General features: G+C 38.6%; 2 protein-coding genes and 1 long non-coding RNA gene across 3 annotated transcripts in view; 2 read left to right on the top strand and 1 right to left on the bottom strand.

Moving 5' to 3' along the window:
- The window catches only part of LOC109107097 (transmembrane protein 229b-like), a 13,773-nt gene extending 11,919 nt beyond the window's left edge, over positions 1 to 1,854 (top strand). The window contains exons 3-6 of the transcript XR_002020694.2: positions 294 to 351; positions 610 to 810; positions 1,002 to 1,282; positions 1,370 to 1,854. The gene's annotated coding sequence lies outside the window, so the exon portion shown is untranslated. The remainder of the gene's footprint in view (positions 1 to 293; positions 352 to 609; positions 811 to 1,001; positions 1,283 to 1,369) is intronic.
- Positions 1,855 to 38,028: 36,174 nt separating this feature from the next.
- On the top strand, positions 38,029 to 47,367 carry LOC122140176. Its single transcript, XR_006156869.1, has 3 exons — positions 38,029 to 38,495; positions 38,605 to 38,655; positions 44,713 to 47,367. It is a non-coding gene; the product is annotated as an uncharacterized LOC122140176 (long non-coding RNA).
- A 1,015-nt stretch (positions 47,368 to 48,382) lies between these two features.
- On the bottom strand, positions 48,383 to 53,588 carry zfp36l1a (zinc finger protein 36, C3H type-like 1a). The gene is made up of 2 exons (XM_042742672.1): positions 53,415 to 53,588; positions 48,383 to 51,888 (listed from the first exon to the last, which is right to left on the bottom strand). Exons 1-2 carry the CDS (start codon positions 53,469 to 53,471, stop codon positions 50,824 to 50,826), a joined length of 1,122 nt encoding a protein of 373 aa, XP_042598606.1. The 5' UTR covers positions 53,472 to 53,588; the 3' UTR covers positions 48,383 to 50,823.
- Between the last annotated feature and the right edge of the window lie 18,501 nt (positions 53,589 to 72,089).

A 72,089-nucleotide genomic window follows, 5' to 3' on the forward strand; every position in this document is an offset into this window, starting at 1 on the left:
TCAGGCAATATTAATGTGATATGCGGAAGGAATGCAATAAGTGTTGTCATTTGAATTTTAAATGTGTGATTTAAGCAAATAACACCCTTACACACATTCATTTAACAGGTTTTTTTTTTTTTTTTTTTTTTTTGTGAACATGTGAACCATTTCTCATACAAACATTTCTCGAATCTAATAAAAAACCCAAGCACTTAATTCATTGCGGCTGAACCATTATCTACCCTGTTATTTTACACTGAAGGGCTTAAATGCAGGTTAATATAAATGCGATGTTGCCCTTTGACCACTAGATGGCGTCCTATCACCACTGCAGAACCCGGATTTGGAGTCTTTACCAACAAGCGTAAGGTAACTTGCTTAATGCTAACAAACCACAGTTGCTACAGTCATTGTTACGAATGTAAAATCATTATAAATTATTATGGGATTTTCTTTAAGCTTTTCAGTTTCCAGCATTTGCTAATGCCAAGTTATCACAGTTGTATAGTAGCAAGCATAAATGTAGTTTACCACAGTACATTTCTATTCTGCTAGACTTCACCTCATATTTCTTGAAGTGTGTATGATAATGTATCAGTGTACATGGTATGTTTTGTTACCTTTCAGATAATATGATGTCTTTGGGCTATGTGAGCTGTGTTTCTGTGTCAGACTGGTCCACACCTCATATCCTCATCAGCTTATGTCCTTCAATGGTTGGAATCTATAGAGTTCATTATATGAACATGATATTTTTTGTCCATTTAGCTGTTTTTGCTTTCTATCAATAGGCCAGAGCCTTAGGCCTGATTATATAACTTATGACAGGTATGTTTTTTTTTTTTTTTTTTACAATATTTATTTCACAACTTCAGAAAGTTAACATGCTTTTTTTTATTTGTAGACATGTACATTTGATTGCATTTTGTCACTTAATCTTTACTATGCGTTTTAATCCTTGTGTCACCTTATATAATTGAAAGGCTTTTCAACCTATGTGCTGTCTTTCTTGTCTCCAGTTTCCTGCCCTTTTTGTAGACTCTTTAAAAAAAAAACCCTGTGGCTATCTAGGGCAATTATGCATCACCTCAAATCCTTTGATTGCAATTTGGCAACTCTTCTCTCATCGCAATTGACTGCAGAACACAGCTATCACCTATGAGCTCACCTGACTGTAGTGGGTGTGGCCTGCTATGACACTGTACCTATAAAAACACCTAAACGCCGCCTCCAACAGCAACACACCCAATCATCTGTCAGCATTCCAAATATGGAAAGGTCCTAACCCTTTAAAGAGCAGGTGAAGCATAAATAGCCTTTATTTCCTCCCGATGTGTGTAGAGTCTCTCTGTCTGATTTCTGTAATGTTCCTCTGATTTTATTCCAGCTTAATGAAGCAGCAAAGCGGCTCACAATCAGAGACTCCGGCACAAACAGCTCCAGGACTAACAGCCCAGGAGGGGTTTGGTTAAATGAAGTGTCTTGCATGGGAACTAAGTCAGTGGGGAGGGGTATCACTACAGTATTCTTAAAGCCTGTCAGTCATCAAAGCTGTCAGAGTGCAGTGGAGCAGACGATGGCTTCATGCTGCATTTGAGGGGTGTGTCGAGAGTAGCCCATGTTGAATAGATCTGAGTGTCAGGGCTCAGATCCATTCATAAAGCAGATTAGAAATGGAGAAAGAGTACTTATAAACCATGCAATGGGAGGAAACCTGCTTTACAACTGCGCTTATGTTATATAGGGTGCTGCAGACAGATGCAGAATGGTTGGGACTAGAAAAACTGGCTTTATTTAAACTATTTATTCCCTGTATTTAAAGCATTTTAACTGCAGGCTTGTAAAGCAACTAGATGTTCTTATCATATAAATACAGAAGAAAAGAACTAATTATTAAAATATAAAAATATAAATATATATATATATATATAATGGGGAAGTCGTGGCCTAATGGTTAGAGAGTCGGACTCCCAATCGAAGGGTTGTGAGTTGAGTCTCGGGCCGGCAGGAATTGTTGGTGGGGGGAGTGCATGTACAGTTCTCTCTCCACCTTCAATACCATGACTTAGGTGCCCTTGAGCAAGGCATCGAACCCCCAACTGCTCCCCGGGCGCCGCAGCATAAAAATGGCTGCCCACTGCTCCGGGTGTGTGTTCACAGTGTGTGTGTGTTCACTGCTCTGTGTGTGTGCACTTCGGATGGGTTAAATGCAGAGCACGAATTCTGAGTATGGGTCACCATACTTGGCTGAATGTCACGTCACTTTCTCTTTCACTTCACTTCATATATATTCATTGAGAATAGTATAAATAGTGATCTCTGCAAACATGTCCCATGAATATCAACCAAGGTATATTAGTTAATATTCAGCGTTAGTTAAAAGGGTAGTGTACCCAAAAATCACAGTCTAGTCATGATTCGCTATGATGTTATTTTGAACTTGTATGACTTACTTTCTTCTCTGAAATATCACAGAGGTAGGACTTTTAAAATATTTCAGAGTTTTATTTTTTGTATGCATCCTCTCTATGCAACGGGTTGGAGGGCATAGTGGAAATGCGATGCTATGGTTTGCAAGATGGAAAACGTACAATACTAGGCTTTTCATCTTTAAAAAGTTGAACAGTGTTCATACCAGCCTGATCTCATGAGAAAATGTTTTTATGCTGTTTTACATTTTAGTGACTTGGTGGTCAATTTGTATGAATTCATACAATTTGATCTGTATGAAAATGAATTTCTTTTCTAAATAAAGTAAGCATGACGGTCCACCTAACCATAAGGGGGGTGTATACAGATACAAAAAAATGACTATCTAAGGTTTGATTGTAGTATAAAATAATGTTATATTTATTTTCTTAATGGCTCCTTCAGTTTTTTTTCTCCATATGAAGCCTGGTAGCTATATCGTTCGCCAGTAATCTAATTTTCAAAATCCAAAACAAACAGCCACCTGTAAGACTGTACTTTGAGAGTGATAATGACAGTTTCTTTTAAAACGGTGGACAGCTGTATCTCTCATTCTGGCTGCTTGTTGCCGTTATGTAAACGGCCATTGCTTATCTCCCACTCAGCTTTGCATAACGTTACACAGAGGTTTCCCACACTGCTTTGCATTTTTACCAGGGTATTTGAGCAGCAGGCTATTCTGTTTTCTTTCTCTATTTTGAGATAAGAGCAATAACTCTCCCCTCGTTTTTTCTTTCTGGTTTATGTATCTTCTGTTAAATATAGTGCTTTGCTGCTTGAGGGTGAGGCTTCAGTGTAAACATTAAAGCAGATGCCAAGTGGTCTTCAACCGCTGTCACATCTCAGAGTGACTGTTACAGAGATGTAACTCCACTGCTTCTGTCTGTGACAGAATAGATGAGGATGGGGAAGAGGAATTTGCAAGAGCATGGATGGAAACCTTGTTTTATCTCTTCACGGTGTGATTTAAAGGAGGTGGACTCTATCTTGCAGATAGTATTGTCAAAGCTACTGCCTTGTGAAAATGTCCCCAGTGTTCATGGCACATTTAAAGAAATAGTTCCTTAGAATGAACCGTCATTTTTACATGTCATTCCGAAGTCATTCTTTCATCTGTGGAACACAGCAGGTGAAATTTTGAATAGTCAAGTCAGTGAGTTTATCTTGAACACCGAATCAGTCTGATTTGTGAACAAATCCACTCAAAACTGACCTAAAAGAATAATAAATGTACAAATTCAACAAAGGCTAGTGAACTTGCGTAAACATGCCAATGAGAGCTAGAAGAAAAGTCAAGATATTCAGCAAAAAATAATTAATCTTTAGAAACAAAGCTATCATAATCTTTAATATAAAACATAAACTTGATATAAAACTTGATATAAAACATAAAAATTGTGTGCACTACTGCATCCTTTCTGTAGTCTGAAAGTACATGTTCATTGTAATTGATTGGAAATCAGTGTCATTTACACATCTTCTAAATCCATCCAAAAAAGAAAGAAAATTATATGGATTTGGACCAACCCGGGAATACATTTTTGTTGTTGGTTGAACTTAAAGCCTGCCTCTGTCTATTTGGTGTGTGGCTACTCTAAATAGGCGTAACACTTTGGATTCATTTCTCTCTTCTCTCTCTTCATTTCTCTCTTTTCCAGACCTTTTTGAATCCAAAACTTGTAAACCACACTAAAGCTCTCCAGGTACTGTGCAGAAAGTGTGAATTATGGTAATGGCTCCTGGCAGGGAAGAAAATAAGTGCAGTTATTAAAATGAATAGCTGCCGCTCATCCTGCGGTCCAGACCCCAGGCAGGGGTGGAGAGCCAGACCTCTCAACTTTCTTCCGTCTCATACCTACACCTCCATCACTGTTGAGTGCGTCTTCCCATTATACAGTACGTCAAACCCTCTCTCTCCGGACTTTTCCATAGTTGGTTTGGCTCAGCACGATGGCATGGTTAGGCGGTTTGCCAGGCACTTGATGACCACATAGTCCTTGGCCCCATTCTGCCTAACAAGCTCCTTAACGCTGCCAAAGGACCCAGTTTGTTCCTGAAGAACAAATCCACCCCCAACTTTGGCCTTTGAAGTGGGAATATGAGTATTTGGTACAACTTGACGTCATAGAACCCAAAAGTAAATCTTGCCTCAATAGGCTTAATCTTTGTTTTTGTCTCCATTTTCCGAAACATTTCTCCAAGTCTCTCAAAGTTCCCATCACACACCATTTTTTTTGTCCTAATGACAGATTCAAGCCTCAAGACATTAATCCTAACCCTTTAAGCTGAGCAACTGTGCATGTAAGAGCAGGTAACAGATTTGCTTGTTCCGCTCTAGGCTATCCAAACGGTTGGTACCAAACAGCTGTACCAGTATGTTTTCTTTGATAGTCAAAAGTCATGTAGAAAAGATCAGTTTACAATTTATTTTTCCCATATACCCACAGATCATTTATCGAAGGAACTTCAGGAAGTCGTTAGTTTTTGTTCGGTTCAGTGGAACTAGATTAGCGTAAATATATTACTATAATAAAGATAAAGGTATCGGTTATGTTCTTAATGAACTACGGATGGGCGTCTCCTTCAAAGCAGCTGCTGGCTGTACGAAATTTATGATTAGTAACCACGTTTTAAGTGTAACGGGTGTGTGTGGTTTTAATAAGGTATTAAGGCGAACAGCTGGCAGTTGTGAGATATATGTTGTTTCCATCCAAACCAGCCCTTGACGAGAAATGATTTTCAAGAACCCTACACTAGCAACCATTGCGCTTCTTTTCTGTATGATTTCATTACAGCTGTCTGATCCTGATTTAATCCAGATTTTAGCTGTGTCCAGGAATGCAGAGCGAGGTGGCGAGCGACGATGAGGCCTGGGGACAGAGTTACGGTATAGCGGTCTTGGCTGGGGTGTTTGGTGTAAGAGCACACCGCTGGGGTGTACGATACAGTGGGAACCGTGTTATTGCAGGTGTGTGTGCATATTACATCTGATCATGAAATATGTGAGACGTTTCACTGCCTCTGTTTTTTCAACTACCCGGTCGGTGTTAAAGTGGCCATTTGAGGCTTTAAAAAAAGCAGTGAAATTTCCGCTCCTCACACGAGAGCCGCAGAGAGAGAAAATGTGTCAGAGTGCATCTAGCTAAGAAAAAGAAGAGGTTTATTTTAAGAAATGTTTGCTGGATGACGACTGACTGCAGAGGTGTATTATGGACTCTAAAGGTGGGGTCACCTATGAGCTAATCTCCAAGTCATGTGTGTTTGTATATAAACACTGTCTTTGTCCTTAATGGGTGTTAATAAAAGTTCATATACCTCTTGAACCAAACAGGCACAATATACTAGGGATGGGTCGCAGTGGTTGACTAACTGTTCAGCTAGTTCTTATTTTAATTCTTTTGTAGCAATGCTTCAATGACCTAACTTTAAAGCACTGTTGGTACAGCCACACATATACAGATAGACGTCTGTGACTGTTACGTTGTGATTGTAATTCGAGCGATTTGTGTCATGTCCTCATGCCACGTCGGAATGCTGAGAAAATATTGAAGGACACAGAAAGCATACCAAGTATTCATTTTACTGCTCAAGTTGCCACCATTTTGGCTGTTTAAACGTGACATCACAGCGGTCAGGTACTCGAAGTCGAAGCTCTCCGAAAATTGAGTTTGCAACCTTTAATTACAAAGTTGACGCAGGCGCAAATGGGTTTTTACAAGTCAGAAACTTTTAATTACAGTAATTCCAACATGATGTAAACGCATCATTACTACTGATTACTCCGCTAGTCATTCAGGCAAACCACCAACTAGTTGATTTCAAAAATCTGTAGTTTTGTATGTCCCTACAAAATAATAAAACATAAAGCTATTATTTACAAATCGCCCCTACTCAGAGAGGGTTGGTCTTCATTCGCTGTTGTACAACTTGCTGAATCTCTTGCGGTCTAGGTGGTTTTCCTCTCTAAACATAGTAGTCCCAATGGGCTCATTGACTCTCCATGGACCTGTAAAACTTACTGGAGCCACAGGAGCTCAAGCGAAAGGCTCATTTGGGTTTCTATAAAAAGTTTCAGATTGTAAAAAGCATGATTTAGTTCGGTAAAAAAGTCCATGCTTGCATTTGGCATGTTGTTTTTGGACCAGAAGCAAGTTTGAGTTTGGTTCAATCTTGGCTGTTTTCCCTCAAGACTGGGTCTTTCTTGCTGTCACTCTGTTTTCTCTGAGCAACTTGTTGTGCATCATCTCATATCATATCAGTTGCATTTAAACTGCTGACTACAGTTTTTCGCACACGCTTTGGTATCAGTAAAGCCTTCTACACACTGCACGATTTTAACAATCCTATAAGATCACTGCAGATCACACTGTGAGACATGGATCTAATAAACTTGGGTACGACATGTGTGTAGACTGTATGATGATGACACCTATTTACTCATACTCTACAACGCAATAAAACGTAATCAGCATCCGCTAGTGGTAAACAACAAAAGCATGATGAATCACACTTTGGCAGTTGTAGTTATATGATAACTGAGAAAAAGTGGAAGGGATAAGAGCTTGGGGTAAGCAGTTTTATGTTAAGCGCCATGTCGCGTTGATTTCACTTTGCATTTTTATTGGTTGGTCAGTAAACGTGGGTCGTGGCAGCAAACACACTGTGCGATGATCATGCTGAATTTCCGACACTGTCAGAAAACTATCATAGGCTATCTTTGGTCGCAAGACCGTGACAACAGCTGTCTTTGAAAATCTCTCTCACTGTACGACACAGGACCACCGATTAGGAGCCACAATCACAGAAATCGCCACAATTGTTTCACAATGCCAATCTTTAATCTGGTACAGACAGAAATCGTGTGTCTCTGGCTTAATACTCAAGGAGACTACAAAACTGAAATGTTTTAAAACATGCACACCAATATTTAGGTGCAAAATCATAAAGGCCTTTTTTATAGTCCTTTGTGTGTGCACGCATTGGACTGGTGAGGTTGTGATTAATAGTATAATCGCTTCATCTGTTTGATGGATTGACATAGCATAAGCTGTGCGTAAGCCACCTGATCTACTCAATGTAGATAATTAAGACTATGACAGAAATTTTGTTTTGTTTCTGTAACTAAGGCTCTGAAACAGGCCTTTACATTTGCCTGCCAATAGTTGTGAGGCTTACCAGCCAATGAGGTGCTTTCCAGCAGTATTTGATTGGCTGACAGCTTGTCACCAGACAGAGAGAGCAAAGCCCAAATATATTATGATATAACAGTGGGAAGACTATTTTCAGATGGCTCACGGTCATTCTTTTTTGGGCTTTTATTTTGTCAACTGACATCTTATTAGTAAGCTTGCTACACCTTCTCATTCATGTTTGTTCTTGCTTTTCTGAGATGTCAGTCATCTTATTTTCACCCTGATGAGAAAGAAAGGAAACTAGGCAGGGCAGGGCAGAGAGCTATGAAAAACCATTTTCTTACTCAGAATTGTGTCATGTTTTCCAAACTAAACAACAATTAAAACAAGATAAATAAAATGTGTAAGATCATTTTCAAAAACTGTTATTTTTTTTTATTATTATTTTCCTCCAACATAACAGTTTTCTCATTCTAAACATATCTAACAATTAAGTGAAGTTTATACTCAAAACAAAAAGAAAAAAGGGTAAAAAAAAGAGAGAGAAAAGTTTTCCAGAAAACTCTATCTTGATTTAAAGTTGTTTTTACTGAAAACAAGACAAAATATTTTACCAGTTTAATGCTGCCTGACCTTGTTCTTGGTGTGATCACAGATGATGTGGAAAATAATACATCTGAAAATAGTTAAAAAATAAAGGTCAATCAATGAGCTATAGTCACAACAAAACAACGGGTGGTTAATTAAACATGTCACCTGTAGGAAAAAAAATAACAATCCGTGGTGACGGTTTTGCAATTCATCCCCTCAGTTAATACACCGTACTCACAGAGTCTTAAACGGTCCCCTCGGTTTAAAATATCGTGCCCACGGATTAATAAACCTTACCCACAAATTTCCAATCTGTGCGCTCAGATTTATTAACCGTACCTTCGTTTTTTAAATCCGTACCCACAAATTCATAATTCGTACGCACACTTTCGCAATCCATTCACACGGGTTTGTAAACTGTACTCACGGATTTGTGGCCCCGCCCCCAGTCAGGGGGCCGGCAGATTCAACCAGGCCACCTGTTTAGGTGCTGTTTACGTTGTATTGTGTTTAAACTTTATTTTTCAAAATGGAGAACTTCTTGAATTTTCAAAAAAAAGTGATAGAGAGTTGGATGTAGTCATGATGCAGTCAATAGTAGGCCTACGTCCGATGAGCAACTACCGACATATGTCCTCGGATTAGGCACAGGATTGCAATAAAACAGTACTGCAGAAGAGAATTAGCTGCATTAGAAGGAAATACCATAGTATTGGATAGGAGCAGTTTAATAATAAAATCACCAAAGCAAGTCTTCATGTTAAGAATATTGAATAGTGCACAAACACATTTCCAAAACTGTAAAAAGGTTATTTAAAAATAAAGCGTTCATTAATTATTTTATGATAAACATATTACTCTTATGTGCCCTCATTTATAGTTATAAATTATTATTGTTGTTGTTACTACTACTATTACTACTACTACTACAATTATTATTAGGCTACCATTGTTATTATTAAATTTACATATGCATTTACAAAAAGCTTTTATCCAAAACAACTTTAAAAAGATGAACAAAGCAGTAAAAATCAGTTATTATACACAATGCCAGGTTAATTAGACAATAATAATAAAGTGCTAAGATTATCGCAAATAAACACAAGATTTTTGACGCATATCATTCTTATTAAATCGTTGTATTCCACCTCGTACACGCTTCAGAGAAGCGTAAGCGTGCAGTTAAGACAATTTGATGTATTCAACTTAATAATACACAATAAAACAATATACAATAAGATTTGTTCTTCTAAAATTAGTTTGTGTTTACAGTTGTCTTTCAAAATGTGTCAGAACATTGGTGTAACCACGAGGGGCACTAGTTGACATTAGCATATATTGTCTTTTATAGCACCTTTCTTTTATGTCAACTTAAAGGGATAGTTCATCATTTACTCATCCTAATGTCATTCCAAAGCTATATGAATTTCTTTCTTATGCTGAACATAGAAGATATTTTGAAGAATGCTGGTAATCAAACAGTTGATGGTCGCCATTGACTTCCATTGTATTACTTTCCCTCTTATGGAAGTCACTGGGGACCAACAACTGTTTGATTCTTCAAAATTCTTCAAAATATCTTCTGTTCAACATAAGAAATAAACCGGTTTGGAAAGATTTTAGGGTGAGAAAATTATAACAATGACAATTTTCATTTTTGGGTGAACTATTTCTTTAACTTAATCATGGCAGAGCAACACTTTTGAATGCTCATTTATTTGGTTCATTGATAGTTCTTTAACTCCAAGCATGTGGGTCATATTAGGGTCAGATATTGGTGGTCATATGTTAGTTCTTAAGAAGATAGCGGGCTGATGCTCTTGACAGTGGCACCGTGGGTGGGTGGCTCTTTCTTCCCGTGGGACCCTGTAACAGATCTGAGAATGGCTGCTGTGTTTCAACCAACAGCAGCTTGAGCAGCGTGCGACCGACATATTCTCAGTGATACACACAGACGCACACATGCTGTATCGGGTCACCTCTACATTCGGCCCTCCTGGTCATTACGTTTGATGTGGGCTCCTCAGTTTTCCTGAGCATCTGTTCTTTTTGCGATCCTCACATTCCTTAGCCACATAACAGACCACCCGGTTTTCAGATCGCTCAGGTCTGCGTAGATCTCTACCGTGTCTTTCCCTCGACCCCTCGCCCCCAACCCTCAGGCCCATCTGGATTCACGGTAACCTGCCCGTTTGCACCGTCTGCGTTGTGCTCAAAGTATATGTGACCGGTCTAACACTAGACACTGAATCTGTCCTATCTAGTATCTACGGTCTGGACAACAAGGGTCTGTTGCCTCCATTAAAAGGGATCAAGACCTTTTCAGTCCTGTTTGGGGTTTTTAGGGTCGGATTTGAGATCCGTGGATAATGTAGCAAAAGTTGCTGCAATGATGAATCATGATTTCTTTAAAAGGTTTGCAGGAATGTTACCACGAAAGATAAAGATGCACACATCAATTTGTAACGCGCTAATCCAAACAATGTCATTCTCAAGCCAAAACTTTTCGATAACATCTTCAAATGTCAGCAGTTTTGGTGCTTGAGATGTTTTCGTAGTCTCACCTTTGACTCAAGCCAGAGTTTATTTCCTCATATTGTGGACCAACGATCACATCCAGATGAATAAAAAGCATCTGGTACACTCTCAAAAGTTACATGCACGCACAACGTGACTCCCAAACTCCTAAACAGAATTTTCTATATTTAGAGCAACAGTGTCCAAGAGAATCCAGGAGGCCTGTGTTTTGTTACTTAGCATCCATAAGAACGCTGTTTCCTTTTACACAATGCAAAATAGCTGAGCTGTATATGGGAGAATTTATGGATGCCTGGAGCAGGTGTGAGAACAGAGGAGTTGTAATGAGGGCGGTATAACCTGGTCGGATAAGACTGCGGCCATTATCTCATCGGTGCACCCTTTCAGCATGACCGAAGTGTAGCCCACTTGTGCGTAGGTTTTGTGATTACATAGTATAGTAAAATGTGAGGTTAGATGTTCAGAGGTTAAGTAGGATTTGTGGTAAGTGACTCGAAAGTTTCAGACCGTACGTCAGCCCGGTGTACACGCTGTTTCTTTGAAGATGCACAATGTTTGTCCCTGTCGCTTTCTTTCGCCAGGTCTTTGTGTTTTGTTGTGGCTGTTTGCCTGGCACAAACTTTGTCTCAGTTCTGAGCGCTTGATGAGTCACCATACCTGAATGGGACGCACTCCAAGCATGCTGGGAAAAACAAATCACAGCAGTGCCTCTCACTTCCTTATCAGGTAGTGTTCTCTTCTACCTATTGTTCTCTTGGCAATCAGGCCATCAAACCAGTAAGCACATGCCTTCTTAAAACCGCTGGGGAATCTCTAGTCAATTCATTACTGCTCATCCATTATTTAGTCATCCAACTCACTGATTGACAAGTGAACAAGCCAGAATGTTTGCTTGTAACAAAGGCTTTTTTTCCACCATGCTTGCCAGTGATAATGTTTCTTTATAAAAGCTTTATAAAGACTTTGGAACATTCTTAATATGTTCCAAGATCTTTACTCAACTGTTTCATGCTGAAGTGCATGTAAAACTTGGTGTGAGATCTGCCTTTAACTGGACGTAATTTGGGACTTTAAAATATTTTACAATAAGATTACCTTCAGCGGCTGCACAGAACTGGCTTTACAAGCTGAAACAAGAGCCAGGGCCTAGATTCAGTCCATACTGCCTACCTTACTGCATTCTAGTCTTACATACAGCATTCGATACTCAATTCAGTTTCGCATTGAAAACATTTTTGTTTTAATGGAGAGAAAATAAATTGCTGGATGCAAACAAAATGTTTTTAACTACTTATAGGTTTATTCAAATTTACACTGGTATGCAGCTCCCACAGCGATTACCATCTCATGACAATGGAGTGCCGGGGAATCCCTGCCATTAGACAACTCGTGAAGTCAATAAAATAAGTGCCAAAACGTAAAGTCCACATGCTCTTGAAAAACAAATTGGCCAGAAATTCCCGTACGCCTTCTGTTTTTAAAATGCTGAAGCAGAAGTTTGGTGATACACTGCGAAGAATCCTGCTCTTCACAAGTATATATATATATAAATATATATATATATATATATATATATAAATCAATATATATATATATATATATATATATATATATATATATTAAGTTAAAATAGCTGAAAATCCTTGATCCTTAATCCTTGAAACAATATACATTTATTTGAGAAGCACCAATGCATAATATATTAAGAGTTATTATTACATCTTTAATACATAAAAATAAGTATAGTTGATTGTCAGATTAAACAAGTTATTTTCCAGTAGACATAGATTCATAGACGTACATTATTGCATGTTTTGCATGCTTTGACGGTTACTGTGAAATGTGTATGTGTATGAAGGTTTGAAGCTTTACAGCCTGGGGGCAATTCCAAGTTTTGCATTGATGTCTATTCCGGGCAAAATACAGCAGTGTATTACCCTTGCCCATATCTTTACAACGATTCTAATAAAGCTGAGATTATTGCCCCTTTATGCTCTGGAAAACTAAATGAGGATGTGTGGAGTTAAATAGGGTGTGGTGCACGTTTGTGGTGTCAGGTTCTCTTAGATTCCCCCATTCACCTTCAGGGAAAAAGAGAGATGGCTAGATACTGAGAAAAGCAGTGCAAATGACAAAACCATTCTCCAAACGCAATACATTTCTTGTCTAACAGATGTCCTCTATCTGTCTCATTGAGATATTTCATAGCCTGTGTGAAGAGCTGTAAAATGTGGAAAAAGTCATACATCATATTTTTGAGAACGCTTTGTTTAATAACTGACAAATTATTGTCGTGGGCTGTTCTGAGGCCATTTACTGAATCATGTGATGGTACTCTTTGCAGGACAAAGGTTGAGTGCTCAACCAGTGTGAGAGATATAAAAGTGTTTTTCATTGTGTCTGAGAGACTGACAAGAGTTTACCTGTAGAAAAAAAGAGAGCTTGAAAACAAAGCTAGTAGCAATTGATCCAGCAGGGGGCGATGTAACAGTTCCCAGAGGAGATTTAAGGGGGATATATCTCTTTGTAGACCATCAAGTGAGGTATATAGAGCTTTCGGCTTTCCATATAAATGACAAGTCTGACATTTTCATGTTCATGAACTCAAATTTTGTAGATTTTATGTCTTATAACTCTCTTTCCACATGCATATATGGTTTATAAATGAAAATTTCACTAAAACCCCCTCTTGACTCCTATAGTAGACCACATGCTTCATACATATGCAGCATCATAATTTCCTTTTTCAGCCTACTCTACAGTTCTTCACGCAGTAACAATCTGTGCTCACAATCACTATCTGGGCTGTGCATTTGCTTTGCTCACCCTTCCACAGTGTACAATCTCAGATGAGAGGCTGATATTACAAAATGCATGTTTCTGCAAAATCTGGTTGTTGTCTTAATGAAATAGCTTACAAAATCATTTACTGAACCTCATACCATTCCAAGTGCACCTGATTTCTTTGGTGAAGCACAAAAGACAGTATTTTGAATAATGTTCTGGTTGCTCTTTCCCATGTAACTACAGTAATGGACTTCTTTTTGAAGGTTTAAAAACTTTTTGAAACCTTATTTGGTCCCCATTTAAAGTATCTTAAGCATAATCCATGCAACTTCAAGGTTTTTGAAATCATGCGATAGCTTTGTGTGAAAAACAGACCGAAATTTAAATCTTTCCATTCCTGGGAGTTGTTATCCACTCTGACCAGATCATTGAGTCAGTTTGTCATCAAGGTCGGTATGATTCATGAACAAATCAATCAGAACCAAATCAGTATGGTCCCTGAAGAAATCAGTCAGGCTGCTTTTATAAGCTAGATTAGCAAACTAGAGCATTAAAAAGATCAGACTCCAAAGGACGATAAGTAATTTTCAACTATGTGTTAGGTGTAAGTAGTCAGTGTTTGTGTGAATAAGTCTGTGTTTGCTATAGCTAAACCAACACTGATTTCTTGAAATGGTAGAACACCAGAATTTGTGGAAGTGAAACCCGAACTCCAAAAAACTGTCATTTTCTGGATGTGAATCATATGTTGTGAGCACGCATTAAGTCTGCTGAGGTTTGTTCAGTAGTGTTTGTGTGTGTGGTTTGGTCGTCTGGCTGAACATGGAAGTTGATCGCTCTGGTGGGGACCTCCAATCATTCCCCTGATATGGTGAAAAGTGCAGTGCTGCAGAAATGCATTCCAGCCCGGAGCGAGAGCAGCGCGGGTTCCACGACTATCAGATTCTCCTGCACGCCTGTGGCTTTGGCCCAGCACAGCCGAAGTGGTGGAGAGAGAGTTAAAGAGTATACATCAGTCATTCTGAAGTGGCCAGACCAGACACAAATGTGGACTCCCGTTGAAAATGAACAGTTCTGCCAACGCCAAGATGAAAGCGGGTGATGAGCGAGAAGTCCAGTTCTAGCACTTCACTATGCTGCCGTTATGTGTGTGTGTTTTATGTGTGTGTCATGTAGCGTGGGTGTTTTGGGCCCTGTCTGCATGTCCGTTCTCTTGATGCAGTCCAAACAGATGGATCAGCTTAAGTTAACCTCTGTTCACTCAGCTTTGTTTGCGTGCAAGCTCTTACAAAACCTGAAAAGTCTGGAAAATGTCAGTCTTTGTTTTATCTAATAATGAAAAATATAGATTAAAACAGTGGCGATGTAATTAATACTATTTTTTTAAACCGAATTTTTGTTTACATTGTGTATGTTTTATTCTCATTAGGCCATCTTTTCACTGTGACAGCTTGTGAATTGACAGTTTGTTCATGAAGTCGCAGTTTCTGTCAAGGAGCGTGATAGCAAGACCATTTAAATTTCACATATTGACCATTGTGGTATGTATGAATTATGAATGAATAGCTATCCATCTGGGACAATTAGCTGCCAGTACTTCTGGAGGAAGTCTGGAGCGATATTCTGGAGGAATATTGTTTAGTCTCGCAAGATGAAAAATTTAAACACACAGTTCAAATCGAATTCGGCACGTGTGTGACTCTCTGTTAGAAATTAATGACTTTTTGTTTCAAAACCACCATATGCTGCTTAGGTATGTTTTGAAGCATGGCTGCTGTTTTGAGCTGGTTTAAACTGGTCCTTAGCTGGTCATGAGCTGGTTTAAGCTGGTCCTTAGCTACTCAGGACCAACTTAGGACCAGCATATGACCAGCTTAAACCAGCTCAAGTCATGCTTCAAAACATACCTAACCAGCATATGCTGTTTTTTTCAACAGGGTGCTTGTAGAGTATTGTGATTGTTAGCTTAGCAACATGCTAACATCATTTCCATTTAATTTGCTGCCTAAGAAGGCAGCCTCAGGCAGTAGACAGCAAGGCACAGCTCGCTAGGTTTTGCAACAGAGCTAAAGAGAACACGTATGTGGAACAACAAAGCAGTGAAGGAGGCAGAGATCATCTTTGGACTACTAATAAGGACACCCACATGGTAAAAAAAAGCCCCTTTAGTATCACAGCTATGCTAAATCACATTTGACATTTCTAAATGATGTCAACACCAACTGTGCTAATTCAAACTACTCAGTCGAGTTTATGCTACAAATAGCATCAATACTTTATCTAGATATTTTTTATAACAAATTGCAGCCACAGCACAGGTTGAATCTATCAGGCTCATGTTTCCAGGGGCAAACGTCTATCAGACTGGGAGGTGGAGCTTCTCTGGGTTTTTTTTTTTTTTACATTTGGCTGAATGCTGGAATTCTTTGTGTAGGACTTGTGTAGGACTGAGTTGCCAAGAGAAGGGGAGGATGAGCTAAGCAGGAGAGATGTATGTGGGTTTGAAGCAGTCAGAAGGGGGCTTTCTATCCCTTGCTTCCTTTCTTAACATGGGCCCTCATTGCTTCTTGCCTTCTCCATTGCAAATGAAAAGATAACATTGATTTTTGTCACTCCCCTTTGTTATTCTCAGCGAGACTGACTCTGTCCATGCCAAATCAGATATGGAGCGTTGCCTGTTTACTTATTAACTCGGCTTTCTATGCGTCCGCATGTCCGTGAGTGCCTTTGCAGAGCAGCTCGCCGAGAGACGAGCCACAGGAGGAGCAGATGTTGCATTAAAACACTCTCACTTCCTTTTATCAAGTGCACTGCCCTCTATCCACTTCTTCTTTCCCTTCTTCTTTTTATACTCATCTATGCTGATGAATATGTGTTTTGAATGCTGTGAGGGTGATGTTTTATACTGCTTATGTTAAATTTAGCTTATTAGTCAAATCGTGGTTAAAAGATTTGCTTAATATTTTTTCTCTTCCACACATTCAAACCAATCCAGTTTCGATTTCTTTAATACATTTTCAGATGAGATATACTGTAAAAAACACCTACATGTTTTATTGAAAACTCACACCTGATTCACGTGACCTTTTTGGGGATTTTGATATTTGTTCTATATTGAGTGTTGTTACATCCTACACGTTGACAGTGGCCTGATTCTGTTTTGATATGTGTGGGTGTTTGGGTGTTGCAGAGGAGGAAGTGATTATTTTTATGTCTGAATACAGATATGAGTAGTTTCACGTGTGGACAAGTGTGAAATTTGCTTTTGTTTGTTTTGCGTTTTAGCTGAACTGATACTCAGATGAAATTGTTTTTATTCCATTCTGATTGCCAAAAAAATGTTCCTTGCTTAAAATACAGTACATGCAAATATGCGAAAAAAAATATTGCTAGAACGTCCAGCATGTTGAACGTTCACACGTGTCTGTGTGTGCATATGCACGCAGCGTATAATTGAATCTCTCCACAATATGATCTAACACACCTGTTAGTGTTTGTGTTCTTTGAAATCCAAGACTTTGAATCTGTCATGTAAAAACAGTGTTTTTCTCCTTTCCCATCTGGCTTCGCATATTGGAAAAGAGACTTGGGGAGCAACGTCCTGATGTCCTGTATCCGATACAGTAATGTAATTTTACTGTAATTAGATTATTTGATTAATATATGCTTTATTAGAATGCCCATATGGAATCTACAGAGAAGACCCATGTTGTGAATGTTGGTTAATTTGACATTTTTGGCTAATTTTATGTTTGTGAAAAATATATCCATATTGGTACCATATTGGTTATAGGCTCTTTTTAGAGATCTGTTTTTTACTTATTGCTAACTTTTGATATTGTATATTTAATTGTGTGCTTATGTCCCCTATTTTTACATTTGTATTACCTGTGGGTTTAAAGGATTAATTGGATTAAAGAGTTGGATGACATGTGGATGAGTAAATTATAAGGAAAATTTTATTCTGGAAGTAAACTAATCCTTTAACACTAATAATTTAAGGAAAGGAAAGGGCGTGTGGCCAAGGTGTCCCATACTTGGAATTTGTGCTCTGCATTTAATACATCCAAGTGCACACACACAGTAGTGAGTAGTGAACAAACACACAACGTGAGCACACACCTGGAGCAGTGGGCAGCCAATGCTGCGGTGCCCAGGGAACAGTTGGGGGTTTGGTGTCTTGCTCAAGGTTCTCACCTCAGTCGTGGTATTGAAGGTGGAGAGAGAACTGGATATTCACTCCCCCCACCGACAATCCCTGCCAGACCTGAAACTCGTACCTGCGACCTTCGGGTTACAATCAGAATTTTTTATATTTTTAGATTTCTTTTTACCATGTGTAAATCCATTTCACAGAATTCTGCAGTTTCCCCCCTAAAAGTCACTGTTCCAGCGCATCTAGTATGGCTGGTTAAAATGTCATTCATCAACGCCATTCCATGTGGTACCTGAGACAACACAAGGGAATTGTGGGAAATCGGAGGATGACCACATGTGTGACGGACCGAAACGAGACGTTTTTAATAATCTGCTTTACTCAGATGGAGCGAATGATCCGAAAAGTTCCATAACCCAACTGATTTGTCAAATCTTCGGAGTGTGAGATCAAACACATGGAAAATAAAGTCCAGCAGTAGGGAGAGACGCATGTGCTAAGATGAATTAAGATGAAAATGATTTCACAGATCTAATGCACCTTTCTGCTGTTTTTATTTCAATTCTTTTGAAAATGTGTGGGACATGTTTATCAGCTGCGGCTGAATCATTTGACTGAGATTTTTAAATTTCAACAGGTTTGACCTTTCCATGTCCAGACTGGCCAAAATCAGTGCATGATGAGCCTTAACATAAAACTAATTTACTTGGGCCCTAACATATTAAACTGAACTTTGTAGGGTAAATCAATCGTAGGTACAATAAAGCTACTGTACCAAACACAGCTTGTTCTTATACCAAACCACAAAGCAACATATGGCTAAGATTGCAAAGGATGAGACCGTTATCAGCATGTCATGTAACTTCCTGTCCCTCTGTGTCCTTCCATTCTGCTGGACAGGAAGTGGTTGGTATCTTCTTTCTGTCCTCTCCTCATTCATCTCCTCATTTATTTTCTTTTCCTCATGCTCTGAAGCTTCAACGGGAGCTTTGCAGTGACCTACTTTCATGAAAACTCAATAGCAGGGCCTGTGCCAAGTGCTCTCGTGTGCCAGCGGTTTCGCCTAGAAAGACAGGTCTGAGGTCTAGCTGTGCCAAGGTGCACGAAAATGAGGGAGATCTCTTGTAAACCCCTGCGCCAGGGAACATGTCGCAGTCTGCCTGCCGTCACAGAGGCCGGAGCCCCTTGTAGAGGTAGCTATGACGGTGCTGAGCCTTGTGGTCGTTAAACAGATTTATGGCACCCGGTGAAGTTAATATGTATGAACCAGTGGGAAAATCAGTTGTGTAAATTACAGGGTGTCTTATATTGGGCTCTTAATGCAGTTTTTAATGTGCCCATTTCCCCAACACCCCCCAAAGCCACCTCTCCCTTTTCTCCGTTTATCATTTTCTCTGTAGTCTGGTTCACCAGCTTACGCACAAACCTGCATAATGGAAAACCTACATCATTACCAAGCTCGCTCGCCATCTAGGGCACTTTACTGTTACATTAGATCCACAGGCTCAAACAAAGTTGTCTGCATATTTTTTCTTTTGGGGGGTGGGGGGGTCCATGGGACCTGTACAGTTCCCAACTCTTGCAGCTGCACTTCCCATAGCAGTGACACTGGCGTGTTTGGTTGGCTTGGTGGAACATAGAAGAGTTTGTACAGTTTGCAGTGTTTTTTGGTGGGTCACCCTAATGAGCAGCTCTTCCACTGAACCAGGTTTATAGGGCGGCTGCCAGCGTCATTAAGAGTACCTCATAATTGCCCTTTCCAGCCAAAACCCAAAGCTGAAACATCTGCTGGCCCCCATCCTCCTCTTCCAATTTCCTCTCCTATTCTTCAGTTCCTGCCCTGCACCATGTACAATTAGAAACCATGCCAGCCTGTCCTCCCAGCAGCTCGCCCAGTACAGGACAGTTACGTTCCCACACTCACTATGAGGAGGTTTTATAGAACGAAGTACAGTTTTTATGTACTAAGTATAATATATTTAATAAGTAGCATTTTCTACCAGAGAAACAGCCTAGGCCATCTAAACAGTTTACTGCTAGCTTACTGCTATCCAGGTGGATAGGTGTAGTTGTCTCAAAAATGATAATTCTGTTATAATTTACTCAACATAATGTCATTCCAAACCAGTATAGCCCAACACGAACACTTTACGAACAGACCCTCTCTTCATGTGAACTTCTGATCTTGTGGACTTTGGCCATGTCTGCATATCCGTTAAGTCCATAAGAGGGGACCAAAGAATAGACTGTCCCATTCATCATTTTAGGTTTCAGAAGGGTGCTTGCGCATTGTTGATAACCACTTCATCTTGCAGTGAGGTGAGCTCCACAGGAAACTTCTACCTGATAGTCAAAGTGGCATAACCTCAAAAAAAAAAAAAGTGTGGATTCCACGAAGACCACAAGGGCTTTAAGGGTTAGTTCTGTCATTAATTTCTCACCCTCATGTCTTTCCAAACCCACAAGACCTTCGTTCATCTTCAGAACACAATTTAAGATATTTTTGATGAAATCCAAGAGCTTTCTGACTCTGCATAGACAGTAACGCAACTGACACGTTCAAGGCCCAGAAAGGTAGCAAGAACATTTGACATCAGTGGTTGAACCAAGCTACGCAAATACTTTTTATGTGCAAAGAAAACAAAAATAATGACTTTATTCATCAATTTCTTCTCTTCCGTTTCAGTCTTCGACGCATGTTCACGACAGTAACACGAGGAACACAAATGATGATCTGTTAACACTATTTTTGAACTGTTTTGGCCTTTCTGCCTTCCATTGGAGACGTGAACGATTATGAACTTAAAGAGGACAATCCCTTATTGTCCCACCCGAGGTCCCTAATTCACTATGTGTGACAGAGGGAAGGGCGCTGTTACCGTCCAGTCATCTGCCTGATAATGCAGCTACTGTCTGCCTTACTCTGCCTCAAGTCCTTTGTGAGGAAAAGAGGCGAATACTAAAGCTAAAGAGAGCAAAAGAAAGACCTGTATTTATGACAAAGAAAGGGAGGGAAACTTCTGCACATGGTGTTTAATGTAATATCCTACCATTCATTCCTGCGCAATGGCAAAATAATAGAAAGAGACAATGCCAAATGAGCGCTATAATTAGAAGAACTTTAATAACTGAGATTGATATCAGTTGTATGGTAACCATATTGGAGCAATTGTCGGATAGCACATTTACCACAGGACATATATGCATCGCTGCACAAGATAGGAAACGGATGCTGAAGTACAGATGTGCATACAAAACTCATATTGACAGCTTCAGCAGATGACAAACAGTCACAAGTGTTTGGCTAAATTTGTTCACACTTGGTTGGATTTCTTGGTTTGTAGCCGAGTTGAAAGGCAATTTATTTCTTGAGAAATGCTATAACACAGTGATTCCCGGCCACGTTTCTGGAGCTACGCCAACACTGCACATTTTGCATGTCTACTTTGTCTTGACTGTCCTTTTCAAGTTTTAGTCTTCCACCCTCTACCCCTGAGTATGTGGAGTTTACTAGGATCATAGTTGTCATCTGTTGTCATTGTTTGTCATCTGAGGTTGTCATTGTTTGTCATCTGAGGTTGTCATTGTTTGTCATTTTCTGATGGTGTAATAACACCAGTGTGACTGGTGACTTCAGAAGTGAGTCAGTCCAAACAAGAATCTCAGACTCAAATTCTGTACAAATCTTGTGCGAATGACAAATGTGCAGACAGGTTTAACTTGACCTCTTTCCCTTTTTGTAGTTAGTGAACTGTAGTGCCTTGGTTCCACATCACAGGTCAACGTCAACTTGTTCCACAGTGGTAAGCGCTTAAGTCATATGTTTTGAGCAAAGAATTAACTAGCTTACTTGATGGAAAGCGTAGTGATCATGGCTAAAGGTTGTTCATTATTGCTTCACTTTAATTATCTGTATTTGATACTGATACGGAATTATAAGTGGAGTTTGCTAAGGCAACTTGTTAGAAAGAGCTACTATTACTTTAAGTAATCTGAGCATTGTTTTTTTTTTTTTTTTTGTTCATTTTTTGTGGACAATAGCCATATCCAGGATCCAGAATATCATAGCGACTTTTAAAGAAATTTAAAAGAAATTTTAAAATTGGCTCTATTATATGAATTTCTTTGATTTTGCAATCAAATTCACTGTTCTTTGCAATTCTGTTACCTGTTTGCTACTTTAATTAGAACATGGAAACAGAATTGGAATTTAAAAGTCATTCTCAATTCAGTTCTAAATGCCTTATTAGCAACCACCCAGAAGATAAGTCAAGATTGTGGCTGTTCTGCACGATGACAGATTTGTTTAGCGGTGGTAACATGTCTCAACTGGGCTTTTCTAAAGAGTTTTGGGAAACAGAGATCTGGGCAACTGCTCAAGTCTCAGGACCATGTTTTGTTTGGGTCTGTTCTTTTAATCGATCACCTGCTTCTGTGGGACAGAGGGGATGAATGAAATACGAAAGGGGAGGGAACCATGTGTGGCGGTAGGCGCTGTGGGATGGCAGCCTGCGGACAGCTGGACCGCCAGTTCGAGTTTCCCTGCTTAGCGAGGCTGAAATTTCAACCCGTTGCAAATCGAGGGCAATAAATGATTTGGCTCTCAAAACAACTGTGTAGTGTGAGTTTCCCGCCATTTTCTTTTTCTTTTTCTTTTTTTTTTTCAATCAAGCCATTACGCAAGGAAACCCACAAAGCTGCCTTTATGCAACATAGGATGAATATCTAAAAATATTCAACTTAAAACAGCATATTATAGCATTTTAGATACCACCATATGTCACTCATGTGGATTGGCGTATCATCAAACTTCAGGTGTTTTCACCTTATCTGGGGTCAGTGGTTCCAGTATATTTGTACAAGGAAATGTTTTGGGGAAGTATGGGCTGCTGACATGACATTTAAGTAAGGCCACACTCGCTTTAGGACGGAACACAACAGGATGGAGTAAAGGCTGTGCACTGGCCTTGGTGATGACTTGGGAAATGATCTACGATTTGGGAAGCACATATAAATGCCAACACCAACTGGACACACTGACTCATTCTTTGCTGCGCGATATGGACCTAGATTGCCTATTTAGCACTTACAAAAACATATGTATCTCTCAGCAAGAACAGAAATAGTGGGCAAAACTCAAATTCATCAGTCAAACAGAGGGCTCTTTCTTAAAGCTGGCTTTGACTCTGTCAGGCAAGTGATCAAAGTTAATAAATGCATATACTGTAGGACAAATTATTATTATTATTTGCTCTGGAAAATATAGGCGTGGGTTACATAAATAAATATCAGGGTTACATAAATATTCTTAGATAAAAAAACAAAAAAAAAACATAGTTTGATCTTTCAATATTAGGTTATGAAGAATAAGTGGTGCAAAATGTTATTTATTGTAGATGTAGATTTTTTATTTTTATTTAATTATTCATTTTATTTAATATGGTGACGTGGAATAATATTCCTGCCATCAAACCACAAAAATTAAAAAAAAAAAGTTTGTGACATGAAAAAGGGAAAAACAGCTAAATAATCACATTTACTTACTTTAAGTAAAATGTTTCAGTTTCATTTACCATGGATATTACCAATATTTGCATGCCACTGGCAGGTGTATCAAAAACGTTGAAGGGATAGTTTACCCAAAATTTTGCTCCCATTTACTCTCCCTCAAGAACATAAAAGAAGCTACTCTGAAGAGTGTTTAACCAAACAGTTTTTCCCATTGACTTCCACAGTTATCCACATTCTTCTAAATATCTTCTTTCATGTCCAACAGAAGAAAGAAACTTGTTTGGAACAGCATGAAATGATGACGAAATGTTCATTTTTGGGTGAACTATCCCTTTAATTTTGAACCCTCTATGTTTATGTTTGTGTTTGAATTTAACAGCAAAAGCTTTTGTAACATGTATAAACCATTAGGCTGTTTGCATCTACAAAGAGGACTTGCTGAAACCCAATGGACACATTAATTCAATTTTCATTGCATTTAAAGTTTCATGCAGTACTGCAAACAAATTAGAGGAACTTGCTTAATCGTATTTTGTGAAAGCCAGCACTAATATGTTAAAAGGGCCTTGGGGTTGAAGTATAAATTATGAATTTGCTATATATCCAACACGTGCCAGAATCTGCTCCATAGGGAATGGCCTATGTTTCTTAAAAGCATTTTTTTTTTCTCAGATCATAGGCAAGTAGCTGCTCTGGGTCTGTGATTAAAAGAAGACATTATCATCATCATCTTATCTTTGAGCTCCACTGCACTCATCCTTCCTCTTCATCTCTCTCATTCTTCCTCCACCATCTCGTCTTTCATTTAATGAGTTGGGGTTGTGAATTCTCTACAGCCTCCCAGGGTTTCTGTGGCTGGCCTGAAACAGCTGAACAAACAGAGGCTGTTCTGGAGCACTGCTCAACCATAGCAGCACATAGCTAATGGGCTCACTGAGCGAATGAGCGGTGGGGGTTCGTGTCCAAGGTACTGTTTACAGATAAAATAAAACTTAAGATTGATTTGCTTTACTCCATTTTTAATGTTGTTCTTCTGATGAGATAAAACAATTAGCCAGTTGCATATTTTTGTTAGTTGTAGGTTTATCATTTTCATGCTAAAACGCATTTTGAAAACGTAAAACAGACTTGGGTGTATTCAATCATTGTGATGTCTTTTGCAGTGTCAAATCTCTGTGATTAATTTTAAACGTGGCCATTGCTCCAAATAACTCATGGTTGTTCTGCATCTTTATTATGGTTGTGGTGGTGACATTCAGCTTAACGTTATAAAACGCACAGTAGACCGCTGGAGGCTCGACAGCCCTGTAACGATTTGCAGACGGTGAGTCGACTATTCTTAACCCCCTCCCCCGTCGACGGATCAAGCCAGAACATTCCTCACACATCTGGCCCTCCAACGCTCTCGCCTGTGCCATAATTATGCACAAGCCCTGGTGCGCTCCTTTTCTCTTTTCTTTTTATTAGCTGCAGAAACCCTTCCCTCATCAAAGTGCGCTGCTCTCGAGTCCCAGAGATGGGAGGGATCCTTAGAGGAAGACTCTGTAGAACAATAGTACACTTATGGATGACTTAGCCTTGGTGGAACATTCTTATTGTTTTGATGCCTCACCCTGAACTCAGAATATTGGACAACACTAAAAATAACAATGGTGCACGCTTTGTTTTTGAACAGTAAGACGACTTGCAATTACATTAAAGATTCACGTTGACTGAGCTGTCATGTTTTACTGTGAAAGTTGTGGCAGAGGATTCACTAAACAGGTGCACCATTTTTGGATGTGGTATGTCAGTGCAAAAAACATATTCACTACTATATATATATACAGTATATAAGATGATTTAATAGATTTAGTTAACAATAACAATATTGCTATATAGACTTATGCATATTTGTAAGTGCATGTGCTGTGATGAGGTGAGAGTTGTTTAGTGTGTCAGGCACATGTCTGAGCGCCGGCTCTGCTCTGAAACAGGAAGTGAGGGCGCATGCAAGAGGGCATGCAGAAAGGAAGAGGCTTTGTTGGTATTCTTTGGCGGGAAGTGACATTGTTGAAAGTGCTCTGTTGTTTTCTTCCTTAAGCAGTTGTACTCCAGCTCACCGCTTAATCACGCTGTGTTGGCAGCCTTCCAGCTTTTTGTCTTTAAGCTCTGGTGGTTCTGTAGATACGGTCCATATCTCACATGACAAGAATGATCAGGTGCTTCTGAGTCCTTCACATAACCACAAGACAGACATGATGCTGCTTTAGGGATAGTACAAACTGAGACACGGTCTACACATCCTACAAAATACCCAGTGACTAAATGTTTACCCGTGCGCTTCCTGTGGCCCACTTTTTTTTAGTGCTGGTGATAAATCTTATGAAGTAACTATAAAAAGTGACAACAGAGTGAAAAAGTGTTTAAACGATGTCAGGTGGTATTAGAATGAGTGACATTCTTATTATAGACAGAATTTGATTGGACAAAAAGTGTGTACACGCGCTTGAGTGCAGGATGAGTCATCAGTAGTTTTTTTTCTTTGGAAGAGAGTATGCAGAGTATATTTTAAACATCATTGAGCATCTGTTGGTCTAGTTTTTGTGGTGGTTCTGCATTGTCTGAACTGGTCAGACCACCACTGTGGCTTTTTGGCCAACCGAGCATATTGAATCATGGTCAGAGCCATTACGTAGTAAGATCACTCTGATTGGCTGATCAACTTAGTGAACAGAAAAATGAAAGTAATGAAAGCAAGCAAACAATAAAGTCAAGAGGAAACACCACAAAAGGCTCTTCTAATTTTACATCTCCATCTTAACTGAACATTCCAATTTGCAAATATTTGCAAATAAATAAAATGATGAATACATACTACTGACACATGCTGGTTTGAAGAATTATTTCCTCTCACGCAGATGCAGAATGTATGTGCTAGTTGGCTGTGGCTGTCATATTAGCCCAACTTTTTGGCCCAGGTGCAGGCAAAGAGAAGCGATATCAAAGTCTGCTTCATCGCTGCTATTTCTTTTATCTCGGTTTTTTGTGCCTTAAAACTGCTAAAATTTTGTCCACTTTCAAAAGTAAACTAACATAGGCTCAAATCTAACAAATATTGTCTAAAAGCCATAAATCAGCTATTGGGTGTATGAGAATCACCTCAGATTCATTCTCCACCTCTCCTACTGGTGCGCCAGGATGTTTTGTAAAGAGGGATATTGCTTCTAATGGATTCCAAACACCGCAAAAGTTTATTAGGAAATAGAGCATTGTAAAGTTAGAGTATATGCAAATGCGTGTGAGAGAGCTATTGGGGACAAGAGGTTTGGGTTGTGGAGATTGTGCCGTCCCATAGGGACAAAAAAAAATAAATAAATAAATCAATGTTATAAATAAATGTTTTCATGTTGAAGTAGTAATCAAAACTCCCAGGCCTTCTGCATCAATGTTTTATGTAGTTTGGATTCGTGGAAATTAATATTTTTTTGTTAATTAAAGTGCTCACATGGCATAGGCTAAACATTATACTGTTTTTCATATATAAAGACACATGCAGCAGCTTTTAAATACATTGTTGCCATTTACCTAAATAATGCAATGCACATAATAAAACTGTAGAGAAAATTAGATCAGAGGAATGTTCCATCATGAAGCATTGCTGCTGCCGTCTTTGTGCTTTTTTTGGCCTTATTTCCATAAAGATCCGTGTAAGTCATCTTAATCATATTTAGAAATGAAGAACGCAGTTCTTCTATAATGTACTGTAATTATGATGAATGACGCCCTTTGAGACCCTGTTTTTTCCCCTCCTCTGGTGTTAATCTTGAGCTTGTCATGGTGGTCTTGTATAGTTATGTGCACGGTCAGAGAGAGAGAGAGGAGATATTAGAGTGAAATGCCCTCCAAAGCGACAACACTGAGAGGGGGAAAGGCCATTGAGGATATGTGTGTGTGTGTGACCCTCCCTCTCTGCGTCAGTGGACCTATTTGCTGATTCTCTTCACAAAGCCTGTCTTTGATGTGTTGCTGCTTCCTGCTTCCTAACAGGGCCGCTGTATTAAATTGAGTTTGCCTCCCATTGAATGAATAAGGCTTTAATAGTGTTATTGATTAAGCAAGTACAATCCTATACATCCTCCCACACCACAGGTTCCAAAGAGAAAAACACGAGCAAAAAACAAATTATGTATACTACCGTCCAAAGGTTTGAGGTCCAATTAATTTCCAATAAATGCTGTGTAGAATCCAGAAAAAAAAAAAAAAAAAAATGACAAAGTAATGGCTGCTGAAATTTCTGCTTTGCAACACAGTAGTAAATTACATTTTACATAAAATATATTAAAACAAAAAATGTATAATGTTATTTAAAATTGTAAGAGACATAAAGATGATATAGGAAAAAAATTATATATATATACAGCCCCCAACCCCCCCCCGGCCCATATGCCTTTGCAAACAGCATGTTGTATATATGTATATATATATATATATATACAACACAGGGCAGACTGTTCATGTATATTCGTTTCCTCCTAAACAGAATTAAAAAAAATTTGATGACACATTATATGCTTTTCTTGTCCGTAAGAGTGGGTGTGTTCTTGTAAATGTGTGTCGGCTTTTCATAAAAGTGTGCTTTGGTTTGCCCTGTGTTGATTTGTGTCATTTTAGACTTTCACACTTTGATTCCTCAAGTGTAGAATGCAAATAGACCGAAACAACACAGTCGGCATGCTTTACATTCTCTAAAGAGTTTGTGTGTTTTTCTTTCTGTGTTTTATCATTGTAAATGAGAATTGGGTTAACATGTTCATATAATCTTTAACATTATATATATTTTAACAGATTTTACATCATTTGAGGCATCATATTTATATCCACATTTATGCATTTGGCAGATAAAGTGACTTACAGTGCAGTTAAGGTAGGCCTATACATTGTGATCACTTGAAGTCAGTATACTAGCATTGCTAGCTTGACTTGACTAAAGCTCTTTTTTGCATACTGCAACTCAAGTAAACCACAACAATAGAGTTTTCTTATAGGAACGCAGCTTAAACCAGCCTAAGATAGCAGACTGGTCCTAGTTGGTCTTCCTGCCTGGTCATGTGGTCTGTCTGAGCCGGCTCAGAGATCAGTTAGGCCTAGCTAAGATCTTAAAACCAGCTTAGGATATTTTCCATAGAGATTCAATAAATACTTAGCACTATTTAGCTGTCGTTTATAAATGTAGCATTCTTATAAGCAAGATGCGCCTTCCCAGTTGTTTGGGATTAAATATTTCTGTGTGTGTTTTATTGTCGTATGTATATGGGCTTTGTAAGCAGGCAGAGAAAAGGCATAGTAATGAGGGTCAGCGGCTCTGAGGCCACACTGCAACTCAGCAGGAGGTTTGACTGAAAAAAGAAAAAAAAAGTTTGTTCTGGGAAATTCTCTGTTCTCCGATGCCAAGTTAGCCGTTAAATCACCTGTTTTGTGCTGGTGACCCGTGAGTAATGTGTAGCTGGGATCACAGGGTCAAAGCATGATGCTTCCTGAAAGACACACTGACTCTGTCAGGGGCGGTGCACTTTCTTCTCCTGTAATCCCTCTAATTTACTCTGTTAAATGCCATCTCCCACTCTTTAGTCATTAGAACCAGGATCAATTTCAAATTACTGCCAGGTGAGATTTTTGTGAGTACTTTTTAAGAGCATTGCTATTTTTCACGTGTTGTCCACAAGGGAAAATGTAATCATTGAAAACTGTAAAATTGTGTCACTCGCAAATGTAACAGCATGGTGGATGAAAAGAGAGAGACAAAATTATTGACATATCGATCTAGATTTACATATCTAAAGACAAAAATATCATGCTCTTTTGACTTGGCCCAGTAAGTAACCAAACAGAACATCCTAACAAATAGTAACATGCTAACAGCAGGAATATTAATAGGAATGTTAGCATTAGCTTAAACCATGAGGTAGCCACACATAAACATGCTAACAAAACTACCTAAACAGCCATGTAAACTCTTTCTTGATAGTGTCTCTTTACTAGTTTGCAATGTGCTGGTTTAGAGGATTGATAAAATCCAAATCCTCCCTTACGAAAAAGAAGTTTATTCAAGTGTGCTATTAGTATACTTATTTTAAACTAAAAATAGGAAAGTATACTTTTAGTTTACTTTTTATGTACTTCTCAGAAATGGGCTTTATGTACTTCTAAGATACTGTATATACTTATAATGACAATTAAGTATACTTGACTTATACTTACAAAAAGTCAAAATATACTTGAACTTTACTTAAGTATACTTAATAAAATAAACTTGAAGTATACTACTTTTTGGTAAGGGCTGAGTATAAGTCAAAGTGATGTTTACCTTAGCAAGTATCTCTAATTAAACCAATAAATTCATCTTCACTCACAAAGAAACCAGCTTCTTAATTTGGGCGGAAGAGGAAGACACTTAAAATCTCCAGGATCTCTGAGATCACTTTTCCTCTTTCTCCTGTTACTCTCTATGGAAGCGTGTTTAAGTCCTCCACCTCACAATGCCACAGAAGAATGTTTATTTATCCAACATCCTGCCTTAGATCCGGACATATTATACACCCCGGCACATGAATTATACATCAGAATCAACCCGCATTGTTGGTTGATTATTCCAGCATGCCTTGCCTTACAAAAAAAATAAAAAATGATTTGCAAGTGTGACTTTTTCGTGTTTTTAATATGAATATGTGCTGTTGTTGGAAGAAAAGCATCTGTTAGAGCCTTGTCCAAAGGAATCTTTGCACACACAAAACTATCGAGCAGATCAGAGCACTCCAGATGACTCTAGCTTGTGTGCTACCTTGTATTTGCTGCCTTTTGTTTACTCTCTCCTTGTTGCTGACTCGTAAATTAGAGGTAAACTAACACCCCCTTGCCATTCAGCAAAGTTGTTCTCTGTTATTAGAAGGCATTCGCTGTATCTCATACCTAAGTGATAATGAAGGACATTAGTCTAGTTCTCACAGCCTCACACTTCCTATTTTAACCTTCACTAAGCTCTGCCGAGACAAGCTTTACAGAACGTCCCATAGGAATAATCAGATGATCGCTATAAAAAAAAGAAGTTATTATTCTGAGTATAATGTGCAGATAAATTGAATGGATGTTATTGTTATGAGGTTTGAAATGAAGTGTGACATCGTAAAGAAATTGTTAAATTACACAGGAATGTGATTTCAAACCGTTCCCATACCTAAGTCTGTAGGCTGACTCAGAGTTAGGTCAGTGAGGTAGTTGATCTGCTGAGACCAAATGACATGGTGACTGTCAGAAAAAGACACGGATGAATGATTTGTGCCTGTGGAGTAACCAGACCAATCTCATTCCTCTAAGTCTCGTACGATGATGACTGGCAGGCCACATCCAATGAGATGTCTATTTGACAAATTCTTTGACACCAGTCCAACTTGTGACAGGTTGAATAGATATTCTCAGAAGAATTATTTCAAGAGGGAATATTTTCATTGGGTAACATCATCTGAAACCGTTCTTAGAAAACATTAACATGCAGGATGAATGTTGCAGTATTATTAATGTGGAAACTATCTAGGTGATAGCATCTCAGTACTGAAATGTGGCACATTTAGGGATTAACTTGAGAATGTGGAGCTGTGGGAACTATAAAATCTGGTGGCCAAGGCATATTTGCTAAATATAAATAGAATGGATGTACTACTGGATCAAACAAAAACTGGACTGGAATATAAACAAAGATGAACTGAATTGACAGATATATCAATATTGGGTCCAGAATGCTGCTCTGATTTGTTCTGAGCCCTGGCTACACGTGACTGACATAAGTATGTATAATGTCAAATTATCTGCAAGTTTAAGTTATTTAAATAAAGCACTGGATTTAAATAAGGTCACTTTAAGGAAGAAGGAAAGAGTTAATAAAGGAAATATGCTATCAGATTCATATCTATTTGTTGGCAATTTTGTCTCACTATGTGTACACTGATAGCATTTTTAAAAATGTGCAAGTAAATAGCTTGGATATAGTTCTGAGAATGTATATGTCAATGTGATTCTAAGAACTGCTAATGGCATGCTAGTAAAAGCTGCTAAGTTTACGTCATGTGCTCCAGTCACCAGAACATAAGCCAAAAAAAAAAAAAAAAAAAGGAATTGATAAAAAAAAAAATTCAAGAATGAGTAAGAAAGAAACCGAACCAGTCTTATCACACATGATGAGAGGTCGTGCTGATTGATAGCAATGAAAACGGAGGGATCAGAAAAGCAAAGCTCTCTTTGAGTAAGGGAGCGTAAAATCCAGACTAGTGCGCGCTGATCCCCCAAATCCCCCTATTGTCACAATAAACAGAAAAGCAGAGGAAATGTGTGTATGAGTGTGAGCACCCCTGCGTGTGTGCAAGCACAACCCTAAGCCTGACTTAAAAGGGATTGTATTCAATTTTGGGGGCTTCTTTCATTCAGAAGCCGTTTGAACTTGTCAGGTTCAATATTTTGAGGACAAAAGTTCTTCATTCCACATTAAACCAAATTGTTAATTTTATGACTTGAAGTAATGAGAATTGCCTTGTTTTCATTCTCTTTTCTGCTTTATTTTCTTGTTTAGATGGCTCGGTACAACAGGCCTCTGTCTTTTCCTGAGCCCTACAGGGTCCTACATTCATTAACTTTCTTGAGCAACCAGGCAACCTGCTGTACAACCTTAAAATGTCATTTAGGAATCCATGGTATTCTGCTCTTTTGGTTTGACATTTAAAACACTCTGTTTGACTGTGTCCTTGACTGAACCTGGAGACCTTCAGAGGGAAATTGAGTCAGTTAGAGGATAAGACGAATAAAAGGAGACACATACTAGATTTTATTTTAATAAATGTGCAAGCAAGTGTAGAACACAATATACAATGAAAATCAGTGGAGTTCAATCTTGTTTGTAACCCAGCATTCTTTAAAATATCTTTAAATATTTGTCACTCTCAGTCTCATCTCTCTTCCCTTTCTTTGTGTCCGTTAAAGCAGTCAGAGATTGTTTTGTGCACTATCTAGTGCTGTCAAATGATTAATCGCGATTAATCACATCCAAAATAAAAGTTTTTGTTTACATACTGTATGTATGTGTACTGCGTATATTTATTATGTATATATAAATACACAAACACAGTATATATTTCAAAAATATTTGCATGTTTATACATTTATATATTCATATTCCTATATTTTATATTCTAAAAAAATTTTCTTAAATTAAAAAAATAACATACTTTTATTAAAATAAAAAAAACAAATACTTGTATTTATACATTCAAAATAAATATACACAGCATACACGCATATATTATGTAACCAAAAACTTTTATTTTGGATGTGATTAATCGTGATTAATCATTTGACAGCACTAGCACTATCTATCACCTGACATTTCTTCTCCATGCACATCTCACACATGGTCTCTCAGACTTATCCATCTTCCAAAAGGTTGCCACACACCTCTAACTTTCGTCAAGACCTGTCCCACACCCCACATGGGAGTCTGCTCCTCTCTGCATGCACACACAATCACATGACTCTTTCATTTTGATCCGCTCAGTGTGTAACGGTCATTTCCCAAAGTGAGCCTCTGTCCCCTGTCCTCTCATGGGGGCAGGGAGGATGTCTGCTGGCCTGGACGTGGAGTTCAGCGAGGTGGGGGACGTCTGAATGGTCACCCGCTGGGCAGAGGGAGGGAGTGCGCAGGGACAATGGTGGTCCTGTTTTAAGGGAGCGTGGTCAGGGGGAGCCAGGAGATGGGCTGGGGGTGTTTGTAGGGGCAGGAAACAGGGGGAGCCTATGGGAATGCAGATTGGTTCTCTGAATTGAACTGGCAGGCTGGGCTTTGATGTGAGCAGAGGGGGATTTTCATAGGGCCCAACTTTTATCGGTGTTAAAACCACCCCCCTATAAAACTTCATCTTCTCTATCTGCCCCTCTTCGCTCTCACTGTCTTCCCATTCCACATCGTCTGCCTCTAAATGGACGTAAACTTGGGTATCATTTAGTATGAAAAATTATATTTTCTGAAATCCCAAAGCCCCAAAAAATGTGACTTTATATCTCACAATTGTGACTTTATATATTCTTTTAAACTTTATCTCACAATAACCTTATATATATATATATTTTTTTTTTATCTGAGGCAGAAATATTGGTCTTCCATCGGTCACCATCATATGCTGTATTTTGGATGCTACTGTGTCTCACTAGCCACATTTCCATTACCCTTCAAAATGCTGAAAATGCAAAACACTGAAATTGCGAATTGAAAACACGACTAATGGAAACATGTCAATTTTGCAAAAACTCCCATATATTGCAAAACTTTTTTATGCTCTCATGAGATGGTTTTTCAGGCATTTTGAAAAAGGAATATATTGCAAAACTGCAAACTTTTTTTTTTTTTTTTGCATTTACAAGTCACCTGGTGTACGTAAAAGTGGAATGTTTTAGAAGCATCCCAGTTGCGGCTCCCCACGCTGCTTCTCTAAAGATACATGTCTATGTCTCCTTCAATTAATAATAATGTCTAGTATGGTGGCTGCAATATACATAAACCTACCAACATTCATTGCCATGACTTACCGCGAGAGGAAAAATTACATTTTAGTCACATAACATTGGTTAATGGAAACGCTGTCATTCACAACAGGTTTTTAATTGTCATTTATAAATGTTTGTCATTTATCGCAACATACCAAGATTACCAAGATTTTTGAACACCGTCTTTCAGTACCAATCCAATGGTAATTCTTTGGACACTACCTTGATGGTGCAACATATTATTATTTATACTTTAAATAATACTATGTTGCACCATCAGAGTAGTGTCCATGGAGATTTTTTATTTTTTTTGTAAAACTTTGGATAAGAGGATCTGGTATGTGACAAACAATGTTTAGTTCACCGCTGAGGTACAAAGCAACTTAACTTCAAAACTATATAATTACTTGATTTAAGCACCCCTGCAGCACTGCCATTAATTAGACTCTGAGAATGTTCGTCTCTGTGTGTGTTGATGATTATGGCCAAATCCAACCGCCTCGCCTCTCATACAAATGCAAAACCCCTGAAGGAGACACTGCTTTAAATTCAGAATGCACACACATGGTTAAGACTCCTCACTCGCTCTCTGCCAGTGTCCTCCAAGAGGAGAGTCTTAAAGAGAAGTAGAGTTGTAAGGAGGAACAAAAAGGTTTAGAAATTGCTGAGTAGAGGAATTAAAAAGAGATAAAAAGAAAGAAGTGAGAGTGGAAATTGTGTGTGTACGTGTGTGTGTTGAGGGGGGGACAAATTACTTTTCTTCCTCGCTTGAAGAAAACGCCAGCAGAGGGATGGGGAGGGGGAGGGGGTTGTAGATAGGGGGTCTCGTCCCACCACTTCAATCTCAGCATCTCAGCACTTTTCTTTGTGTCTTTCATTCATCACTCTTTCCTATCCGTGTTTTTCCATACAATTATTATTTATTCCTCTTTTATTTTGTGCTCTCCTGAGGACCTCAAAAGAGGCCGATCAGAAAGATAGGGAAGGGGGCCCGGCTCAGTCTGTGAGGCTGATTATGGGCTCAGATCTGGATTTAAAAAGTTGGCTGTAGGGAGGGCATACAGGAATGGTTTTACTTCAGAATCAGTTGAATAATAGCTGAAGAAATCTGAGGTCTTGTAACAGCATTGGTAATATGACATAAAAAGCATGATTAGACCACATTTCATGGATCACTGCAGGCAGTGGAAAAACTGAGGGGAAAATGCGCAAGTTGGTACAAACTGTTACGCAAGTCTCCTGTACCACTCTGGGATCAGACTAGGGAGAATGATAGATGTGGGCACCATTAATTTAAGCTGATACCAGATCAGATGTATCCTTGGAATAATGGCGAGACCCTTCAACCCTGACATTTAAGCACTAATGTACCACAAGTCATTAGCGCACTCGTTTTCAATCAGGGTACTTGTGTTCGTGTACTCTCCGTTCTGATATCTACGTCTCTCTTTGTTTTTCCAAGAAAACCAGGCCAAGTCAGGTGGCTCACAGTCCAAATTGTATTTGCCAAATTAGATAGCGAATGTAGTTGCTTATATTTTGAAGCACTCTGCTTGTGGAACAATGCAGCTGTGTATGAGTTTTGGAGGGAGGGAAGCTAGCCGAGCAATGAGAAAGACAGAGTCGCTATTACAGGATATTTAGTCTTGGTCTTAATGATAGTGGACAAAATGACATAAGACACAAAAAGCTTCCTGTGACATTATTGAACATGTTACTCCTGCTGAAAAGACCTGTTCAAACTAGCTTTAATTTCTATGCTGGTTCAAATTTGGTGCTGGTCTTGTTTACCTCCCTCAAAAATTCAGTCATCATTTACTCACCCGCATGTTGTCCCAAGCCATTATGACTTTCTTCCTTGAAGCACTTTCAAGTTTGTTTTTTCCCCTGCATGTCATGTGCAGAGCGCCATACTTTTCAATGCATCACCGGTCCAGTACATAAACCACTATGGCTGATTCATTCAAATTAATTCCAATTCTCGTGTTTACTGATCTTTTTTCACTGAAGAACTGGACATCTTCTAATGAGCTTGAGTAGATGTCAAGATTTATGTTGAATAGCAATTTCAGTTTTAACAAAAAAGGGATAGGGATAGTTCACCTCAAAATGAAAATTTGTCATGTCATTCCAAGTTTCTTTGTTATGTTGAACATAAAAGTAGATATTTTGAAGAATGCTGGTAATCAACCAGTTGATGGTCCCCACTGACTTCCACAGTATTTCTTTCCCTACTCTGGAAGTCAATGGGGACCAACAGCTGTTTGGTTCTTCAACATTCTTCAAAATATCTTCCTTTGTGTTCAACATATACAGGTTTGGAATGATAGGGGGGTGAGTACATGATGACAAAATTTTCAGTTTTGGGTGAACTATTCTTTAAAGACAGTGTTCAGACACCCTTGTGTCATTCTTAAGTCTGTCAAATGTTGTCATGAGTTGCACTTATCATATTTACTAGCCACAAAAGGCACACTAGGACATAAACCATGCAAATAAAGCTGGTCTTAGTTATTGAGAGGACTCTATTGTCTGCTCAATGGTATCCTATACATTATGCATAAACATACTGAGATTCTAGGGATTACAGATAATGCTATTTTTGGCGGCCCAGATGTTGGCTCGAAACTATCAAAGAAGTTGCTATTTAAAGACGTGTCAAGTCATCAAGAAAGAGAAATGTAAAGAGGAGGGGCTTGTTTTGTTATTGGGAGATAATCATGTTTCCTGGAGCGGTCTAAATGAGAGCTGTCCAGTAATATCAGTGCAGGAATGCAGTCAGTGCACACCGCTCAACCCTCCCTAAGTCTTGGCTCCACTCCACTCTCTCAGCACTCCACACAAAGCTTCCTTTGTTCAGCCTGGTCTTGAAAAGCAATGCTCCGTCACTCCCTTTCTCTCTCCCTCTCTGTTGTCCTGCCTCACTCCTCTCTCTTCCTGTGTATCTCTTCTACTCGCTCCTTATCTAAATGTGCTCTGTTCTCTCACACTCATATCTTATGTTTTTTTAATCAGTCTTAGGTTAAATTATCCTAGAATGTTTGGATTCTTTCTGCGTTTTTACTTTCATTCCTTCTCTGCCTGTTTTGTCCAACTTTTCCCTCTGTCTTTCACAGACTTCAGTGTTGTTTATTCACCAGAAGGTAGGGATCCAGCCAAGAAATCTGTAATCTCCTGCATATTCGCAACCTTAACTGGGGGGGGGGGGTATTTTTCAAGCAACTCTTTTTCTCCTCAACAGCTATTTTAGGTTAACCGCACATTTAATAAGCTGGAATGGGGAGGGGGGGGGATTGTGCTCTTGTTTTGCTCTCATACTTTTTCAAAGCTTAGAGAGATTTAGTCCTGCCACTCTCCCATGAAAGAATACTCTCACACATACACGTACACAGCAGAACCCTTCAGGTGTTCAACCCGTATGCGATCAACTGATAAACCAATCTCAAGTTCAAATCAATGAATCACGCAAAAATCAAGTGATTAAACAAATAGATTTATTTCCCAGCATTCATTATAATGTCACATCGGATCGGTAGTTAAGCACTTTTATGTTTATTCTGTGCCTACTGTATATATTCAGGTCAAGCAGTCATATCTTTTGTTCCTCCAACAATAATCACTTCATGTGAAAACTTGTTGCTCCGGCAACCTCCTACAAGCCTTGTCCTGTGGATCGTAAAGTGAACGGCATTGGAAGGCCCGAGGCGTGAAATTATGTCCATCATTGCCTCGTGACGCAGCCAGACCTTGCAAACTGCTTGCTGACTAGATGTGGGACTCCATAAGCCTGCTGGCTGCAGGCATACCTGCACATGCCCCTGCTGTGAAATGATTATTGTTAGTTATAGAATAAGACTTTCTGATTTTTGGAACATAACAGACAGTTAAACATAACAGTTTAAGTGAAGCCACATTAGGGAAATTCCTATTTTTAGAAGCATGTGTATAATTTTTTTTTTTTTTTTTTGTATTATGCATTAATGCATTAGTTTCATTTTGTTCAGTTGGATTGCAAAAAACAGATTTTGTACAAGGAGTGATCGCAACATGATTGGAAATTCATGTCACATGTAATGACATGTCCATAAAGTGTCTGGATATTGTTTAATCATTGAATTATTGTGGATTCAAATTTCTGTTTGTAATGTGTGCACAAATACTGCAGCACATCCCTTTGTGAAAAGCCTGGGACACTTGAAAAGTTAATGGCACGCACACACACACACACACACACACACACACACACACACACACACACACACACACACACGCACACACACACACACAGAGTTTGTTTTTCTAGGTTCTAAGGTTGTGCACTAAATCCAGCTGCTGTTGCATTCCCATGGTGCTCTCCTGCAGCTGCATCCAATCAGATCACAGAACCTTGAAACTGAAGCAGCTACAGCCTGAAAACACAGGCCATCGTCATGCTTTTTCTGGATATCTCATTCATGAAATTCAGACTCACACCTCTCTGTCTGTTTTTCTTTCTCCCTGTCGCTTGCTCTTCCTTTCTCAAGAGGTTCTGTAAAATTTTAACTAGGCCTCTTTACCGCAGGTGTTGCATATTGGTGATTAAAGCACCTCTGCATCTGTTGTTCCTCAGGCAAGATTTGGTCTGATTACTGCTCACTAGGGTGCAGAGTGCCGTGACCTGCTTTTGTTTGAGTTCAGACTCATTTTGCCGTCCTTGAATGTTATCACAACTCCTGTAATCAACAAGTGGCTGCTTAGCTTCATTTCATGGTAACATAAAACTAATGGTAAGTTCACCCAAAAATGAATATTTTTTAACATTTACTCAGCCTCATGTTGTTCCAACATGTTCCCATTTTAAATTAATATACTCTGTACTCATTTCATGCAAACCAGGATAGGAAGAAAAGGAAGTCTCACAGGTTGGATTATTAGAACAACATGAAAGTAAGTAAATGTTTTTTTTTTTTTTTTATCCCTTTAAACATTTTTAATAACATTAATTCCTCATCCAACATTAATTCCTCACAAGATGTGCCAAAATTGTCTCTTGAAGACTTCAAAATCTAATCTCATTGCAGATTCAATGCAGCATGGAATTCACGTTAGCCTCTATACCGCAGGTTTTGCAAGAATTTGGCCGTATTATGCAACAAGACGTTAGTGTGTCAATTAGCAATACTGGTAGTTTTAGCTGAGCATAAAAAGTAAAACTGTGACAGTCTTGTTGACTCAGGGCTATGTGTCAATAGGAAGGCACGATGACAATGAGGACCTTCCTCTTTAAAGTAGGACAGTGTGGAGAGCACGTTTTATCGTAAGCATTAAAAGCAGGTTATGACTTCGTATACGTGTCTCAAAACAAAAGAGTGCTGAAATGCAGGCTAATAGCTCAGGGGTATTGTATTTCTGTGGTCTGAGGTAATTGGCTTTTTCTTTACTTCTATGAATGTTATTTAAAGCAGGTCGTGTTGATCCAGGATTATACGAGACCCCCGTGTCAAATAGGCTGACTCACCTAGATGTATTTCCATTTAGTTTCGATGTTTCCAATTCAGAGCCGCCTCAGCTGCCAAAAAGTAGAATCACAGGACAGATGTGATGATTCAGAGTATCTCTTTGCCTAGATTTGTGGTTTATGAGAGTGCACTCATATCTATAAAGCGAGTGTTTGTGTGAGATGGACCGAGCGAGAGGCATGGGGGGGTTGTGGGACATGATGAGAGAATGGTGAAGTAGCCAGCCCACAATGGGCCGCATTGTTCCAAGCTCATAATCAGAGCGGACATGGAACTTGGCCGGGAGAGTCGTCCCTGTAGCCCTCGACACAGCTGCTGGGACTTCAGTTTATATTCCCTCTGTTCTGCTTTCATCAGCATCTCTCTTGCGCACATTTTCTCTCCGTCTCTGTCTTTCCCATTCAGTGGCTGCTTTTCCTTCCTCCATTTGAAATGAAGGGGTCAGGGCATGAGCAATGCACTCTTGTGTAACACTACAACGGCATAAACAAACTGTGCCAATCAAAGAGAGCCAAAACTTTGACCTCAATATCTTATGCTTAAGTACAGGAATCTCAGGCCTCCATCCAACTGTCCTCCAAGCAGCCATCTTCGCTTCCTGTATGCATTTTAGTTAGTGGAACAACCAGAAGCCCGGTGAAAAACCCAGCCAGTAACTGGATCTTTAAAAGATTAGAGCTCTGCTTCAATGACGAGAGAAATAAGAAGCTTAACAGCTGGCCCAGTGGCGGTAGCTGTGTTTACAATAAAATCTCGCAGTCAGCTGTGAGGCCTTTGCGTCACTGGCATGTAAAAATAAAATAAGAGACCAGAGAGAGACCCCTCCATCATGACTCAAAATTTCCACAGAGACCATAGGATGGTGCCACTCCTTGTACAAAATCTGATACATTGCAGGTGGGTCTTGGTGTCCAAAACGTCCAAGTACGAATTCCATCACATGACCTTTCAGCAGTGTGTTAACCGATAATTGTCGCCTCATAGCTTTCTAAATTGATTGAAGCATTTGCGGTGTGTGTTGGCTGCACATACGGTTGGCTGCGGTTCTTGGCCGTTGGGCTCGGATGATTCCATGTTGCTGGGCTGGGGCTGCTTTACACACATTACATGACTTAAGCAGGCAACACATGCTCCCTTTACTCTGTTAGGGTTGCTGGGAGTGAGTTGTATTTTTGACCCGCTCTAGGTCAGGTGTCCGCCCTTGTGTTGCCTCCCATATGTTCCGCATTTTCTTGCGCTATCCACCCAACCCCCAGTCCCGTTGCCCCTGTAATTGCCAGGTAATGTTTCGGCTCTGGCTCCTCCTCTACTGCCATTATTCCTGTTCTGAATTTAATGCGACTGCCAATAGTGGCCACAGGCTTGGCAGTATTTCAAAAAAGGGGCCCACCTTCGATACATTATACACAAGCAGCTTTCACCAAGGTGTGCATTTCAAGACAGTCTTCCTCTGTTTTTATACTGTGCTTTTTTCGGTTAAATCAAAGCTGGAGGGGACACTGGAGACTCCCCCCCCACCCCCAATCTGATCTCTGTAACCCCTCCCTGCTCATATCAGATATTCCCCAGCCGCCTGGCGCCCAGAGAGAGGCCCACCTTTACCACCCATTGTAAACCCAATAATACAGAACTGTTGGCTTTTATGGTCATACTCTGTCCCATTTCCCAAAAATCACCTTTCAAATGCATAAATAAACTAAACAAAAACAACAAATAAAAATGGAGTATAGGGCTATATTTACAATGCCTTTGGCGTAGGTATCATACTGGGTATATCTGAATTCTGTACTTTTGTTTGTGGTCACTTTGTTCCCTTTCTTCCTCTTTTCAGTAAGCAAAAAAAAAAAAAAAAAAAAAACACTTGAGGTGAGCTTTTACAAAAAGTGACCACTGTCAAAAGGTCAACATGTGACTTTTAAGGTATCTGTAAATCTTGTTTTTGTGATTGAAATTCAAAAAAAGGAACACAGACATTTCCAAAAAATACCCATCTACCTTGACTGCGAAGTAGGGAATGACCAAAATCATTTAAACATTTAAGTCACAAGGGATCATTCAAAAAAACAAAAAAGGTTTCTCACGATGCACATTGGGCAACTACATGGATGAAAGTTAACAGGACAAACGGGAAGAGCCAGGCAATGGTCCAAATTAACACAAACTAAATAAAGGGCTGAAGGAAAGTAATCAAATGATGGCGCACAGTCCGGGAATTGCTTATATGTTCCACTGAGCTCACTGGTTATGGGTAAGCCAGTTAAGCAACATATAGAAGTTATGATGCAACAAGACAACAGTCTTAGATGGGCACACCCTTTTTAAATTGAGTTTTACTCTCTTGGGAAGACAGGAATAGGTTATCACACTGAGACAATTATTTTTCTTTCTGGCAAATAAAACTTGAGGGGAAGTAAAACTGATTTGTGCTTTCCAGAGAATCTCTTGCCCTTTGTATTACTCTTTAAAGAAAGGGAGACTATGAAAGGCAAAAACATGAGAGAAGAGATTTATTAACTAAAGTTCATTAAATTTAATTAAAGACCATCTCTAACCTTGTGTCCGATGAGGGTTGAAAACCATAGGAATAACGATTTAACCATGATGGTTCTCTTGTCAGATTAGGGAACAGGAAGTTGAGCTGGTCCAGAAAAGTGTGCAGAGATTTTGCCCAAGTAAATAAACATCTTAGCTCAGATCTCTTTTCCAATTCAGGTCCTGCAATCTGGCCTATTCCTGGAAAACTTTAGAGCGAGTGGGTTGTAATTCATTTTGATCATCTATTCATGTTGATGTATGAGTACACATGAAAAGGTTTCACTAATAATTTAACTTTAATAAGCATAAAAATAAAAATATATATCCAGCACTGTGCAAAAGTCTAAACAAAACATTGTACTGTATATTTATTATATATGAATGGAATGAAATGTAATGTTTACAGTCATTAATCTTGTCCCAGTTTTTTTATTTTTTATTTTTATTATTATTGTTCAGGAAGCTGCAAGTTTGGCATCATAGTGCATTCTGTCTAGTTATGCTGCTCAGTAAGTTAAAATGTAGAGTGTCTTAAAACTGCCCAGGTAACAAATTTAGGTTATAAAAACGTTGTGGGGACATTGTTTTGAAATGTTTTAAAAATGTTGAAATGTTTTCTTGTTGTGATTACAACATTATTTAAATGTTACAAAAACATTTCTTACAGCATTATACTGACTTTATTTTTACCCCAAATATTTGAAAGTTTATTTTCAATATTCTAGTAATAATAAAATATCCAGTTTTCTTGTTGTGATTGATTATAACATTATTTAAATGTTACAAAAATGTTTCTTCATTCTACTTTGTTTTTACTCACAGTATCACATTATGATTAGAGCGTTATTTGAAGGTTACAAAAATGTTTCTTAGAACATTTATCAAGTACAAATAATATCGTAAGGACATTTTGAGAAAGTTGATGGCAAAATGTTTTATGTTTAACATTATGAGAACGTATATGAATATTATTACATTTATAAGAACATTGAATAAACATTACTTTAAGAATGTTTTGTCATTTTAAACAACATTAGTGAAAGTTGTGAGAATATACCCTGTTAGCTGGGTGGCTGGATGAGTGAAGAGAGTGGACACACACACACACACACACACACACACACACACACACACACACACACACACACACACACACACAGACAAACAGGTGGTGGATCATTTAAGCAGTGATTTACAGAGCTCTCTGAGTTTCATTGTGCCGCTCTTCCTCTAACCTCCTTGGTCTCCTCTCTCCAGAGCTCCTAAAAACAGCCTGATCTCCTCTGTTAAACAATAGAGCACGCCATCCTCACTTTGTGTTTGCCTCCACAGGAGCGTGACCGTACATCTTAGTGAACCCATACAGCTGTGAGCGGCCATTTGAGTTGAATTCATCTGAACGCACATGGGTGTTCACTAACACTTGTAATTTTCCATCCAACAGCGGTCAACGTGACCATGATGAAATGTCCTGAAATGTGCTGTAGGCGTGAAGTTTTTAAATTAAATCTTGTATGTAAAACTATACACAGCAGAAGCAAGTTCCTGTTTAGTCTGTGAAAGCTAAGTAAACAGATAAAAGAAAATATTCAATCACGTTTTGCTTGCTCACTGCTTTTGTCTGTCCCAGATCTCATTTACGGTCAAAAATAGCAGTGTGTCTCAGTCCTCCTTTATTTGTGTGCTCAGACGGTCAAGAATATGTGAATTTCCACCAGAAGTTTGTGGGTGCTAAAACCCTATCATCTGAAGGTGTTAATCTAGCAACTGGTTCCTCAACTGCTTCCGTAGCATGCATCGAATGAAGGTTACGAAGTGGTTTAAAATGGTAAAAAGAATTTTCTGTGGCTGCCCAAACTGTATTTTTGAAGCATGACCTTTATTAGAGTTTCCACATCCCTTCAATGTGACATTTCTGAGTGGCATCACCTAACACACATGGTAAACTTTCTGTGTTGCTAAGCCTACTTTGTATTTCCATGTGTTGAAGTGATTTTATGGTTTGTTGGACACGTGTTTATGTCAGGGTGAGAATGTTTGTGTTTGTGCACGTTGTCTGAGCAAGTGAGCATGCCCTGAGGACAGGGGAATGGAAGGAACAGGCCCGACTGGTTTTGTTTAGGCCTTATATTGCTGGAACATTGCCTCTGAGAATCTGTGGGGAGATTTGCCAATGCAATCTCAGGTTTTGTAGTTTTTTTTTTTTTTTTCTGATGTTCCGAATGGTAAAGGAGCATTTTTTTTTTTTTTTTTTTTACCAGTGTACCATTTTGGCCTAGATGTGCTTTCTCACACATCACCTGTTAGTATCCTGTCAGCTGAGGTTGTGAAGAAGCATGTGAGAATCCTTAAAAGTTAAATCACCTCTGCAAACCACTAACTAAACATCTCAACATTGTCTGATACCAATCTGTTTCCTTTTTAATTTTCTTGCACACAGTTTTTACAATGCCCTTAGCAGACGGATGACTCATTTGAACCAGTCATAAGATAAAGCTGCTATCAGTTCTTCATTTGTCTGTCTGTTACAACAATGTTATCGTGGATTATTTTGAAAAAGCAGGTTATCAGAGCGTGTCATTTCTTAGTGCTTACTCAAGGTCCCGCCATGGATAAGAACTACATGGTTTGAGTTCGTGACCGGAGCTAAGGCAATATTCCCCTTTAGGCATTTACTTAAGGTTCATCCAGAAGATAAGCAGATCATTGGTCTCCCATACTCGTGTCTGACATGTTGTAGCCTGAATGTTTGTTGAATGGTTTCGTTGCCCTCAAGAGACAGATGGCAGCCTGAAACAAAGCTTGTTAATGCCGGTGAAATGTTCCCTAAATGGTATGACAAAGCTAGAAGGACAAAAACATTATACTTAAATTATTGTCTGGAATCTATGACTTGTATGAAATTTAAATGACCCCTTAAATAATTCTTTTTTGTATTTCATTTACACAGGTAATGCTAGAATGCTGTGTTGGAGCCAGACTGGGTTAGAAACACTTGTTGAATCATGAAGCTTTGGTAATATTCAGTTACAATTCTGGGCTGGCACAAGGGTCTCAGGGTCCTCATGTACTCTGCTGTCGTCATTTTCACCTACACATACTCACACAAATAGACCAAGTTTCCAGCCACCCACCATCTATAGTTTGCCCTTTATGGCCAAACCCACCTGTTTCTTTCCCATGCTATAGTATATTCTGAATTAATCAAGGTCAGATCATGTGATGTCCATTAGATCATATGATGTCCATTAGATTTCACCACTCATTTGCATCACATCACCAATTGGTTTTTGTCAACTCTAATTGAAGTTGAAATATGGTCAGTATGGATGACCAGTTACAGCTAATATCTGCATCCAGTTTTAAATTTAGTTGCAAGAACGTTGCTTTCAATATCAGCAAAGACAATGACTGATTGTGTGGGTTCATGAAAAACAATCAAGGCCTGGTGTTGCTTGACAATAATTGGTTAAACTTGGATCTAAACTGGTTTGAGAACAAGTGAGGCAGGAAGGACGTGAAGAAAAGGTGGTTTGGAGCTTCAGAGACATTTGTGCGTCAGTACTCTCAGGCCCGTAAAATGTCACAAGCAACATCAAACAGTTTGAGATATGAGATATGCTTCCCACTCACTGTACAGTTATGCTTTTGAAGGTGTCAAAGATATGCAGTTTTGTACACACTTGCAAAAAGGCCAATTGAAAGAAAAAAACAAAAACAAAAAAACACATTGCTTCCTTTACCTTTTTTGGTCGTAACTTCACATATCAGAATCAGCATTTGCCTTCCAGCATCACATCAGCTGTCTTTTTAGTCCTGCAGTGAAAACTGCAGTATTTACATAGCAGAAAGTACAGTTTCTCTGTCATCTTAATCTCATCCAGAAGCTCCCAAAGTCCTATTCTAAGGTCCAACCCAAACAGTAAGCATGGTACAGATCAGAGATGTGACAGGGTTAAGTAGCTCAGTTTCAGCTTTTTAACTCGGTCTCCTCTACGCTTTATTGTGCTGTTTCAGCAGCCAGAGAAATGCTGCAAATAGAAGCCAGTGGCTGGGTGCAGTCGCAACCACACTTTCCTTTGCACCTGGTTCCACTACCAGCTCACCTTCATGTTGAAACATTTCCAAACCGCACATTTTTAAAAATCTTTTCTTCTAAACACCTTTTTCTGTCATACTCTTCTGCTCTTCGTGCTGTTCAAAGGTTACTCTGAAGAGGTAAAAAGAAACCATGTGATGGACTATGGAAACAGCCAGGGGGGCAAGGTTAATATTCATGACTAGACGATTGTTTAACTGCACTGCTTCAGAATAAGTTCTTAAACTTCACTTGTAGTCGAAAGCCTCAGGTACATGTGGACCTTCCAGCCATAATAATTGGGCTGAGATGGGACAAGCTGCTCAACACAATACATACACTAAATGTGTACAGTTTAAAGAGTATATCAGTGCAAAACTTTCTGTCATGATACTAGGGGGTTGTCTGAAGTTGCCAGGGCATCTCTATTCATGCATTTTGAATAGTTTTAGCCCATTGCTATGATAATCACTGTCTTAGGGTGTTTTTGTTGTAAACTGAAACCAGTTGCATGCCTTTAGGGCCATGGAAAATTTGTCTATGAAACAACCAACTTATTTATTTTAGCTTTACAATAACACTATTGATGATACCCTTTAGGCTTATGTTTCCTCGTTGTTTTGATGTAATGATGAACAGTAGGTCAGAAAGTAAATCTGTTCACATGAAACTCCTCACTTCATAGAATACAAGTTACTCTTCAATCTGAAGTCATCACTGACCTTGGCCTTTCACTTGCTCTACACACACACGTACACGAACACATACAGAAATACAGAAAAAGGCAGAATTGGCACATTTTTGTTTGTTTGCACTGCTCAAACATCAAGCAATCCATTCCAGGACTTCCTGATAGAGGAATTACAAAGTCTAGTAGTGTTTCTCAACACTGATACACAGACTCAGGTTGAACGGCAACAGAAGCCACACATGAAGCTTTTCAGGCTGTACCCTCTTTCTCTCTCTCCAGCCGCACTGCAAGCGAAAAAGAGACCTGCTTCCTGTTTATGATGAGAACACATTAAGTACCTATATGTTTACAGGCACATTTTACAGGATGTGGCCTTGCTCACGAGGGTGGAGACTGAGTGCAGTGGAGGAAAGATGGGGAGGTTGAGGGTTTCTTTATATAGGTACACCTGACAGAACATACCAAGCAACTGGTGCAAGTCTTTCCATCACATGCACAATGGAAACAGCAAAAAGGAACATTTTTGAGTGTTGTTTTGTTGACTTGGTAGACTTGGGTGCCAACAAGTTGAACATATACTGTATTGAGCTCTGCTTCACTTATATGGTCAGTATTTATGTACTGAACAAGGCTGCAGAAAGCATTTGCAAAGTAGCCAAGTGGCATTTATAAACAAATGATCCTATTTTTAGTATATGAAGCTAGTTAACCCGGGTGTTTTACCAAATAACCACAGATGTTGTTCAGTATGCACATTCAACACTAAGGTTTGACAGTCAGAAAGTGTACAAATTCAGTATCCAAATGATCTGGAGAGTGTATTCATTATTATTATTTTAAAACCTCATAAATGTATTTTTGTGAAATGTTTTCTTTGAGAAGTCTACTTGTCTCTACAATAAATGAAACTTGGTTTGGTAATTTGTTATAATGCAATAAAATTAAGACATTTTTTACTTAATTTCTGCCAGCTTAGGTGTGCCAATATGTTTTATTATACTAGTCTATTGTATGTATAGAGTGACTGTTGAGTTAAAATGTTATCAATTTTACTTTATAGCAGCTTAAATGGTTTTGGAAAAAGTTTAGGATCACTTCAAATAGAGAAACAAACTAGCGATTTCCCCAAACCTGTGAGATCTAATGTCACATCAACTGTACGTGTTTGAAGGGGGTTTTCAGTTACCTTAATCTGTTTGGTGACAAAGTTACATAACGGCCAGACTCTAACGGTTGCCCTGATGTAACATGTCAGGCTTTGACTTCTGAGATCTTTTCTCCTCTAACACAATTCATCACCATTTCAGCAGAAACCAGAGAAACAGAATTCCCATTAGGAACTGTGTATTTAGAGAGACCAATGGAGTTTGACCACAGTCAGGTCAGTAGCCTATCAATCCTTGTCTAGACTACCAATGACTGCACTCCTCATAGGAACTCCCTCATTACAGTCGAGCATGGGTCAAAATGTTTGATAATATGCAGAATATCTGTTTTCCTGTATCACAGATGCCAGATCCACAGAGATTAGAAAAACCATAATGATCCAGAATTGGGGTTCTGTGAAAATTGCTGTCCTAACCAAATAAGAAGTTTGTGTTCTCTCGTCCTCAGTGGTCAGACACAAGTATAATTCAATCAAACCATTCTCAAGACATTTTGGTAGCATGTGCAGCCAAAACCCTCTACCCTGCCTTTGTGTAATATATACACACCACTATTACGATTATTGAACTTTGAGTTTTAATTGCATTTGACAGCAGGACATGTATCTTTTTCCTTGCTTCAAGGCATCCATCTCCTTGCATCCACCACAAGATGAATACTGCATAAAAATGATACTCAAGATGATTTAATTTCTCAAAAATATGGGTTTTTATTGGTTTAAACTGCAATCAGTCATTACAAAAGAGAGATCAATCTTATATAAACTCATAGAAATTACTGTAGTGAACAACAATAGCTGTTTATATGAAAAAAAAAAATACATTCAACTCTTCAGATACTTTCTTTGTGTCTATACTGTTAACCAACTTGGACAATCATTGCTTAAACCACTGAGGATACAAGCAATAAGTCATAAAAAATAGCATCCCAGTTTTATTTAAGGCAAAGAACGCTTGTTCATGGAATGTGTAAAAGAGGCACTTTACATATAAGCCGAAAGCTCTAAATGTCTAAGGACAACAGAACTTCAACCCATTGTGTCACAATTACCGCCTGCCTTTCATCATGTCCACCACCATAAACTGCTTTAACACTGGAGGTTTATTACTTGCAACATCATTAAACCTTTGTAACGAACATTCGAAACAAAAAAAAGCACTTCATGGTGGTATTTAAAATGTGGTGCATGTGTTTTAAGGCCACTAAACTTCTGCATCTTGGATCAACTTGCTTTTATCTTAAAAAAAAAAAAAAAAAAAAAAAAGTTGATAATTTGTTCAATAGCTGAAATCTATCACCAGGCTCAGGCATTCAGTAAACTGGATTGGTGATCCAAGTCTGTTTTTCACAACAAAAATTCACTGTTTGATGCTTAAAAAAAAAAATCAAGATTTTTAACTGCCATATAAATTGCTACAAGTGGGGCCTAAGCTCACCTTTAATTTAAAAAAAAAAAAAAAAAAAAAAATTTCTGGACCTCCTGTGAGTTTATTATCTAGGAATGATTGTATGGTAGTACTGATTCTGCAGTCAAATATTTGGGAAAAGGGAATGACAATAAATCTACAATAAATAAATGAAAATGCAGAGGATTTTTTTGTTTTTGCTTTAAATTAAGTTTCATTTAAGTGTAGTTGCCAACAAAAAGTCATTGTAGTACAATATATTAAACTGTGAAAAAAGAAAGCTGACAAGTCTTCACAATCTTAAGATTAATACAGAAGATCATAATTTAACATAAAAGAAAATATATTCTATCGTTTCATTATCAAGATAAATACAAACAAAATGAACAAAAAATGCATATTATCACCAATAAATATGTTTTGATAAGTTAAATAAGCAGTGACAAGCAAACCCTTCTGTTCTGAAAGGTTTTCAAACAATAACAATAATATAACCATAATAATAATAATAATAATAATAATAAACAAAGACCATAATAAAAATAAAAACCAATAGGTGGAAAGATGATGAAATTACAGAGTGCTCGTCTGAGCAGAATCTACGGAAAAAAGCGAGCTTGCATGAAGAACTAAAGTGAAGCTGCAGGAAGAGGTTGAACTGCACCTTGGGAATGATGGAATTCTCCCACTGTTTGCTGATTGGCCCGAGGGAAGGTGGCGTTTTGAGGTGGGACAGAAGAAAGAGTTTGTCTTCAAGGTTTAATAATAAGATTCCCTTCCCAACAAACTTTAAGTAACCAGCAACTAATGGGAAAAAGGGGAACTAAGAACATCAACAACAACAAAAATGTTAAGGAATTGTTCATTTTCGAGTGGAGACATCCCATCTCAGGGGTTTGTGCTGGCTGTAGACGAGACATGGAGCACGTAGCACCTGACTGAACATTTGAATGTGCCTGAAATATTTCAGAGCTCAATTCTCATTCAACCCTTATGAGAGAAGTCCTTCCTGCAGACTGGTGTCATCTGCAATTTCAAGGGAGGGAGAGCACACACTCAAAACAAGAGCTACATAATCAGGCCACAAGAACGAAAAAATTAAAGAAACAGTGGTCCATTCACCCCGACACTTGACCCCAGGCACTTGTCTTTTTCTCCATATTCTTTTCCTCTATTTGCTTTAAGCCAGTCTACAAAGACAGTTGTGAAAAGTCTAAGCATGACACTTGTGTGCTTAAGTTAGTTGAAAAGAAAGAGTGTCCTTGAGAAGAGTGGTAATTTGTGAGGGGGGATGGGCACAGAACTCTCCCATAACCGTGCCACCGGCTCCGCTACACTTGACTGCAGCTGTGGCACCTGGCACAACGGTCTCATACCTCTCACGATTAGCATTTTGCTAATCCACTTCCTACTCTGCGTGTTTGGCACAGTCACACCAAGAACATAGCAGGGGCTCTGCAAGTCGAGGCCCGGAAAACAGAAGGGTCTTGAGGCTGGGAGAGTTTTAGCTTGTTCTGGTTAAAAAGAGTATTCAAAATGAGAAAGATCCCTTAATTCACTGCATCGGTTTCAGAGCGGACGTGATACAAGGAGGGAAGTCTACGGCTTCTAGGGTGCCGGGGAAATGGCGAGAGGTAGAGGGAGTGCTAGCGTCTCATCCTCTCTGCCCAAGACTGCTACATGCAGTGGAAAGGGGGATGGGGTCTGGCTCAGTGTGCTTTAGTCGTCAGAGATGGAAAGCCTGCTGAAGATGGGCAGTCGGCGGGTGGTGTCGAGGACGGGAGATTCGGAGCCGCTCAGACTTCCGCTCGAGCTGCTCTGGTAACCCTCTTGGTCAGAAAGCGAGTCTGGCTGACTGGATGGAGACTCGTAGAGTTGGGGAGACTCTGACATGGCCCTGAAGTAGTAAGGGGTTGTCGGGGAAGAAGGTGCCTGGGTGGAATGCTCGGAGCAGGATAAAGGTGCGTTGCCCAGGCTGGGGCTGAAGAAGTTGGCCAGCTCCTGGCTGGAATACGTAAAGGGGTTGCTGCTAGGCCACTCAGGCAGTTCGTCTGGGGAAAATATAGGTGGAGGGGTGACTGAAGTGGGGCTGTCCCTCAAGCCTCCAGAGCTGGGGAACCCCGCAAAGCTGTAGCTGTGTTGCAGCCGTGGCCTATCCATCTTATTGGAGGCTGAAAGGGGGGACGGGGTTGGAGGAGGTCCACGGCGTTCTTCCGCATTGTGGATGAAGTGGCAGCGTGGGCCATAGGGGCAGAAGCCGATGGTGTGGAATGTGCGGCAGAGCTCGGTCTTGTACTTAGGATGGCGGCTTAGGCTGCGCAACTCATGAATGCCATGGGCAAACTGGCACTTGTCACCGTACTTGCAGGCACCGTTCTCCTCGAATGGCCTGCATAACTCGGTCTTGTAGCGGCTCGAGTTGACCTGGCCGTTGGGGCCTCCAGGGCCCGAACACTTCTGTAGCAGGCGATCCCCCGTCTCCGAGAAAGAGCGGTCTCGAAGTCGGTTCTCTTTGTTGCTGCTGCCGGTGGTTCCCATCCCTGAGCCGAGCAGGGATGGATCTGCCTTGGCAATGTTCAAGAACTGGTTTTGGTTGAGTTTGGTGCTAGCCGAAGTGACAGAGTGCCGGCGCTGGTAAACCCCACCAGTTGAGGGTGTCCCCACAGCCTTCCTGTCCAGCAGGCACCCAGTGGGGTTGGAGATGGGCAGACTTGGCCCCGTGCAAGGGACCGAGAGAGGGTGTGGAGTACTGAGGATGTTATTATTGTAGTTCAGCATTTTGTTCTACAAAAGAAAAGACAAAAAAAGAAAAATGATGACACTGAATTCAGTTTTTGAAAGCCACAAAGTGGTTGGCACGTCTTAACTGTTTTGCATTGGCTTCAACTGGCATTTACCCATGAGTAAATAAAGGCCTAAACAACTGCTAGTTTGGCTCGATGCCCACTAAGGGAAAGCTTGACTGCTTTAGAAAAGCAAAGACTGCTGCGCGTGTCTGATACGAGTAATAACTCGACGTACAGTATCAGACATGAGACTAGGTCTGTCTGGAAACCTGTGGACACTGATGACCATGTCTGACAACATTAATACATTCAAAATCAACATTATCAAACTAAATGTTACTTAAAGTTTTTCATGAGAAAATATATTGATGTACTAATTATGACTAAAAACAGGGTCGTAACCCTCACAGACTTAAATTAATTTTGAATATTTGCCTACATCCTAGAAAGTAACATTAATATGTAATATTTACATGTAATATTTCCACAGTTATACAGTCCAGCCACCATGTCACAAAATTAAAAAAAAAGTACTATTAATAAAGTTATTTATAGAGTTTGACTCATGCGACAATCAGCTGGATGGAAATATATACACAAATCTAAATGTTACATCCGCACAGCACAGAAAAACACATTAACTCCACTGAAAATGATGTCCCGAATGCAAGTATGGGTTAACCACTGAAATAAGCTCATATCTAAGAACCAGCTTGACTCACTGATTTTCTTAGTCACTCCTCTCAGTCAAAGTTTAATTCAATGAAATCACGAGACAGCCCTGACCTTGCACAGATTTATACACCATTCACATTTACACCCAAACCTGTTTTGTCAGGTTTGAGTATAATTTTTATTAACAGGTGGTGAAACCGGTTTCTACAATCTTCAGTTGATAAACAGTTCAAAAGGAAGCAACGTGAAACATACATGAGTAGTTGACATGAAACACTTGTGACAAGTTGATGTGTACTGATGTGTTTTACTATGCTAAAAGATTTTCAAACAGCATTTTGACAACTGCTAGGCATGTAGTCCATTATTAAAATGACGTTAGCTTATTGAAAATGTGTACTTCAATTCATTTAAAACACACTACATATTTATTTTGAATGAACTACTGGAGGCAAAAGAGTGATTAAAATGGTGATCAAATTAATTGCAAGCAGTCTGAAGATCCAAGATATACACTTTAACTTAAACATTCATATAACATAAAATCTTGATTAAAAACGTCAATGGACACATTATGCATCAACTACCCACATATGTTGTAAAATCACAGCCAGGGATTCTCCAGAACAAGCGAAGCAGGGACCTTTACTGGCTGCAAGCGGAGTCTCGTTCATTGCTACATTAGAACTTTAAAGAAAACTTCAGAATGGTGAAAGCAGCTGTAATTTAGTTGTTGTTGTTGTTCGGTGTTACTTAATACGACTAAAATCGCCCATTCAAACCTAGAAGGAAAGTCTGATCGTCCACATTCCACAACACAAACAGATCAAGCAGAAACTTTTTTCCTACCTTGTTGTTGATCACTTCGCTAAAGTCGAAGAAAGGCGACACCACGGCTGTGGTCATCTTCCAATCGAGGATAAATCAAACACAGCGAGAACAACCGGATACTTTAAGTTATAACAAGCTCGGTTCTGGTTGTGTAAACTTGTGCTGCCCTTTAAGATACCCCCTCAGTCTGCATTTCCTTTTAACCCAGATGCAGGAGGGGCCAAGAGACGACGCTTCATATGGGCGTTCCTCCTGCTCTTTTTCCCCCCAAGTCTTCAAGTTTTACTTCTCTCTCTTTCAGAAGTGCAACGCAGTTTAAAAGTTTACTAGAGCTCTTGTGCATGCTCATAAGCAAAACAGCGTCCTTGTGTCTAGTTGTTTATCTCGGTGACTGAGACTTTATATTGCGTCGAGGTTTGTAACTCTGTAACAAAAACTCGTAACTCGTGTATTTTTTTTTTTTTTTTTTTTTTTTGACGTAGCCTAACATGAAAATATTTGCGAATTATTTCGGAAACCAGCAACTATCACTTATCTTAAATGTACAGTGAATGGCAAGTACAAAGAGTGCTGTACTTCACTGAAACATTAATAGAAAACAAGGACGTGGGAATTTATTTTTGTTTATTAATTTTATTCACATGTGCTTGTTTAAAATAATTGTCATTCCATTTACAGCACCCTTATTTCATTGTAAACGTTTTAATTTTTGTCTTGAGTACATTGGATAGTGTGTTTATTTTTCTGTAAATCCAATTTTACATAGATCCTTACAGCTTTTTGATACCTCATGAGGATGGTGGTATGTTAGTTCTACACAATGACAATTTCTTTTACTTAAAAATGCAAAATCTATAGTCTTTATATTAGATGAAATAGTGATTAAGAGCTCCTGCAACTTCAAATACACACTATTCAGGAAAGACCCCCTCCCACAGCCCACCCTAACAATCCATGACAGGGCAAGAACTGCTCTCTCCGTCTACACTGAGACATTCTGTATTTGTGTTACAGCTGAGGAAGAACAGAACCACTTAGTTTTTCAGAAATGTTGGAGGAGGGGACAGATTTACTGGGGATGTTTGCTACAACGCTGCACTGCTCTGGGCTGTGTGGGGCAGAGGAGAGCAGGGAGGAGAGGATGGGGTCATAACACCCCCCTCATCTCCACCTCCTCTCAGCCAGAGGTGGAAGTTTTTATAAAGGTCTTTTTTTCTCCACACTTTAATAGTGCTTTTAACATGAGAACTGTAGGCGAGATGCAAGGAACTTGCATGCGTAGGCTCTATGCTGAGATTATTAACTCGGTTTAAGAATTATGAGTATGTTTATGAGGAGTTTAACATGTTCTGTGATACAGAGTAATCTACCCACGGGGTGGAAGAGAGACAAAACGGAAGGTTGACCGGAGTGGTTGAGATTACGTTTCAAAGTGTTTCCAACTAACTATAGATAATATAGATTGTACCATAAGATTTGACAGCATTAGAGAAGTCATTTTCACTTATACAAAGTCCAAGAATACATTTTATTTCAAGTTATGACATAATTGCAGATCGTGCAAATTAATTGTAATGGCTGCGAGCGTTCAGAGTGTTTTCGTAGTGTGGTCTTTAGGCCTGTAGAGGGAGCACTTAATTTCATTCTGTGTTTCACAGACTCCTCTACATTTCTTTCCTTGCATCTGTTGTTTGCTGTTGTTTGCTGAGCAGTGAGTGGCAGCAGGAAAGAGAGTTTAAGATGATAGTAAGAGGCAAGGAATGAATTATCTCTTACAGGATTACTTTGCAGTCTAAGTATGTAGGGGGAACTTGTGAGAATCCAAGAGTCAGTTATGTGCTGTGGTATCCGCCCTACTGGTACAACTGAGCTGATATCTGGACACACATTTCAAGTTTTTTATTTCAATGTCCACAGCTGACAGACTTATTATCTCTCAGGCGAATGTATTTTTCTTTCATTCAAGATCTGTTTACTTGTCTTTTCCTGTTCTGCCTTTTCACCAGATTCTGGTGTCCCTCTTGCATTTATGCAAACCGAGTATTTTAAAGGCTAAGCACAATTGAAATGAGGGAAAAAAAAAAATTGTTCATAAAAGCTTGTCCACAGAATCGTAAGTGGTACACCACTAGATCTCTCCAGTCATGTTGTTCCCATGCAACTCCTCTACAAAGTAGCTGTTGCCCCCTCTCCATTTTATACAGGGCTCCAGCTGTGCAATGAGTTTCTTCAAGGGTCAAGATTGACGATTAGGATTGAAAGTGATGTTGAAAAGTCGCCTGTTTTTTAACTCGAAAATATAAACAAGTGACGTTTATGGCTTTCTCTTTGACCTCTACAATATGGGAACAGCATTAGTCCTCTGGCTTGATCATGACATTAGCTGTTAGCTATTATGCTATTGTTTACAATTTGTTTATCCCTCCTTTCCTGTCTTTTTGTATAGTTGGAGGAAATAACCGAAGAAGCTGGAAACAGGACACTGGCACAAAGGTAAATTTACTGTAGTTAGGAAGAGGAATTGTTGGGGAAAAGTGTTAGGGTTTGAAGACAGGAAATAGTAGAAGTGATGAAAATAAAATTATTGGAATAGAATTTCCTGTTTTGAGTTCAGCATGTGAAATGTCAGGTCATTTTCCTCTCTGACCAGGTTTCCTGTCCTGTTGATCATGAGGAAGGGTGAACTTCCCAATCTGAGTCATTCCTACTGAGCAGTGGCAGAAGGAAATTCTTATTTCCTTGTAAGAAATATTTACTGAATAAAGATAGAATATAGATACTGAATATATGAATATATCTCTTTATTTACTTAATTATTTTTCGATAATAAGTTTTTCAATAATAAATATAGTGATTATATATAAATATTATTAAATATAATTCAGTTAATATACATTCAAAAAAATTATAAATTATCCATCACACACACACTATATTTATATATTTATATATGCACACTGCACACACATTTTAAGCACTTCTTGTACCATTTTCAAAAGTGCATTTCTAACCCTAAACTGCATTACACTGAAAATCTGTTCATAGTATGACATTCATTCTCGAGGATGAGAGCCAACTCTGAAAAAGTAAAACTGCATTGACCTCTACATATTCAGAAAGAAAAAAAGACTGGTTTGTGATCAGATTCCCCCATTCGAGGTGTTCTTTAGACCTGACCTCCGAACAGGTGTCATGGTCATGCTGAGGACGGTGCTGAAATGAGATATTAGTGAGCTCTTCACTCAACGTGGTCAAAATCAATGATCTTTGTGAGCAGCGGCCAGCACGGGAACAGTGGAGGCCATTCTCTGTGTGAGAACTGCCCTCCGTCCATCTGTCTCCATTCTGGAGCAGACCCCCTCTGTACAGAACTTCTCCTGTGTGGTCACAACTGGACTAGAGTTACATGGCACATGTGTCCAGTGCTGGGCCGGACAACAAACAAGGCCAAAAGTGAAGCCACTCTTCCCTCTCTCACACAAGAAATCGCTCCACACAGGACAAGTACTGTTTTTGCTTCTACATACATTTTTGAGCAAAATCTTGGACATGAACGGGAAGCAAGCTGTAAAGAAAATGAATCTTTTTACTTGTTTAGTTTGTGTTGCATATGCATCGTTTCGTGTTCTGGATTCCCTGAAATACAGCATGTGGTTTAGGTTAATGTTTTGTGTACTGTGTAATAAGTTTAAGTTAAGTTCCAGTGTAATGCAATCCTGTACATTTCTGAATCACCGTAAGAAGTGCATGATCATGAACAGCGGAAAAACGTGAGCTTATAATCAGCCTAATGATCATGATTGTGAAACTGTAAAGTGGATTACTGGATGGATACTAGATTATTAATTTTTTAAACTGTTGTTAAGGGGTTGCTAGGGTGTTTTGATTAGTTGCTAATGGGTTGCTTACTAGCCAAAATAGCACAACGCATACTGTAGGTCTGTGATATTTTGAAACCTAGATATGGCTTGGATACAAGGTCAGAAATAAACTGGGGCCCGATGCAAAAATGCCACAGAATGTAACAGAAATGTTCTCATAATAAATAATAAAACACGTCTCCATAATATTTGATTATTTCTTTATTTTTTTTTTTTTTTTTTTTTTTATAAAAAATATAGATTTTTGAGGCAATAAGCCTTTGCCTTAAAAAGCATCTAATGATGACTCATGCAAATGGAAAAAATAGCCATTTAGGAAAAACATGTCTTATGATTAAATTGTAGATTATGTCACTGCATGTTGTCATTTACACAGAGGAAGCAAGGGCAGGAACAACTGGATTAGCTCCAGTGGTCATATAGAGTAGGTTTGTCTTTTTTAATTTGAGTAGTTTTAACATTTTGGGACTATATTTGGTGAGATGAAGTTAATTATCTCCTTTAGGAGCATGACAAAAATGTGAAGTGTGCACTAAATTGGAGCTGAGATGCATTGTGTGATGTTATGTTTGTATGAGCAGCAGATTGCTGCTTTGTCCGGCCTAAGTCTGCCTGAAAGTGTCTTCCCAAAACTGCTCTCTGCTCTAATTACTGTTATCCACAATCTACTCAAGAGTTCAGCACCTAAACCTGTACTTGCACTCCAAACTTGCACATTTGTATCAATTATGTTCACTTGAGAGGGTATATTTGAGGCTGTGCTCCTATGCGGCATCTCACAATCCACTCATGGGCATGCTGGGATAATTGAGACTTTCAGATAGTGATAAAACAGTGTGGTCAACAAAGTTGCATGCAGCTCTCCATTATGATCTTCATATAAAACTTCAGGTGTCTCCAAACTATCAAGCTGCAATAGAGACTTCATAGTTTAGCTCGAAGATCATGGAGAAAAAACAGGTATTTCTCTTTGCCCTGCTGTAATGGCATACCTCTGTTCCCTGTAGTAATGATTAAGTAGAGGTGGAGAAAGCTCTTGTGAGCAACATTAAAGGTATGTGGGCCGTGGCTAAGCAACCACAGCACAGTAAATCCTTTCCTCCGCATTCTCCCAGGGGAGAGTTTTCAGAAACCGCCAACTTGCCATATAAGATCAATGCTTTCTTGACCTCTCATTTTGATTTCACAAATGTTTTCAATCATATTCCCGAAAAGTCTGCCTCTGGCTGCCGTCCATCCATGAAAAGTAGGGTTTTAATATAATGAAAACTTGATAAACGAGTAACATATCCTTTCAGTTTTCTGTCTTGAAAGCAAAATACGTCAGTTTTAGGAGGGAGGATCGTTTGATGAAAGAATATTGCAGCTTACAGCTGAAGTAAGTCTCATGTCAACAAGATACTATTTTGTTTCTGTACATTAATCATTTAATCTTTCTCAATATCCTAAAGGTTTAAGACTTATATTATAAACAGGCCTCTAAACCTTTGTCTGTGTCTCATACCACATTAAAAGGATAGTTCACCCAAAAATGACAATTTTGTCATCATTTGTTGCTCCAAACCTTAATGTATTTCTTTCTTCTGCAAAACACACACAGAAAGTCATGTTCAGAACATCATATGGATGAGTAGATGATAACAGCATTTTTCATTTTATGGGTGAACTATCCCTTTAAGAGTGTTAGAGCTGTTTTAGATGATTTATTTTTTTTAGATGCCACGTTTTTCTTCAACTCTTGAGACATCTGCTTAAGTCAACAGAAAGAAAGAATATTCAACTTCATGCCCCACACTTTTCCCCCATTAGGAGATGATGGAAATATCTGTTATGGAAAGATGTATTGGATTCATACTCAGTGTCTTTGTGTCTCTCCATGTCAAAGATCTGAGGTGCAGCTGGGTACAATCCTGAGGGAAATCAGTTTGTTCCGTGCGCCGTCTTCAACTGTAATGGAGTGCGTTTTAAGCCCGCAGTTTTGTCTAGAACTAACTCATCATGCTCTCCACTGAACCTCACATGACAAAGACTACAAATACTGTCTGTAAACTGCCATTCTACTTTTATCTCTGTTTATCCTATTGTGTTTCGCTTGGTGAATCAGTGTGTTTTTTCGTTTCAGCCTGTCTATCTGTTTGTGTGAAGAAAGGGGAAGAAGAAAAGTGACTCTTTGTCAAAAAGAAACTGGAACCAATTACGCCCAATGCTAAGCGTGTCCACTGCGGATATTGCTGGCGTATCCACGCTTGTATATACAACCCCTCAACCTCAGCCTTTCTCAAGGTCCAGTCCCACATGGCAGCCCACACTGTTTTGTCAGCTCATTCTGCATCCTATTGTGTGACATGGAGTATGGAAACTCTTTTGGTGCGTGTTAAACAGTGTTGGTTTGCAGTTTGTTTGCCTTGAGTGCTTATATGCTCTGTGAAATCCAGTAAAGTCAAATGGCTTTCCCAGAATCGGCACTTTATGAGCCCCTGTCCCCATCCTCTTCAACTTATTATGCATTCACCAAACTTTTGAGTCACTCCAACTTTGCCTGTGAGCGGATCGATGTCCTCTCCAAGCTTTCCCCCTTTACTCTTAAATGGAGTACAGATATTTTCCCAGTGCACAGCTGCCCTGTACGTACCATGACCCTCTTGATGAATCCACCCAGAGCTGGCAAACGCAGACCTGCTCTCTTGACTTCGCACTGACGTATCTGGCTCCGTGTTTGACCACCACCCGGCCTTCATCATCTTCCAACCAATGTGGTACTGAGGAAACAATGAAAAAAGCCAACTAAATTGTTTCCAAATGAAAACAATTCCCACTGGAGAGGGACACGGCTATTAATACAATCTCAATAATGCACCTTCTTGACATAAAACAGCTTGGCTCCGGTCTGAACATGCGTGGCCTACAGTGATGTTTCCTGGAACAATAAGATCTTGATCTGTGATTTCTTTACAACTGGTTTCATCAACTAAACAATGGTTTCTGTTCTCGCAAACCAGGGTGCTAATTAAGGATGGAATTGGGGGGTCTGATCCCCGTAATTAAGGCTTGAACCCCCTGAAGTAAGTCAAAACAAAAGGGTGAGGAGCTCTTAAAAGTCCATTTTTACATATAAGTATATATACATGTTTCAACAGCATTTCAGTAATCACAAATGTTAGATTACAAGTTAGTCAAAGAGTGTGTTTTCGATTCATGCCAAATAGATGCTCACAGACAGAAGTCCTTTGTCTAAGGATCAAACCAGGGTAACGTTACACCCCTCAAGCGCTTTATACTAAGATCCATATACATAGACAAAATGTTATTTATTACTTAATTATACATTTCCATATTACAAATACTTAACAAGGTCAAGTCGCTGAAAGCCGAATGCTATATTAAAAAATGTGTTTAGTTAACTGCTATTTCAAAGTCTTTAACACACTCTGGACTCTTTGGGACAGTGTTAGGACTTTCTTTTAACAGCCTAAGTTTTTTTTAGTGTTTATTGTGTTGTTTTAATTTAAAAGGACGAGTTTATAACTTTCATTAAGTCACACAGTAAAATTTGACCCAAGTTTAATTAAGGAAACATCAGTCAGTTTGACTGATCATTACAAATTGCTATATTAAAATGTATTTTTGTTAACTGCTAACTGCTATTTTAAAAATATTTTAACTATTTTAATAGTTTCACTGCTAAATGCTATATTATAAGTATTTTTGCTAACTGTTAACTGCTATATTAAATGTCTTTTCACTAATTTTCATATATAAAAAATGTATTTTTGTTCATTTTGTTAACTGCTTTATCAAAAGGTTTTCACTAATTACTTAACTGATATCAAAAAGTATCATAAAGCTGTATCGTAAAGTGTTTTTTGCTACAGCTATTAAAATATATTTTCGCTAACTGCTAACTGTTGCATGTATATAAAAATGTCTTTTTGCCAACTGCTTTATTAAAGTGTGGCAAAATATAAAAAAATCGCATTACAGTTATATAATGCAACTACTTATTATGTCAGTGGACATAATTCAGTCTATTGGAAGTCACCGCAGTGAGTAGCTGAGTCAATTTGGTCCTTGCTTTACAAGACAATATCAAGAGTGCACCTCTATTATCTCCACTGCGTAACGTGTTCCGTTCCTAAAATGTGTCATACTGTATATGCAGTCTAGAAAGGCACATTCACTGTGTCTCCCACATGTACGCTTTTAAGCACTGACCTTTAGACTTGGTTTGATTCGTCGGCTACAAGCTTGGTGCAGATGCAATCAGGCCGGTGTATTTCCCTCCCACACCGGCAAGTCCGCTCAAAGAAAATCATATGTAGAATGGAAAAATCATTGTACTAATGTTCTCTCCTGCTTTCAGTGCTTTCAGTGATTGTCTCTTACATTTTGTATTATTTTGTAAGTGACTAGCAAAGCTGGAACAGATCTCTAGACATCACTTCCAGGATCTTTTTTTTTTTTTTACAGCTGTAGACACATGAATCATGTCACAAAGTAAATAGTTGGAGATTAAAATGGTTAACTGAGACTGTTTTCCTCTTAATTCTTTCTGACCTGTCTTGTATCTCATGCAGTGGTGAAGCTGACTAATGTGAAGGCCCTTATCTCTAGCTCCTCTCCTGTAAGGAGATCTTGTGCCAGGCTTCTGGTGCAGAACGATGATAGCTCAAAGGTAAGTTGAAATAATATAATATAGATTTTTTTCTTATGTGCCGTACTGTTTATCACCATAGATGTGCAAATAATCTTTTTTTGTCATTCTGGACAAAGCATTGGAATGCGGGACAAACATCCAGAAACATACAGGAAGAGAGATTTGTGGCTTTATTTTCTGAGTCATTTGTGTAAAAGATGTGGTCATTACAGATGAAATACTATCAAGCATGGCGCCCTGGAAATGTCTTAGCTTCCGACAAAAAAAATCATTCAACTGGATACGAGTGCAATGCTCGCCCGCTTTAATGCAGTGATTGATAAAAATGTTCCTGCTTGTTTATGAAATCTGATACGTGGTATCTAACAGCCTGTGATAGGACCTTCTCCCACCAGTACTGGCCTGGCCCTCAAACCACCCTCAAAAACAGAATGATTACAATAGCATGTGTTTAAAACGAACAAGCTCTGATAAAACAGGAAAAGGCTTGTTAAACTAATTTGGAATCAAGATTTTCTTGCTTTCAAGAGAGGATTTGGCCTTGAGCTCCTCATGAATACGGCCTTTTAAAAAGAGAACAAATTTCATTGCTTTGTTTTTTGAACGCCTGCCTCTGATTGCGTGAACTGTTCGGTCACACACAAAAGTATGCGTTCATCCTCATCTCGTGAAGAGGAGACAGATGCAAGACCGCAGTCCAAAGCCAAGAAAGCTCCAGCTTTTTTTAGCCAAACAGAGCGTAATGGGTTGTTGTACAATGTAAACCAATGCTACTAATGAGTGAAAAGACTCTAATTATGATGTTTCCCACAGTGATGAGCTTCAAAAGTCAAAGAGAAGACATTTCAGACAATGTAAACTTCATGCTAAAGCCTTTTGGCCCTCGTATAAGCATACATGAGTGACACTACAGGAAACATCTGGAAGTGGATCTACAGACGTCTTGGGGGAGATGACAGGGTGAGGATTAGCTTCCTCTTCCACACCGTCTCATGCACTGGGAATCGTGTGGATTCTGTCGAGGTCTCCAAGCAGTCCCTGAACAAATAAAGAAGTACATGAAGCAAAACAGCCGCAAAAATGAGACACTCAAAGCACATTGTAATTATCATGAGGTAATTTTAATGTGGTGTAAACATGGCTGTGCTGCAAAGTGAAAAATGCTAGTCTGTATTGAAGTTTGAGGTTAGGTTTTCCTCTATGGGTAATGGAGAGTGCTTATGTTTGCTGTTTCAGTGGTTACTCAAGGGTTCGTGAAGAAGGCCTCGAAGACTTTGTTCTGTGCTGATCTGTTCTTCAGGCATCACATAAAGCAAGTTACTGTACATCTTTGATGTAAATGAGTCAAACAAGGATGTCCCAGATTACTCATTTTTCAGAAGTTTATATCTTGCAGTTCTGTCTTAATTTCTTGAAGAAAAAAAAAGTTAGAATTATGAGATAAAAAGTCACAATTACCTTTTTATTTTATTTTTTTTATTTTTTTATTCAGTGGCAGAAACAGACTTCCATATTAAACACACACAAACACACGTTTAGTTAGCTATCTAAATGGGGACATTACATAGACTTCTATTTTTTTATATACAGATAGTTACACACACACAAGAAGAAATAAAACAATAAATATAATGAACTTTTCTTAGGGTTACTCTACCTGGTTTGACCTAAATATCTTTTTCCTTTTAACTTTTTTTTTTAATCTACTTTTGAGTTATGAGGATCTCTAGAAATCTGTAGATCTCTGACATAATGTCCTGCTTTATAGTTTTCTTGTCACATGAATACAAAACATTCTGCATGTTGGTTACACCACACTAACTTTGATTGGACAGTTTAAAATAATATAATAATAATAGTACCTTTTTAATAATAAGTGACTTTTTAATAATAATAATAATAATAATAATAATAATAATAATAATAATAACAAAAAAAAAAATAATAATATCAAAAAAAATTATCCAAAATATAATATAAATTGAAAACTTTAACTTCAAATGTATTTTATCACAAAAAAAAAATCAAAAAAAAAATAAAATCATAAAATGAAAACAGGTTTATCATAGAATTGTTTCATTGAAGTAGTTGTCTGTACCAATTACATTTTTTATGTATTTTACAAAAGCTTAATAGATCCTGACAAAAATATGAGAATCACGTCATTGACCCAAATACACAACATGTGTTTGTGCATCGTTTTCCATTTCACTCGCTCTCACGCACAACCATAAACTCCTCACGCCTTTGGTCACTTGCGCTTCTATACCCCACAAATCTCTTTTTCTCCCACTAACTTTCATTCACGCACCCCGCAGTTAACTGTCTCCATCTGACATGCACATTTTCATGCGTCATCACTCGCGCTCCCCCCACACTGTACATTGACACTGTATTCCATTTACCCACAAATCTTTGCCACCCCCACATAAATACAACTCACTTCAACCACTCTGACAGAAAAAATGTAAGGTGTAGACGAACTGAATGAAAGAACAAGTCTAAATAGGCATATAGAAGGAATAAGAAGAGATAAACAAAGAGAAACAGGCAATCAGAGCGAGAAGCTTCGAGGGAGAACGGCATGAGGGAGAAAGTGCACAGTCACGCTCAAGGAATGCAGGGGAGGAAGGGGCGGCTGGCGTGACTGCCCCATTTTTCACAGTCTTAATCAGAGACAGCTGTCAGTGTGAGGGGCGGCCGATCGGCCGTGCGGGGGAGGGCTGGAGCGTGGGATGAGAGAAGAGGTGAACGGCGCTCGTGTACCCGGTGGAGTTGGAGTTTATTTATTTCTTTAACAGAGTGGAAACTCAGGGGGAGATGTGTGAGGAGGACAGGCCCACCTTCCTTTCTGCTCCTGCTGCTGCACTGCTGGATCACGTTTAGCGGCGTCATCTCACATCTCTGTTTAACCGTACACTCGCACTTACCTCCATTTAACCCCACAAGGGCCTCCTATCACATATAACACATTGCCCTCTATCTTATATACAGCTCGCCACATACAGTAACAAATCTCGCTCCATTCACTGTCACAGAGGGCTCGTATACCTCAGTTTAGAACAGTGATTCATAACATTATGGGTCCAGTGCTGTACTTACCAGCTAGGTGCTGCATCGTACAATGACTTTAAAGGAGGTCGACTGTTTTACCACAATTTCTATTTGATATTTTTAATTTGTTCATCTCGTTCAAGCCTAATTGTGTTTAGGTGCCACAAGTGTCAACTGTCTTTGGTCTGCCTACAAAGTGCATAAGCAATAAACCATTGCTGATTCTTGTTTTTGACCATCCATTTACTGCATTTTGAAAATAAAATATGTCCTGACTAACTTTGAACTCATAATTGCGCTTGATTTTAGTTAGTGAAATGTTGAAGGAAAAATACAAGTCAAACTTTATTTTAAGGTCCAATTCTCGCTATCAACAAACCATTAACTATGACCTTTGCCTAAATAAACTCTTTATTTGCTGCTTATTACTAGTTAGTAAGCTAGTTGTTAAGGTATTGGGTAGGATTAGGGATGTAAAATATGGTCATGCAGAATATGTGCTGTATACTGTAAACAGCCAATATGTTTATAACAGGCATGCTAATAAGCAACTAGTTAGACTTGGTCCCTATACTAAAGTGTTATTAAAATACATTTAAAATGTAGCTTAAAATAGAAACACTTTTTGAATTCTTGTTGGTTTTGAAAAACTTATACCAATTACAAGAAGCTTCATTATAAAGGCATAATACATTATACATTCGTATACATTGTTAGTGTATACATCTTAATCATTATTTCAACAATTATTAACTATGTGTGTGTGTGTGTGTGTGTGTGTTTGTTTTCTTCGAAATAGTTTTCACTCTGGAATTTCTAGCAAATTTCACATAATGGCAGGTATATCACTGAATGAAACAAGAAATTTTGTATTTGAAAATTTTATATTATAAAATATAAAACATAAAACAGTAATATTTGATTTTATTTAAAACTTAAAAAAATCTGTATATGACATTTTGAATCTGAAATTGCTATGTCATTAAAAAGGTCAAATTATGTTTTTTCACTTATTGATCTTGTGTCATTTCCTGTTTTATTTTTAAGAACGCATTTTAATGTATTTTTGAATAATTGAATTGCAAAAAACGTTGTACTTTTAAGATCCCTTAATGACTAAGTCATACTGAATAAGAGCATAAAGCTATTCACATACTTTATTCTTTCTCAAAGCAGAATCTGCTTGTACTGAGGATGATACTTCAGTTTGAGTGGTCATGGAATGTGTATTTCACACAATCTCATTCATCCAGCATGCAGAGAGCATTTCAGCCTCACACAGGCGCTTGTGTTTGACAGCCAAATTCCAGTGATGTCATAATCTTCTCGCCTCATCATAACTATGGGTCCATGTTTATATGAAGACAAAATAGAAAACTTAGGGAGGGAAGCGTTGCCTCGCAAAGACGTGCAAACATGGCATTTCAACAAGATAAACCGTTACTGTGTGCAGCAAAGATGAAATAAGCAACAGTCTCGCTTGTTTATCTCAACAGCTAAAATGTTATGGAACCGGTTTGGTAGAGTTTGATTTGCGGTGGTACCTTTGATTGGATTCTCCCTTCTTTGTTTCAGTTCTAATGTCCCTGTTTATGTGGTCAGAGAGGTTTCCTGTCTGCTGTGAGCACAGTCTGAGGCCTTATGGGAATGCTTTTGTCTAATGAGACTGATGTGTTGTCTAATGACAGAAAACTATTCAGATGACTCAAGCTCCCTCAGCGACAGGGTTTCCTTTTTACTCAGAAATTACATTGTAGAGTTTGAGGTGTTATCTCTGAGATCTGGCTGATCCGAGGGATCACGTTTACTCTTTTCTTCAGCTGAATATTTTAACAGCTGCCTTTTGTGTCTCTCACGGAAATGAGGATTTTAGCAATAAATTAATGGCATTTTGTTTTGCTATATATTATTACAGGCACATTTAAACTGTATGTTATTATATATTTTATGTATGTTACTATTTATATATATATATATATATATATATATATATATATATATATATATATATATATATATATATATATATATATATATACACAGCGGGTAAAATAAATATTGAACACGGCACCATTTTTCCCAGTAAATATATTTCTAAATGTGCCTTTGACATGAAATTTTCACCAGATGTCGGTAACAACCCAATCCAAAACAAAACAAATAAGTTTAGAAATTATGTTATGTGTAATAAAATGGAATGGGTTGTTACCGACATCTGGTTAAAATTTCAAGTCAACAGCACCTTTAGAAATATATTTACTGAGCAAAATGGTGACGTGTTCAATACTTATTTTACCCGCTGTACATTACATTATGAACAACATAAGAGCAATGTGGACTGAGTTCATTGTGCTTTACATTCAAAGCAGGGTTGAACTGAGGTAAAGTTTGAGAACAGCTGAAAATAGGGCAACCGAAAAAGTCTTATGTTGTCAGTATTATGTTTCTCAGTTCCACTTCCCAGATGAGAGCTGATGACATGGTGATAATGATAAAAGGCCTGGTGTCTTAAAAACATGGTGTGAAAACAAATATGTGATTAGTGCATGTAAATAATGAAATTAACCATAAACAGATGTAAATGTGTCACAATGTTGTGTGCTACCACAAGGCTAGAGATATTCTTGGTGTTTTCCCCGATAACCACCTCTGAAGTGCAACCAAACTGTGCAACTGATGTCTGTCGACGTGCCATGTGTGTGTTCTATTTTGGTTATGAAGAACTCCCCTCATCTGTCAAAGAGCTGCTCATTTCCTGCGCAACATACTCTTATCAGATGGTATAACGTTTGTGTGGTCCCTCCTTTTGTAGACCATTGGAACTCAGACATGGTTGACTTGGCTGTTGTCTTAGGCCTGTATTTTTATTCTGACAGTGACAAAGAGAGAATTTAAATAGGATTTGCGTTTTCTGGCTTGATGTCTGCATGGAAACAATGCATGTTTTTGTATCTGAACTTGTGCAGACATGCACTCACATTTGCTTCAATGATTACATTTATGTCTTTTGCATGTCTTTTTCTCATAAAAGTGACTCAGAGGACAGTAAACATTGCGTAAGTGACAAATAACAGAACATAAAGCTAAAAACACAAGACACGTGCTAGGCCTTAAAGGAATAGTTAACCCTAAAAATGACATTTCTTACGAACATGCAGCTTTCTAATTGTGATTATTGTGATGTTTTTATCAGCTGTTTGGCCTCTCAATCTGACAGCACTCATTCACTGCAGAGAATCTTTTGGTGTAAATCTGTGTAAATCTAGATCTGATCACTTAATAGGAGGAATAAAAAGTCAGGGGCTGCGATTTATTAGCACTGATTGAGTTGAGGGAGACAAGGAGTGTTATTTATGGAAGTTTTTTAGTCACTTTTTATTTGACTGCATTTATGTTATTGTGTTAGCACATGAGTAAATATTAAGTTGAAGTAGGCCTTATAATCATTAACTGAGCTAGATAGACTTTGTTACATGTACATAAGGGATATCAGGACTAGTTTAGATGTGTTTTACTCTAGGGAATATTTCTCAGACTGGGTTTATTCTTAATAATCACACTTTATTGTGGTCCAATTCTCACTATTAACAAACCATTAACTATGACCTTTGCCTCAATGAACTCTTAAGGTAGTTGTTAATTTAGGTATTGTGCAGGATTAGGGATGTAGAATATGGTCATGCAGAATATGTGCTTTATATGTACTAATAAACAGCCAATATGTTAATAATAGGGATGCTAATAAGCAACTAGTTCCTATGCTTAAGTGTGACCAAGACTCGGCTACAAAAAAGCCATTGAGCATTTCCACTTTTACTGGCCAGGAAAAAAAGATTTTATTATACACACTTATATAATTATACACACTTACTGCTGTCACAGTACATGGGGTAAGTTGTCACATTGGAACCTTCTATTAAACACACTACTATAGGCCTTTTTATCTAAATTTAGTAAGATGAATATTAATATCAGTCCAGTTTAAACCAACAAATATTACACTTGATTATATATGACATTTCAAATAGACTTTCACTGTTTTTATGAAAGATTATGAAAGATTTTATTATTCCATTGGACTTTGTGATTTAACCTCTCCCCTTTTGTCCTTACTTGTCCTCTGTTATCAGGCAAAGCGGTCAGGTTGACCCAGCCCTGTGCTCCTTTAAGTGGGGGGGTGCATTTTCTGACTCATGCACTGTCCCCCAGAGGTCAAAGTTCAAACCCAATAACCTAATCCCACTGGGTTTATTTACCCACATATCTCTGCATTGCTAAATCTCTCCTGAGTGACTTGTATCATGCATTCTCGGCCAAGCTAAACACTCCCGTGCGGTATTGACCTCATCTCTGAAGTGCTCTCGTCTCTACTTTAATTCCAAAACACTATCAGGATATTCATATGCGCCTATCACGGTTTGATCAGGCGATAGTATCTCTAAGACTTCCTTATTCAAAAAAGGGAGCTTTCTTGGTACTTTCCATGGCACTTTCACTCTTGGATGTGTGGTAATTAACACCCTGTGTTTACCTAACTCTTTAACATGAGAGCTGCTGGAGTGAGTCATCTTGTAAACCTGGCTTTAAAGTTTCATACTGTAGACTGCCCTCTCACCCTTTAGCGGTTTCACTCCCCCATCCCCCTAACAAAATCTCTTGCGTTTGCCCATGACTGTCAGAGATCTGTTGGTGTCTCTGTTAAAATAGCCATAGATGATAGTAGAAAGTAGCAACAAGTAACAAAACATTCATAATAGCATCTAAAGAGAACAGTATTAGCAATAGCATGTAGCTTTTGCTGCTCAGATAGTAAATCACTAAATCTAAAAAAAAAAAAAAAAAAAAAAACTGTTAAAGCTGTTGCTTAGAAAGTGCATGAGGTCTCTTTATTATGTGAAGACTTTTTGTATTTTTGAATAAATTTGTGATCAGCTACATAAAACCGAAAAAGGTTATGTGGTGAATCTGGTATTGTTCTTTGTTCTATGTGGGACTTGTGAAGAGAGGAAGTGAGGTCACATCCTGCCCTACAATACTAAGTGGAAAGTGGCCTGAAAAGAAGCCCCCAAATTTCCTTCATCTTATTTTATCATGATTATTGTTTAACTCATTTTCCAAAATTCCCTTGTATTGAAAAAAGAAAGAAAGAAATATCATAAGAAAGGTCACTATATAGTGTTGCTTTAAACATACAAGAAGTACACTTTAGTATATTTTCTAAAAGAGGAGGTAATATGGAAATAATATACTTTAAAAGAATATACATAATACATAGCAATGAATGTAATGTTTTTGGACATCTAATGCATGTTATTTGCAATTAAATGAAAATGTATGATAGATCAAATTTGTATTAAATGCAGTTATATGAACTTTTGCTTTTTTGACCCACTTAAGCAGCACTTAAGTACATCTTTATATGTAATTTCATAACACTGTTGTAAATGAAATATAGTTAAAGGGTTCATATGATGTTGCTAAAAAGAACATTATTTTGTGTATTTGGTGTAATGAAATGTGTTTATGCGGTTTAAGGTTCAAAAAACACATTATTTTCCACATACTGTACATTATTGTTTCTCCTCTATGCCCCGCCTTTCTGAAACACGTCGATTTTTACAAAGCTCATCATTCTTAAAAGCAAGGTGTACGCTGATTGGCCAGCTATCCAGTGCATTGTGATTGGCCGAATACCTCAAGCGTGTGACGGAAATGTTACGCCCCTCACCATACTGTCATGCCATCTCCCGGTACGACGAGACAAAACTGTTTTTTAACATCTTTGCAAATTTATTAAAAATAAAAAAATAAAATATTTCCATTGCATAAGTATTCATACCCTTATCTGGGACATTGAATGAATTGAATGGGCATGATTTGGAAAGGCACACATGCCTTAATAAAAGGCCTAACAGCTGATCATGTATATCAGAGCCAAAATCAAGCACTGAGGTCAAAAGAATTCCCTGTACAGCTCAGAAACAGTTTTGTGTCAAGCCACAGATCTGGGGAGTTCAGAAAAAAAAATCTGCTTCACTGAAGGTTGACAGAAGCATGTAGTCTCTGTTACCCTTAATGGAAGAAGTTTGAAACAACCAGGACTCGTCCTAGAGCTGGCCTTCTGGCCAAACTGAGCAACTGATGGATAAGGGCTTTGGTTAGAGTGGTGACCAAGAAGCTGATGGTCACTCTAGTTGAGCTTCATGATCATATGTGGAGATAGGAGAAATCTACAGAAAGATAAACATCACTGCAACACTCCACCAATCTGGGCTTTATGGTGATGTGGCAAGACTCAATCCTCTCTTCAGTTAAGACACATGAAAACAAATCACCTAAAGGACCCTCAGACTCTGAGAAACAAGATTATCTGGTCTGATGAACCTCAATTCTAAGCATCATGTTTAAAGGAAACCAGCTCTGCTCATTACCTGCAGAGTAGCATCCCAAAGGTAAAGTGTGCTAGTAGCAGCCTCATGCTGTGGGGCTGTTTTTCAGTGGCAGGGACTGAGGGACTCTTCAGAATAGAAGGAACGCTCAGTAAAGCAATATATAGAGATAGCCTTGATGAAAACCCAGTCCAGAGCATTCAGAATCTTAGACTGGGCAGAAGTTTTACCTTCCAACAGCACAATGACCCTAAACACACAGCAAGAGTAGCTTATAGACAACTCTGTAAATGTCCTTGAGTGGCCCAGCCAGAACCTGGGATTGAACCCAGTCAAATATTTCTGGAGAAACGGGGAAATGTGCATCTGCCCCCATCCAACCTGACAGAGCATGAGAGGTGAAGAGATGAGGAGAAGGATGTCAGATAATTGCCAAATGCTGATGTGCAATGCTTGTCGCATCATACCCCAAAAAATGAGGCTGTTAAGGTTATTCTGCTAAATATTTAGTTAAGGGTATGAATACTTATGCAATGTACTTATTTCAGTTTTTTATTTGTAATAAAGTTGTGACAATTTTGTTTTTGCTTTGTCATTATGGTAAATGGATTGTAGATTGATGTGGGGGGAAAAAAGCAATTTAAAGCAGTTTAACATAAGGCTGCTTCATAACAAAATGTGAAAAAAATGAAGGGGTATGAATACTTTTGCAAGG

Source organism: Cyprinus carpio, chromosome B17 (genome assembly GCF_018340385.1).
Source record: "Cyprinus carpio isolate SPL01 chromosome B17, ASM1834038v1, whole genome shotgun sequence".
Taxonomy (NCBI): domain Eukaryota; kingdom Metazoa; phylum Chordata; class Actinopteri; order Cypriniformes; family Cyprinidae; genus Cyprinus; species Cyprinus carpio.

Coding starts and splice junctions, on each gene's coding strand:
- zfp36l1a (XM_042742672.1), bottom strand. CDS start 53,471: ATGACCACAGCCGTGGTGTCGCCTTTCTTCGACTTTAGCGAAGTGATC. Junction 51,889..53,414: donor GCGAAGTGATCAACAACAAG/GTAGGAAAAAAG, acceptor TTTCTTTTGTAG/AACAAAATGCTGAACTACAA.